General features: G+C 40.9%; 1 protein-coding gene and 1 long non-coding RNA gene across 5 annotated transcripts; one reads left to right on the forward strand and one right to left on the reverse strand.

Annotated features, from left to right (window-relative positions):
* Positions 1–5,302: 5,302 nt before the first annotated feature.
* On the reverse strand, positions 5,303–7,650 carry LOC114486483 (uncharacterized). 2 transcript variants are annotated; one of them, XR_003680307.1, is made up of 3 exons: positions 7,533–7,650; positions 6,863–6,927; positions 5,303–5,568 (listed from the first exon to the last, which is right to left on the reverse strand). It is a non-coding gene; the product is annotated as an uncharacterized lncRNA (long non-coding RNA). The 2 variants fall into 2 exon arrangements; XR_003680308.1 differs by having other exon boundaries at positions 7,498–7,650.
* A 168-nt stretch (positions 7,651–7,818) lies between these two features.
* LRIG3 (leucine rich repeats and immunoglobulin like domains 3) lies at positions 7,819–55,559 on the forward strand. Of its 3 annotated transcripts, XM_007127365.2 has the most exons (19): positions 7,819–8,334; positions 14,120–14,191; positions 14,389–14,463; positions 35,521–35,652; positions 36,196–36,339; positions 37,377–37,520; positions 37,831–37,974; positions 38,402–38,545; positions 39,487–39,567; positions 40,603–40,674; positions 42,823–42,894; positions 43,414–43,577; positions 45,749–46,069; positions 47,875–48,156; positions 49,159–49,611; positions 50,714–50,872; positions 52,506–52,649; positions 52,740–53,015; positions 54,282–55,559. In XM_007127365.2, the coding sequence occupies exons 1-19, from the start codon at positions 8,099–8,101 to the stop codon at positions 54,524–54,526; spliced, it is 3,360 nt and encodes a 1,119-aa protein (XP_007127427.1). In that variant the 5' UTR covers positions 7,819–8,098; the 3' UTR covers positions 54,527–55,559. The 3 variants fall into 3 exon arrangements, with proteins under 3 accessions (XP_007127427.1, XP_007127429.1, XP_007127428.1); XM_007127367.4 differs by lacking the exon at positions 52,506–52,649 and having other exon boundaries at positions 7,867–8,334; positions 54,282–54,807; XM_007127366.4 differs by lacking the exon at positions 42,823–42,894 and having other exon boundaries at positions 7,867–8,334; positions 54,282–54,805.
* Positions 55,560–60,946: the final 5,387 nt, after the last annotated feature.

Here is a 60,946-nt window from a genome sequence, read left to right on the forward strand (position 1 = left end):
AGACACATGCACCCCAGTGTTCATTGCAGCACTATTTACAATAGCAAGGTCATGGAAGCAACCTAAATGCCCATCAACAGACGAATGGATAAAGAAGTTGTGGTACATATATACAATGGAATATTACTCAGCCAAAAAGGAATGAAATTGGGTCATTTGTAGAGATGTGGATGGATCTAGAGACTGTCATACAGAGTGAAGTAAGTCAGAAAGAGAAAAACAAATATCGTATATTAACGCATGTATGTGGAACCTAGAAAAGTGGTACGGATGAGCCAGTTTGCAGGGCAGAAATTGAGACACAGATCTAGAGAAGAAACATGGACACCAAGGGGGGAAAGCGGCAGGGGTGGGGTGGTGGGATGAACTGGGAGATTGGGATTGACATATATACACTAATATGTAAAAATGCATAACTAATAAGATCATGCTGTATAAGTAAATAAATAAAATAAAATTTAAAAATTTTTAAAAACCCTGCAATTAGAAGACCTAAATAGACATTTCTGCAAAGAAGACAGACAGATGGCCAAGAGGCACATGAAAAGATGATCAACATTGCTAATTATTTGAGAAATGCAAATCAAAACTACAAAGAGGTATCACCTCACACCAGTCAGAATGGGCATCATCAGAAAGTCTACAAACAATAAATCCTGTAGAGGGTGTGGAGAAAAGGGAACCCTCATGCACTGTTGGTAGGAATGTAAACTGGTACAACCACTATGGAGAACCGTATGGAGGTTCCTTAAGAAACTAAAAATAGAGCTATCATCTGATCCAGCAATCCCACTCCTGGGCATATATCGAGAAAAAAACACAGTTCTAAAGGATACGTGCATCCCAGTGTTCACTGTAGCGCTGTTTACAGTAGCCACGACATGGAAGCAACCTAAATGTCCATTGACAGATGAATGGATAAAGAAGATGTGGTACACATATACAGTGGAATATTACTCAGCCATTAAAAAGAATGAAATAATGCCATTTGCAGCACCATGGATGGACCTAGAGATGATCATACTAAGTGAAGTAAGTCAGACAAAAACACACTCATATGATATCGCTTATATGGGGAATCTAAAAAAAAATGATGCAAATGAACTTATTTACAAAAGAGAAACAGGCTCAAAGACTTAGAGAACAAACTTATGGATACTGGGGGCGGGTGGGGGGGGTTGGTTAGGGAGGAGGGATAGATTGGGAGTTTGGGATTGACATATACACACTGCTATATTTAAAATAAACTACAAGGACCCTACTGTATAGCACAGGGCACTCTGCTCAATATTCTGTAACAACCTAAATGGGAAAAGAATTTGAAAAAGAATAGATACAAGTATATGTATAACTGAATCACTTTGCTGTACATCTGAAACTAACACAACACTGTTAATCAACTATATTCTAATATAAAATTAAAAAATAAAATTTAAAAAAAGAACTGCAATTATTTAATCTGCCAAGAGGAAAGCTAAGGACTCTTTCTGGTAATAGCTTCTGTTTTGCCCAGAGGAAGCAGAAAAGCTCAAATGGCAGCAAGACAGCAGAAGGAAGTCATTTATGTGGCCTCTAAAGATAAATGCTCAGACTGAAAAAGTTCAAGTCTGAAATCACTGCCACGGGAGTGGAGGAGGCTGCCTGCTGCAGACATGGTTGTGCTGGGGGCAAGCAGATAAGCAAGGTGCCCTTGAAAGCTTCTTCATGCTCTGTGTCAGTATTTCCCTGGAAATCTTTTTGTAGGTATGTTTAAACATAATAGAAGTGTGTAAATCTCTGGGCTAAAAACTTAAGATTTTAGCAGGAAAGTATTTGTTCTGCTTTCAGTGTAATAGGAGCACAATGTCATGTTGAAAGGGACCCCACAAAGCCGAAAATCCTTCTTCATTCTCTATATGAAAATACTTACACAGAACAATATTGGGAATTCTGTAGCTTGATAGTGATCCGTAGATTTAGGGACAGATACAGAGTTTTGAATTCAGGGAACTTGATTTTGAGAATATTCATGACAAAGTCACCTTAATAATTTGATAGTCAGGCCTGGGTGAATATCCAATGTGAACGAGAATGAAACTATAAATAAAAGCAGTAAGTAACTCATTTATAAGCCCTCTTCTGGTTTGGAAATGCAAATTAATTCTTAGTATATAGGCCAATTGTTCATCTAAGAAGTGGGAGAAAAATATTCTTCAGAAAAGTTCCCAGGAGGGATATGGGAATATTTTTAGTAAATATGCCTAATCATTCTTTTTGACCTCATGGCACAAATCATAACAAATTGAGTTATACAGTAACTTTCTGATATGGCATAAGAAAATTCCTATTAAAATATCTCAGGATCTGTACAGTATGCTGTCATAACACACAAATTAAGGGTTTTGTATGAAAGTTAAAAAATGTTTTTGGTTCGTTTTCCATCTTAGCATTAATTCTCTCCCTCCTGTTACTTGTATGAAAGTTAAAAAATGTTTTTGGTTCGTTTTCCATCTTAGCATTAATTCTCTCCCTCCTGTTACTTGTATGAAAGTTAAAAAATGTTTTTGGTTCGTTTTCCATCTTAGCATTAATTCTCTCCCTCCTGTTACTTAGGACAAATAGTTGAGGGTTTATTTAATTCCAGCATTCTTTTGGTCAATAATCCCAGCAGGAGAATGTTTCTGTAGTTAACTCGCTTTATCTCCCCGAATAATGAAAAGAAAACAGCAATTTGAGAGTTAAGTAATAGGAACTAGAATCTATCAGGAACTTTATAGTCTACTGATGTAACATTCTTCACCCTGTTTTACAGGTAAAGAAAATGAAGCATAGAGTTGTTCGGTCAGCCAAAGTTACAGGGCTTCTGACCTCAGTGTCAGACTTGGGACCACCTTGCAGCCCCTGCAACAAATTCTCAAGCATTTGGATTTCTGCATTTCTGACAGGGTGGGATATTATCTATGTGTTGAGATTCCCAGGGGAGTCTTAGTATTGCTGCTGGCTAGAGGAAGACATGGAACAGGGTAGGAAGAAGAGAAAATATCCTGAGGTCCTTGAAGGAGTGGAGAAATTTGAAGACCACACACAGAAACGCTCTGTACCTGGGGAAGGACACTCACCATTGAGAAAAATCTGAGGGTCACAGCCGCTGTGAGCCTTCACCCATTTCCCACCTCCACCACAGGGCTCCCAGCTCCCAGCAGCTCTAGCCTCCACTGAGGTGATTTCCAGGGAACCCAGTTTTGACCACCATATGAGTTTTCCTCAGGGCACATATTATCCTAGAGGGTGACTTGAGAAATGAGTAAAATAAAAGCTAGCATATGTTTAATTTATAGTTAAGTGAACATGCAGGTAACATTGTTTTCAATTCAAGCAATTTCGCACAATTGGCCAACTTGAGAGAAACAGATGCGTGGCTATCTTCATTTTTCTAAATATTTTCTAAAGAGTTCAGACATGTTCATTGCAGGGTTTTTGCAAAGTAAGATTCTATTCTCCTGCTCTTTAAGTGAAGCATGGCAACTTTTTTGTGAGAAAAGGAGGTTCTCTATTTCTTCTAAAATGCCTTAATGAATGGGAAAAGATATGGTTAGGTTACAGAGTACAGCAACATTTGCTTTTGGCATCAGTATCTGGGGATTTTTGTGCTTTTCTTCCTCCTTTGCCTTATCTCTTTTCCCTTTTCACAGTTCACACTTACACAAACTGTGTCATTCATTGTAATGATAAAGCAAGTACTGAGTGTTTAGCTTTCATTCTTGTCCTTGGATGTTAAAACTGACAGCTTAGCACCTCTATTACTTTTTATCGGTGAGTCATTGCCCTTGCCAGCACTCAAGATAAGAAAGTCTCACACTTGCCAGAGGGAGAAAAAAAAAAAACAGGAAAACTGAAAAGAGCACTGGGGCTGAGTTGTACTAACCACAGAATGTAGGGTAGGAGACTGTTTTGAAAATGGATGGACCTTGCCATTCTCCAGGACAAAGTTATAAATGAGAAACTGTCAGTGTGACTTAGGTCATTTCCAATGGAGAGTCAATTTTCAACTACCCGGTTAACCAGTATAAACCTCTAAGGAGCAGAGAAATTCAACACTTGATCACATTTTAATCCAAATGTTAAAAGACCTACATTCAAAATGAATCTGATCACCTCACACTAAATCCTTATTTATAAAAGATTAGCCACAAGAGCTGAGAATTGCCATTTGATACTACTGCACCGTGTGTGTGTGTGTGTGTGCGCGCGCGCGTATGTAGTTATTCTGAATAACTACAGAATAACTACACCATGAGAGGATCAGAGAATTCAGTGACACATTAAGGCTGTTTTGGGGGTCACTGTTAGTCACCGATAAATTTGGGGAGATAAACAAAATTGTATGTTCCTTTTTTCCCTCTAATACAGACCATCTTTCCTGGCACTGTGCCTTCATCCCTATTGTTTAGGTACTAAAAGAAACTGCACAGGGCTGTGAGAGACCTCAAAGACATTCAGTCCTCACCTGCTCAGGGAGACATGCCATGGAGGTTCTACCCTGTAGTTTGTGAAGGGTTTGGAAAATCTGTGAAAATATTACATTGATTTAAAGTTCCCATGTTGGACTAGTTCGTCTTTCTATTGACTGAATGGTTCAGGATATACTGAGATGGAGAATAGCTATATTTAATGTGTGACAATGACTTTCTGTATCATCATAGTTTGCTTTCTCAAAAACTATGTGAAGTTCTGAGTAAGCACAAGCCACACCCATAAAACATCCTCTGCTAACTGATTCCCAATTATGATGACTTTAAAGTAGAACAAGAACTTAAAGATGCTTGCAAAGCAAGGTGTGTGAAGAAATCTAGACTTCTAATCTCTCCCCAGTTTTTACAATTGCCTCACCCAAATCTAATCTGATAGCATTGCATGCTAGTGATTACCTGTAAAGAATCTTTCCCAAGCTTCAAATTCATTATCATAGAAATGAAGTTACTTCTGGTAGATGCAATAGTCAATTGTGTAATTATAGATATAAACAAGTCTGGAACTACAGTGGATATAGGAGCAAACGTGCAAAGAGAGTACTGGGGAGGGGCCGGTAGCCACTAGATTTCAGCTAGTCTTAGGTATGAGTCCATAAGTCTTAGAGAGGGAACAGAGAATAACAGCTAATCCAGTAAACTGATAATTGGAAATCAGATAAGAGAGTGTTTATTGTATTCCCAACTTACAGATGAAGAAACTAAGGTACTGAAAATTTAAGTAACTTAATCAACATCACGTAACTGGTAAAACCCATAAAGGATATATAGGATACATGGTTATATGGAAAGTCATTATCGCACATTAAGCATTATTTAGGAAGTACTAGAGTGAAAATGGCCAATTACATTCCAGTGAACACCGGATATGCCAGGAGTGCATTCGAGGGATAGCTAAAACAGGACTCAGGGAAACCTTCTCCAAAAGAGCGATGCGTAAGTCGAAGGGCCAACCAATCAGACAAAAGAGGGGCCGAGAGTGATCTGGACGCAGGGACCAGCATGTGAAGGAAGGCCAAAGGCAAAGGGCACAGCATGGGAAGAGAACTGCAGATAGGTCCTGGAGTAAAAGAGAGATGAGCAAATAAAATGAGTTAAAGAGGTAAGTAGAGGCCAAGCACACAAAAATGCTGCATAAGTCACTCTAAAGAATTTAAGCTTTACTTTGAGGACAATGGGAGCCCGAGAAAGGAATTAGGCAGTTGAGACACAGAAGCAGATTTGAGCTTCTGGGATATCACTTGACTGCACTGTGGAGAAAGGACTGGAATGCCAGACAGGAAAGAGGCTGTGTCAGTAATCCAAGCCAAGAAGCTGATAGGGGGCTGAGTTTGCATAATGTCTATAGAGATAGGAGATATATTTAGTTGCTAGCTTCATTAGGACTTGCTAATTGATTGATTGTAGAGGTGGTGGTGAGAATGAGGAAATGTGAATTAGGCTTCTGGGGCAGTAGTCATCTGAATGGAGGCAGGTATCATTCCTTGAGATAGTGAACTCAGGAGGAAAAGGAGTAGGTTTCAGGGGTGGTGAAATTTAATTCTAGATATGTTGTTACATTTGAACATTCAATTTGAGACAACCTACAGGTGGTTGAAATACATGGGTCTAGAGTTTAGGAGAAAGATCTGGGCTAGAAATATAGATGTGGTAAATATCAGAATATGGATGTAAATGGAATTCACAAAAGAAGATGAAATAATATAAGGAGCATATAGAATGGGGAAAGAAAATGAGCCAACCCCCCCAAATGGTACCCAATTTCTGATTATCTGTCACATGCGTGACACATCAATGAGCAGGCCACCATACTCGTGGCACCATGCCTACACCTAATGGCACGTGTATAACGGCATCTCTCTTCTTTTTAAAAACTCCAACGCACTAAGCCTGATTTTCCTTATATGAAATAGGTGAGAGAGACTGGGCTGGAGAATCCATACCATGACTGGGGTGTGCCTTGACACTCTCAAGCAGGCAAAATAATAACTCAAAACTGAAGTACCCTCATTATAAATATTTTCTAATTGTACATCATCAAAAAAAAAGGCGGTGGGGTGCATGTTAACAGTAGCTGGAAAGGAGAGGATGGGGTATCATATCAACTCCACAGTTGAGTCTTTTCCTGCCCTCGTGAATGGTGTGTTCATACAGGTAATTTGCCACAGTGGAGATCAATGGGCATGAGTTGGAGTTAAAGTCCCAACTCTCCAACCGATCTCCACTCCTCAATAATGAGCAGTTTAAGCAGCCCAAAGCATGCTTTGGCAGACAACATGCAAGAAACAATGTGTAGAGGTGAAAGTATAAAAATAAGTTTTCAGTTTTTGCCACAAACAAGTGTAGCTCCTCACCCAGAGGAGGAGGGTGTTCCCAGATGATCTCTGAGGTCTCCATCATTTCCTGTGGCCTCAGTCACCTGCAAGAGTAAGTCAAGGCACAGACTTCATTGGCAGGTCCTGTAGGCCTGAATCCTCCCCTGGCGGAGGGATCCAGCAAGTACTACCTCCAGCCTGGTAGCACTCTCAATCAGGATTTGTCATCACTCAAGGCACAGGTGGACCATGGTGCATATATTAACTTTTCCCGCAAGGTCCTTGTTTTCATTTGGCTTTGAAATATTATGGTGACTACTTTTATTATTTTTACCTATTGCGTGCGATCTATATGATTGTCATCGCGGTATATTAGAAGGTCATTTCCCATAATTTCCCCCCAGCTCTATCCAATGCACTAACGCTGGCTATTTGTAACTCAATATACCATTTCCAATACCATGACTTTTTCATTTTATTACTCTTTTTACTTTTGGAGCTGACATACGGAAAAAACGCGACCAGTGTTAATGTTAAAAAAAAAACAACTATTTTTATTTAAACCATTGTTTCCTCTGTGAATAGTAGGATAATTTATACTTATTTTAAAATTTGGAATGCAAGGTTTCCTAATAACAGAACTAACTTTACTCCCCTGAAGTGCCCCCAAATACCTCCAACTCCGAGAGCTGGCCTAATATTTGCTCACTTGGTTGCTCACTCCCTTTTTCTCTTCAACTCCATTTGATATATGTTTCCCAGGACGTAGTGGAGACTTCTGGCCCGAGAGGCTGGAAAATGTAACTCGGAATTTCCTACAATCTCAGCTCCGCTTTCTCAGCGCTCCGACCCGGGGCGGGAGCCTTGTTATTGTCACGTGGCCACGGGGGCGAAGCGCCCGGCAGGCCAATGGGCTCGCGCGGGCCTTGGTAGCCCCGCCCTTCGGCTCCGCAGCGCGGGGACTTGGCGCTCCGCCGCGGGGAGGAGGCGAAAAAGTTTCTTTTGCGGGCGAGGGGAGGCCTTGGCGCGCGGACGCTGCTCCCACTGCAACTCTGCCGCAGCTGGCCGTTCTTTTCGGTTTCCCTATCGCTTCCCCGGGGCATGAAAGAGCTTTACTCCCAGGACTAAAAGAAAGGGGTTTACCTGGGAGCGTTAGAGGAGGGCGCGCGCACACGGCCCCGAGCGCGGGCGTACACTCCCGACTGGAAGTTGGTGCCGGGCTCCGAGCGCGCGCCGGCGCGAGCCCGGGTCAGAGCGAGAGACTGCAGGACCGCGATGGGCGCGCCGAGGCTCCGCGCGCCCGCGGCGGCTCTGGGATTGCTCCTGTGCGCCGTGCTGGGATGCGCGGGCCCGGCCGAGGGCGGCGGCCGCGGGGCCCTGGGGCCGCCTTCTGGGGTCGGCGCAGAACACCGGTGCCCCGTTCCGTGCCGCTGCCTCGGGGACCTCCTGGACTGCAGTCGCCAGCGGCTGTCGCGTCTGCCCGAGCCGCTCCCGCCCTGGGTCGCTCGGCTGTAAGTATTCTTCCCGAGGGCGGAGGGGGAGCCACTCGAGATTCGGGACTGCGGGCGAGGGGCCAGGATGCTCGGCGCGCAGCAGCTTTTTCCAGGGCACCTCCTCTTGGCCCAGGCCTCCAGCGGCCCTCCGCGGAGATGGAAAAGGAGCCGACCGGGCCTCAGTCTCCCTCCATCCCCCAGCGCCTGGCGGGCCGCGCAGGTGGGCCCTGAGAGCGCCCCACCCGGCCGCAGGTGGGCCAGGGGATGCAGCCGCTGGCAACTCCCAGGGGCAGAATCGACGTCCTGCGCCTGGAGCTCGCCAAGGGGGCTCAGATACGCGCCCTGCCAGGCCGGGGCGGGAGAGTTGGCAACCTGCTGCCGCCCTGAGTTCGCAGTTCTCACTTTGAGAGGATGATCCCGCGGCTCAGTAGTTTCTAACAGGTTCACGCCACTTTTCGCGTTCCCAACTAGTAATCGAACGCGCTCCTTTCTTTTGGGAAGCCCCCTCTGCAGAGTTCGGTCACTGTCCAAGCTGTGGTGGACATCCTTTTGTTGTTCTTTACCCTGGGCTTAATTTCGCGTAAATTACCCTCTTCGACCAAACTGTAAGAAGTTGGCAAGAGTGATCAATGGATAAGGAAAGGAAGGAACTAGAGTTGTTTCAGAACCGAGAGCGTGATTTCTGTAGCTTCTTCAGCAGTTCCAGAAGGTTTAGGAGAGAGCGCTGGGTGCTGTTATGCAAGTTTTTGGATGCTAGTTGTGAAGTCCGAAAACCTGAAATCACTGCCAACTGCCAGAACGAGGAAGAAAATGTAGTTTCGTTCCAATCTCTCCCACTCTCGTTTTGTTAAAATTGGAAGATTGGTGCAAAATGTAAACAGTCAAAACTTGTGTTTCTTTTTTTTTTCAAAGTAGCTATCCTGTTAAAGTAACAAAAGTGCAGTCCATCCTTAATCCTTAGATTTGGCCGTAGCAGAATTGCAGTGGAAATGTGAAACTCTGGAAACAACTCTAGTCGACTGTCCTAACATCCGAATAATAGTGGTAGGAAGTTTGGTCAGGTAGTTTAAGAAATTGTGTTTTTTAATCACTGTGCTCCTCAAAGTCTTTTATATGTGAATTGTAGAATTGTGGACCATCAAAAGCATATTCTTTGTGTTAATATGCCTCAGTTTAATTAAAAAAGTGGAAGTAGAGAGTTTTAGATTGATATGTAATCTCTTATCACGGGATGTCTTGTTTAGTAGTTTTTATTACAATTGAAGAAGGAGATAAGGGCTTTAACCTAAAGCAGGAAGACTTTCAATTAGTTGTGGCTAATTCTGTTCAATTGACTCTTGTGGAGGTCATGTTGCCTTATTCATGAGACGTGAATGGCTCTATTGACATCATATGGAACTGAACGTTTGAATGACTGGAGGTGAACACGTATGAATAATAGAGGGATGAGAAAGAGAAAGAATACAGTGCTTCCTGGGGTGTGTTTAGAAATGCTCGAATCATTCACCAGATCTAACTTATATTCAGTAGTTTCTCAATGTTAAGTGGCCTATCGGATCATGCCAGTGTGCAGTATATTTTTGTGTGTGAATGTCTCTTTTAAAAATTGGATGTCTTAAAAAAAAAAACTGTATTGCTCTTGATTAGAAGTTGAGTTAAACCAAAAGGGGTTTGATACCTATTCAAACATTGTCTTAAAAGTAGCTGACCTAATTAGGATTTTGTTTTGCAGATAATTTGGTGGCACACTAAAAACAAATTACAGTTTATTTGGTTAGCACAATCTTTAATTACATTTCCGCCAGCAGTAAATTGTCTTAATACAAGTCCACATTCCTTAAATGTATGCGAAAATAAGTTCCACTTGTACAAATAAGCACTACGCCTGTTGTCAGAAACCCTGCTGTGATCACTCATTGGACAGCTCTGTCATTCTTGTACTTGTGTGACTTTGTAGTTGTCACCAAACCATGTGGTCCAGATTCTTTATTGTAAATGTTTCTTTTGTTTGTGCCTGAAGCTCTAGAGGTCTCCTTTCTCCACCTTTGAAAGGAGCAGGAAAATACGTGGAATTGAGCTTTAACTTCTCTTTAACTTGGTATTTGGAGCAGGAGGCATAAGATAGCTGCTTCTTAAATTTTACATAATTTGAAAAACTTTTAAGTAGACTGTTCCCAGAGTTCAGAGATAAGTAGAAAAATGCATACTGTTCTTCCCCATATCTTAACTTCCTTTTCCTCAGGTAATTAAGAAAGTAAAAGTTCTCCTTAGGAATACTTCATGAGAGCACTCTTCAGAAAAAGTTTGGTGTCTAGCTTTTGTTTCATTTGTTGAATTGGTAAGTTAAAAACTTAATCTATTTAATGTACGTGTGTATGTATTTTTTTTCCAGTTTATTCAGTTGTAATTTACGGCCATAGGAATCCCATGTGTGAAAAGTTGAATTGTTTGAGCTATAAAATAGTCATATTGTAGTTAGTTCTCTTTTCAAAAAGGAACTTTTAATCCTTTAATGAAAGTGGCTCTTAAAACAGTCACTATTTGCAGCGTTCCTTACAACTGCCTTTAAAAGCAGACTTGAGTTTACATCTGGAGTGTGTGCTTACAAAGAGTTGGGGACCCAAAGAGGAGGGCTAGTTAGAATATGTTTACTTAGCCAAAAGAGGGAAAAGTTGCCCAATTATCAAGAAGAGTTTCAAGTATTATTAAAATCTCAATGGAATTTCAGAACTGTTTGTCTTCTCACATAGAAAGCTTTGAGTTAGCTGGGCTCAGGCAAAAAAAAGTCTGAAAGGTCCTTTCCGCTGGTGTGGCTTCTTTAGTGTCTGCCTGTTATAAATCCTCTGGTTCGTACCAAAATTGGGGCTTGGGTTAGAGGTATTAGTCCTTATGGTTTTCACAGCTGTTTTTCTATATTTTCCAGACTAAAACTTGAACATAGCAGGCTGATTTATGAGTCACTTTGGATCAGTGTCTTAAAACAGCTACAGCTTGGCTTTTTGTTTTTCAGCTTTCCAGATTTCTGCTGAATTAGCAGCTCTGCAGGCCCCAGTGGGATTGATTAAGAAGCTGTGCTGGATTTGCATTTTAAAATTTGACTTGGAAGTCAGATTTCCAAATGCTAAAAGGAAGAAAAGGAGATCTGGAACCAAATGTTGTATATTAATTATTTTCCATATATATTCATTCGCTTGCTAAATATGCAGGAAAAGAGACTTCTCTCTATTGTGTACAGTTTGGTTTGCAAGTGTTTGGCCCGCTGAGTTTTGGGTAAATACTTCACACCTCCCTGCCTCGCCACCTTTCCCATTTATTAACCTCATTACAAAAAGTTTTTTAGGAAAGGTTTCTGGGGAAGTTGTTCATCACTGGAATTCTCAAAACAAAGAATCTGCCTTCCTTATTGAATGTAATGGGGTTTAAGAAAACATCGACGTACAAGTTGAATTTGTTTTTAATGGTCTAGCCATAAAAAACAATACAAGGAGATTTAGGAAAATGTGGCATCCTTTATAATCATTTCTGAAACATAAACTGTATTAAATCTAAATTTAAGTGCATTAAAAGTTTCATGGCTTTAAGTATTTAGCAGTAAAAGTCACTTCAGGGATGTTTTTTTTTTTTTTCTCCCCCATATAATGTGGTTTTAATAGTACACACAGCTCTGGAATGGAAGTGTGTCACAATAACTGAAATATTTAAGGTTGCCAGCTCCTGCTTCTGGATCAGAAGTGAGGGGTCCCCAGCATGTGCCCTGTTCTCTGAAAGCACAGTTTCTCATTTTACAGGTCTTTTGTTGGAGATTTCATCCTGTTACAGGTCAGAAAAAAAAAAAAGTTAAAGCACGCAATCTTTTTATTTTATTTTTTTTTCCTCACGGGATTGCCCTGAGAAATAATCCTTAAAATGAAACGAAAAGTGGAATTTTTGTTTTTTTCTAATCAAAAAGAAAATCACCTTTGTGAGCTGGAAATGCCAGATGGGTGCCCCCTTTCCACTGAACACTTGAAACAATAGGGGATGCAGTTGTAGGCTTAGTGCAACGTTCTTTAGTTGAGTGGGTCCAAATGAGCCTTTCTGTTGATTCAGGCTACCTCCCAGGTGAAGCCCTCTTTTCCACGGTTGTTTTTTAAAGCCTGTGGGAAATCTGTGACTGTCTGGGGTGCTAAAAGCACACAGGTTTTGTCTGAATCCTAACGTGAGCCGTGGGGCCTATGGTTTCCTTGATGAACTCCAGATGGATGTGAGCTGGGCCGTGAGGGAAAGTGTCTGGTTCCAGCGTGGGGAGCATGCACAGCAGTGGTTGTAATTGCAGGATTTTTATAGTTTAAAGACTGTGCCAGATTTTTTTTCATGTTATAACTCTACCGGAACAAATCTGCTCATGTCTGTTACTGTCTGGTAGGTCTTTAGGCAAACATGTTTCAAATAAAACCTTTTGCAAAAATTTTTTTTTCCTTTTAGGTGAAATAGAGAAATCCAGGTTTATTGTCAAAACAAAAATTCAAAGACTGAAAGGATCTCTGATTTCTAATTGTTACCCTAATGGATGTGCATAAAGTAACACTGCACTTCTCTGGATGTGATTTCTCTGCCTTTTTTTTGTTGTTGCGGGAGGCATACTTATGTATTGATATATAGCAAATGGTTCCTGCTTTTCTCCAATCAAGTCTGGTTATCTCTAACTTCGGTTATTAAAAAATCTTCACTTTTAAACACTGAAGGAATTAATCTAGGAAGGGTGGGTATGCCTCTTTCAGTGGGAGAGCTTTCAGCCATCCTGTTTGGCAGCCTGGTTTTCAGTAGCTGTTCAGCCATTTCATTTTCCTTAGACCAGTTTGAAGGCACTTAGTCAGTTTATTGACCAATATAACCAAGTTTTTGCCGGATTTTGTTTCACATTTTCATCCTCAATGCTGAGCTGACGTCCTAGCCTAGAATACCGCATACGTAGGAGTTTGGTTGATGTCCTATGGAAATGGTTACTAAGTTATATTGAGTCTCTGAGTTAAAGGCAGGTTTATTTTAATAATTGAAAAGAAATCTGAGCACGGATTTCTGAACAGTCTACTTAACTTTGTTGGGTGGTTGATGTGGTTTAAATTATACATTATATTGAGATATTGAGATTTGGAGAATTCAGGAAAGCAGAGAGTTTGGGTTGTTTCCTGTTTGCTCCACACACACACACACACACACACACACAACAAAACCACAAACCACACTTCCTGTTTGCTCCACACACACACACACACACACACACACACACACACACACACACACACAGCAATACTTCAAATAATTTGGTGCCTTAACCCAGGGAAACAAATATGTAGGAAAAGGAATTTCTACTTCGTTTGACTGTAATAAGGACTCTGATGCTTAGTTTTGTGATAATAAAAAGGTTTCTTTAGGGGTTTTAGTTTCAGCAACCTAATTAGCCACTTTTCATAAGCTATGACTTCATCATATCAAGTTGGAAGTGAGGAGTTGGTAGTGGATGGGGAGGGTGAAGCAAAACAACCAGTTCACAAAAGATCTGTTCACCCTGGACCAAAAACCGTCTCCTAAAACATTTGTGGGCTTGGAGCATCTGAATCTGCCAGCCTCCTGAACTAACTCTGTCCTCAAGAGTTTGTATTTTGGAGTTTGCCCTCTCGTTTATGGACAGGATGGACCAATTATTTCTTATGCTGTCGCTAGTGTTGAGAGGAGTTCATAAATCCACTCTGTCTCGCACATCATTAAGCATTATTAGTGATTTTTGGAAACTGCTTATAATTTTATTTTTGTATTTTCATAGGGACTTAAGTCACAACAGATTGTCTTTCATCAAGGCAAGTTCCATGAGCCACCTTCACAGCCTTCGAGAAGTGTGAGTTCAGCTATTTTCTGCTTGAGGTTTGAATCAAATGTACTACCCATCATAGTATTTAATTGTAAAGAACGTTTGGGTTACAGTGAATTATTTAAAACTTTTAACTTGGGAGGGATCTTTAAATAATTTTATGAAGTTTTCACCGATTACAGATTGCATAATCTGCTTCTCTCTTTTTCTTTTGGCATTTATAGGAAACTGAACAACAATGAATTGGAGACCATTCCAAATCTAGGGCCAGTCTCAGCAAATATTACACTTCTCTCCTTGTAAGTGAACGTTAGGAGGGTTTTGAATGTGTGTTTGCAGGGACCGGGGGGAGCAGTTCCATATGGGCTAGAGTACAGATCTTACAAGCAAAATAAGCTTCCTTTAAACTGGTTGACTTGCTTCCTAGCCCCTCTCTCTTGCTCCTAAATTTTAAGTATCATTGTAACAAGAGCACTTACACTATGCTGTTATTGCTGCTGTGGCCTTCAAGGCTCAGAGAAGCCGCCTTCACCCCATAGGGACATGTATTTGATTATGGTGGCCTAGGACTTAAATTCTGGTATCACTCAATGGTTGGCATGGGATCTGTGGATTCGGTATTACATAGTTCCTAGTGGAGAATGATCGGAGTCATTTGGGGAGGAGAAATGGAGTTGGTAATGAAGCATTGAGGTATCCTCTTTTATCCTCTTTTAAGTGCGGCGCCTGCAGTGGAAATCAAGGTCCAGAAACATCAAATCATAATATCGACTTGATACAGTTAAAATTCAGTAGGTCATTGAAGTTAGAAATATTGCATGTTATTTTGCAGTTCTGAGTTTTCAGATAAGAGTAAAATTGTGTTAAATTTTGTGTATTATTGGGGCAGATCACGTGTTTATATTCATGCAGTGGAGATGTTTTGGAATAATTTTAACTTTTGACCTTTAAAGACAGCATTTAGGATGAGCATGGTTTGATTTCTAAAATTAAATAGTCTACCACCTTAACCTTGAATAATTTAAAAATATATTTAAGTCACCGAAGTTTAAAATGTTTTCCTCCTTTAAACAACTTAAGAAAAAAAGCACCATTATTAGTTGTATCTGGGGAAGGTGTTAGGAGGGTTGAAATTGTACAATAAGTTTCAGGAAAGCTGTTCAATTAATTACAGTGATCACTACCCGATTGCTTACATCTGGTGATTTATAGAGGTTTGTTTTTACTGAGGGCCCAGGTCAGCTAAGTCACGGGTACAGCCGCTGTGTCTGCTTTCCTCTGTTTGAATGAGAACTAAGTGACATTTGATACTGATGTGGTTTTTCCAAAGATCAGAAACAGAAAGGAATAAAAGAAAAAGCAGTTGGTATTTGACAAATAAACACTGAATTTAAAAAAGGTTTTTATGCTAGCATTAATACCTGTTTTGGCTTTCCCAGTTGCTTAAAATTTTGGAGTCTGAATGGAATACTACTTTTGGCCTCTTTAACATCTTTAGCTATTCTCATTTGACCACTGGGGCCTATTTAAATCCCAGGGAATGCCACTTCCTTGCCCTGCTGTCCTTGTCCTGTGTATTGGCAGATACTGTCAGCATGTTCAGGGGGTCTTGAGGGTCACTGCATGATTCATGGCTGAGAGGGTCTGCAGTAGAGTTTGGGAATCTGGGTGGGATGAGGAAAACAATCTTCTCTTTGGCATGGAATAGAGGTGAAAGCGTAAGAACTTGTAAGGAAGTTAGAAAGTTTGATCAGAAGTAAATAACCTAGTGATTTTTACACTTTAAAGCTGTAGTTTGTAATTAGAAAACTAGAAACCTTCAATATCTGAACTCTTCTCCATATTTTTGTTTGTTTCACTTTAGTGAGTGCTGAATAAACTTTACTGAACTCGAATAATCTCACTTTCTTCCCCTTAATTTGTCGTAGTACATCTAACCAGGGATTGCTTTGTTCCTCTTATATAACGATATATCCTCTTTATTGCCTACATCACATAGACTCTCCAAAGAGTAACTTATGTCACGGGCCTGCTAATTCCATGTGCATAGTAAACATTGTTTTTATATCTGTGAAATATCTTGAAAAATTTACTTCTCTGGCTGTTCTTTTCTGTAAATGTTTTGTTTCTTCTGTAGGCTTCTTTGGATTTCATAATACATAGTCATTGTTTCTAAAGCACTGTTAATTTCTGTCTTGTGTAGGGTAGACTGTTTTTGTTTATATAGAAGCACTTGAAAATAACCAGGGCCAAAAGTCAGTACTTAAATACATTTCTGAAATTTCAAAAATAAAAAAATTGTTAAACCACATAACATGGCTCAGATTAGAAATTTGCTATAGCACCACAATTAAATCCCATGTCTTTCCAAGTAGTTCGCAAGACTATTTGACTTCTGTCAAGATTTTTTTTTATACCATTGCTGCTCTTTGCGGCGAGGGCCCCTGCCAGCTGGACGGCCTGGATGCAGGGAAGACTGTACCTGGTAAGACCCTCCTCTTCTCTCAGCTGCAGGAGACAACAACTAATATTGGGTCAGTTGTCACCCATGGCCAGAGATGAATTCACTGAGGGACCAGTTCTGATAACGTCAGGGAAGCCTGGTACAGTGCCAGCATCTTGGAATGAAGGTTGGATGAGCATTCAACTTCCCCATTAACAAAGCTCATCTCTGACCATGGGAACTTTCAGGAGGTAAAAGACCTGAATAGACTTGCTTTCCTTTGAATCCCACACGGCAGTAGCTCAGAAGTCAACTGGCACGCTGTGGGCAAAACATGGTTTGTGTTTTGTGTTTATTTTTCTTAATTTCCTAGCCACACATGGCAGGATGGTATATTTTAAGGGAAGAAGTGGAATAATTTTTGGAATGAACATATCTTATACTAAAACTGTTGACCTGGCATAAGCGAGTTGATTTTACCAGATGTGATAGTTCTGGCTTCTTGCATGTTGCATGAGCTGCCCAACTTTGGACATTTTTGAAACCTGTGACCTGAGTTAGGGCAGGTTTGAATCCATAAGTTGTGTAACGTTACTGTTGAACAAGAGGTCTTATTGGTCATAAAATAGAGCTAGCTCTATTTTATGTCTTGTCTTGACACTGATTGTTTATATGGTATCGTCCAACATGCAGGTGCTTTGCCTCGTATCTTAGACTTGAAAAGGTTTACATGAAGGAATGTCAAAGGGATACCTAGATTACTGGTTAAAATGTAGATTTCCTGACCCCATTCCTAGAGATTCTGAATTAATGTGTTTGGGTGGGGCCCAAGTAAATCCATTTTAAGACATCTACTTGAGATTCTGATCAGATATTACATACATATTTCTGAATTACTGAAGAGGCCAATTTGTCATAACCAGATAAGCCTTTTTTCATTGTTATCTCGAAGGTAGAGCATTTCTCCCAAGTCCATCCTTTTCTTCATAACCTGTCATTTTTTCAGAGATGACAGTGTCATCCTTCTAGAGAGGTTATTACAAATATTGATCACTTTTGCCGGTGGGACCCCAACAGGTATGCTCCAGCGCCATTGAAGTGATTTAAAGCAGAGTGAGGTGATTAGTTTTGCTATTGGAAAATGTCATTCTGGCTTTAGTGTGGAGAATGGCCTGGCAGTGGGAGGAGGGGGCTTAGAGGGGCCAGATAATGAGGAAGCCACCACAGGAGACCTGATGCGATGGTAGCCCTGTTGTCCCACAGTGCAGCTTCCATCGAGTCAGTAGAAGAGCAGTCATTAAAAGCAAAGCTCAAGTTGGATGGCTTGCCATTAATAGCTGGCTCTTTTCTTTGGTAGTTTGTGCCCTTCGGCAAGGTACAGTCTGTCTGTGCTTCCTACTGTATAAAATGAGACTAATAATAGCACACACCTCATCAGGTTGTTGTGAGGATTGGGAGAGAGAATATAGTGAAACCTGCCTGGCATAGGCTGAGTGGTCAGTGGACATGAGCCACAGGCATGGGGATGACGGTCATTCATTCAACGAAAATTTATCAAAGAAACAAACAGTGGCGGGTTCTGTTTAGAGTGCTGGGGACACCACAATGAACAAAGCAGACAAAAAACTCCCTCTTACTGTGAAGCTTCTATCCGTGTGAGGGGTGAGAGAAAAATAAGTAAACAAACTTTAAAAGAAAAGGTAACTTCAGTTCTTGATAATGGCTGTGAAGGAAAAGAAAGGAGGGCGAAGGGATGGAGAGCTCAGTCGGCTGCCCTTTAGGATGGTCAGGAAGGCTGCCTTTTGAAGACTTACCAAATCCTGCTATGTGTTCGGTGCTATTCTAAGGCCAAAGTTCAACAGTGAGCAAAACAGACAGAAATCCGTGCCTTCGTGGGGCTGATCTTCTCATGGAAGGAAAAAGACGGAGAGTAAAAGAAATGAGATGGGACTTCTCCGGTGGTCCAGTGGTTAAGAATCCGCCTTCCAATGCAGGGGACGCAGATTTGATATCTGTTCGGGGAACTAAGATCCCACATGCCGCGGGGCAGCTAAGCCGGTGCGCCTCAACTGTAGAGCCCGCATGCCGCAAACTACAGAGCCCACGCACTCTGGAGCCCGTGCGCCACAACTAGAGAGGAGCCTGTGCGCTGCAATGAAGATCCCGCGTGCTGCAGCTAAAGACCTGACACAGCCCAAAAAAAAAAAAAAAAAGAGAGATGTGATCAGAAGGAACTAAGTGCTAGGGAGAGAGGAACTGTAGAGCACGCATGCCGCAAACTACAGAGCCCACGCACTCTGGAGCCCGTGCGCTGCAATGAAGATCCCGCGTGCTGCAGCTAAAGACCTGACACAGCCCAAAAAAAAAAAAAAAAGAGAGATGTGATCAGAAGGAACTAAGTGCTAGGGAGAGAGGAGGTATAGGAGTATGTGTGGTGGAAGAGGGGGAGCAGTTTACAGTTTCAAATGGGGCCGAGGGGAGGGGCTCACTGGGAATGTGACACTTGAATTAGGGCCTGCAGGTGAGGGAGGGAGTCATGAGGAGCATCCTGGGGCTGGGGGTCATCTCCGTAAGCCTCCCCTGCCCTGTCCAGGCCCATCTTGCCTTGTATATCCAACTGTTACATGGCCATGAGGTGACTTTGTTCATATTCTTCTCCCCTACTATGAGGCCTCTGGGGCTGACTCTCATTTTCCCTAGTACTTAATGCAGGTTATATGGCATACAATCGGTGCTTAATTTAGTATATGAATTGAATTAAGGAATATTTATGGAACAACCACATGCATTTAACATTATCCAGACAGATCTCCTCCTAGAGACTTAGTCTATAGAAGAGGCTACAAATTTACAGTGGAGAAAATGCCTGCCTATGTCTTAACCTGTGTTCAGCTGTGCATGCTTGGTAATAAACAAAATAAAAAACTATGGCAACAGCAATACTAATAATTAAAAGAAAGAAAGGAAGAACACAAGAGAAGTAACTTAAGTAGCAAAAGGATTTAGCTCACCATTCTTCCCAGCGAGCACATGCCCTGTAGTGTGTGTGAAATGAAAGTGTGCAGGAAATAGAAGCCCCCTTTCCCATCTGCCTTTTGAAGTTTGTATATCTCAGACAACTGAGGATGACTTTGGTCTTCGGAGATAGATATATTTCCTAGCCCCTGTGCCCGATGTGCATGGGAACTACTTCATCAGGTCCTGAACTAAAAATTCAAAGTACAAAACAATGACAACACCACCAGAGGAAAAACTGGCCCTACAGGAATCGTTGAAGGAGAGAGAGAGAGAGAGAGAGAGAACACATGTGTGCATAAAAAACCTTTGCTGGTGTTTGAAGGGTTTTTCAAGGGTGTATCAATGATAGATGATCTTCCCCCCTCCACGGGCTTTAGAACCTGAGTCTGCCTGAGATGTGGCGCCATCACATCATGTGTCCTCCTGCATGGGAGATGTTTTGGGGATGCAGGAAGGTATGAGAGTCCTGCCTTCCGTCAGAGGTCTGATCTGATTTATATGCTATGGAGAACAATCCTGGGTAGTAGGGAGTCTTAGCAATTCCTGTAGCATGAACAGTAGTCATTGTAGAATTTGGAGAAGGGTGGTGACCTTGCTTTCTTCAGTTTTGAAACTCCTACAAGTGCAGTACCTGTGGTTCTCCCATGGCATTTGTCATACCTCTCACTCCAGGGTTGGACTCATGTCTTACTGAGCTCTCTGTCGCCTCAGGAGCGCAGACCAGTCTCTGGCACATAAGAGGTTCTCATTAAATATCTGAGCAGATGAGAGATCTCGGGCCCTTGTGCGGAAGTAGAGAGACCTGAGCTGGAAATGGGGCCCCCAGGTTTTTGTCTTGTTTCACGCTAATGACCTGTCTGACCTCAGGCAGAGCTAATGAACTCTGCTTTGTTTATCTGTAGGAACAGTGTAAGATGTCTGCCCGTCTATCTCATATGGTTCCGGTGAAGGATCAAATGGCATATTGTACATGAAAGGGCTCCGGATGGCGTGAGCGACCACAGCTGCTGCTGATACAGTTGCAGTGGGCTGGGGGGAGGCACAGAGACTGGGCGGGGGGTGGGGTGGGGGCGCACAGTGGATTCTCGAACAGGAGGGTCACCGGAGGAGGGCAGGATTTAGAAACATTATCCTGGTAGCAATAGATGAGGGGGGGAGGAAAAACTTGGCATTTGGGGTGAGTTATCAGGAAAACACTTGCTCTCTTCAGATAGTTGCAAAAAAATCGGTGAGCACTCAATTATAATTAATAAATGAACACCGTTTCTAACCTGAGGGTTTATATAACTATAAGGTGGATTTGAAGCTGTTTAAAGTGCCCCCAGGACACCACCTACTATGTGCTGAGTGCTGGAGAACAAAGAAAAATAGCACTCGGCCTCTGCCTCCCAGGGGCTTTGAATAAATATAATGGGCAGACAGACAATAAAGAATAAAGAGATACTCCAAGGAGGAGATGCCCTGGATAATAGAAGCAGAGGAGGGCTGTCCTTTCAATGTGTGTAGAGTGAGAGGGTGAGTGAGGTCTAGACTGGGAAGGAGATTTGGTTACACTGACAGGGATCAGCTTAGGTGTTTTACAGGTTTTGGGGGAGTAATTGACTTTTTTTTAAGCAGAGGAATGAAATAACTACATTTCAATTAAGCACCAAATCTGCTTCTCTCCTTTTTCTCAAGTAGTCATTAAACAGTGCTCATATTCAAAGTCAAGTGCCATAGACCAGTCAGTAATGTGACTTTGATAATTAACAGTTACGACTTGCCAAATACCTGTTATCCATCCACCTTTAGAACTGTTCTGTGCTCTGAGCCTTGCTGTATGTTAGGGCCACACCTCCTTTTCCCACAAAAGGAAGTTGGCCATTGCGTGGGAGTCATGTGAGCATGGGCTTCTGTATGCTGAAAGGAGTAGCGTTGAACTAATGACTAGAAGTCAGGTCTGCAGTGTTCTGTTATCTGTGTGCTGAACCCGGCACCATGTCAAGTGGGAATTCCATCCAGAAGCATTTAGTCCCTAAATCAGACTAATGAAAAATCAGTTTGGGAGACTTAAGAGGCTATTGCCTGGTTGCTTGGCACAGAATTTATTTAAATGATTCACCGAGTTCTGCTTATAACTTTTAAAATACATCGTTATTTTAATAGCTCACAGCTCAGAAATAAAGCTGCATGTGGGAAAGGCAAGCATTTTTATATGTTCTCAAGGGATGATATAGCTAAGTAATTTTATAACCATGAGGTAAAGCTCAAAGGTAAAGACAAAGTTTTTTTTTAAACCAAAGCCTATATAAATCAGTATTTGAAAAGCAGTCACCAGTTTATCATGTAAATTAAGGAAATTAGGGAGACGCTTCACTCAAAATGAGAACTTAAGTTTCTGGGGAATCGGGGTTCTGATGAAGTGGACACAAACTGTATCCCATCTTTACCCACATGTGGGTGTAGACGAGCCCAAGGAATTTGACCACCTTAACTGAAAAATTCATCCCCAACTGTGTGCTCTACAGATGAGGATAAATGGACTAGTGTCTTCATACGTGAAGGACATTGCATCCGAGGCCACGAGGGCCACCACCTTCACCAGTACAAGCAAGCCAGACATTACTGTGTTTAATAGCCGTAAGCTCATGAAGGCCAAGTCTTACAGAACAAACACATAAACACCTGAATATGATAAGTTGTAATCTTTTATTGGATTTTAAAATGTGTATATGTGATTTGCACATAAGAGAGCTTACTGTACACAGAGCCGTATGTGTAATACTCTCTAAGTTTACCTTCACATTTAATCATAAACTGGTCCCTCAAATACACATTTGCTAGGTTTTTGAATTCTCAAGTTACAGTGGCTGTATTTGAAACGTAAATTTGTGATCGTGTCATGGCTCTTTAAACCCTTCAAGAATTTCCCATTGCTCTTAGATCAGGAGCAAAAATCCTTCTCAAGATAGACAATTCTCTGCGTGACCTGAGTCTTCTTTTCCTGTTAGCCTTCTCTAGAATCATTCCTCATTTCTAGGAATGTGCCAGCTTGTTCCTTCCTCAAGTCCCTTTGCCTAGAATACTCACCCTCCCACAGCTTTTGCTAAGTCAGACTTACACATTTTCATATCTCCTTTATTTACAATGTCTATGTTGTTATCATAAATGCAATCCCATTTTCAGTTGTATATTTGTGATTCTTTAATGTCCACTTCCACCACCAGAATGAAACTTTATAAAAGCTGAGATCATGTCTGTTTTTGTCCCCGTTGTAACTCTGTCATGTAACTCAGAGCCTGGCATATGGTGGCCACCCAGTCCATGTTTGCTAAATGAATGACTGAATCAGTTTCCCAGTCCAAATTAATACATAGTCAATTGCAGAAGAGACTAGTCAGTTAACCTTTTTGTTCCTGCCTCTCTGTACACACTTAAAATTATTTTCATTAGTAAAACTTTGTTCCAAGGTGGCAATATTCTTAGATTTGACATGGTGACCCACTGGGCACCTTTCTTCAATGATGGCTCTTGGAGCCCATAAAATTGACCCACAGTCCCTCAAACTTGACCTTCCAGTATAACTTGCCACAAGAACTCCTGTATTACCAGTGCTTATCCTGAACGTATAGCATTTTCTCGTCCTTTCCCTCAACTTCACGTTAGCCTTTTGTTGGCTGCTTTGAAGTATCAAATACAGCTCCTGCGAGAGACTTCTCTCTGCTTGTGAGGCTTGTGCTTCCAAGACAGACAAAACAATAACATTACAGCAGTTGCTTTTCATGACTGGGAGGCAAGACTGAACATGTGTCTCTGTCCTGGCCTAGTTACTTTTCCTCCTTCTCTCCCTTCTTTTACTGTCTGTGCTGTCCTCCATAGCCTAGAGGTGTGGGCTCTAGTTGTTGGTAAGAGAGACCAGAACAATGAAACAGGGCTCTAACCAGCACCTCCCCTTCTCTGTCTGGCTGCAAGTTGCTTAAGTACTAAATTCAAAACATGAAAGAAAAGACAGTTATAAATATTAGCACCTCCTTTCTAGCACTTAAAGTCACCTGCCTGACTGTCTCTCTTCCTCTCCAGAAAGCTTTAGCTGGTAGATAGAGCAGTCTCTAGAGTGAGGCTGAAGGCAGCATGAAATATTAAGGTAATATTCACTGCGAGTACCATTCAGCACAGGATAAACATGGTATACATTCTTGGACTGTCAGTTTTACAATGCACAAACCATTTTAAATGTTTTATAACAAAACGAACATACGGAGTTAGAATCAAAACGAGCATAATTGTTTTTGAAAAAAATAAGATGCTTTTGTACTTCATCACCAGTGGCCATGTCATCCTGCATAAGATATTGGCCTGGGAAGAGAGGGCAGTACTCTTTAAAGATGAATGCATGTTTACAGAGTCAGGACACTCATCAGTTCATCGTATAAATCCCTCTTTTCTCTTATTCTCCTCCTCCTGTCAGTCTTGCTTTCACTTCCTCACCTCTATCCTCATACAAGTATCAAGAAAAGGGTGGGGCTTCCCGGGTGGGGCTTCCCTGGTGGCGCGGTGGTTGCGAGTCCGCCTGCCGATGCAGGGGACACGGGTTCGTGCCCCGGTCCGGGAGGATCCCACATGCCGCGGAGCGGCTGGGCCCGTGAGCCATGGCCGCTGAGCCTGCGCGTCCGGAGCCTGTGCTCCGCAACGGGAGAGGCCACAGCAGTGAGAGGCCCGCGTACCGCAAAAAAAAAAAAAGGGTGAAGGGAATTAGAAATGGTTTACTACATTATATAACTGGTCAGAACCCATGTCGTGTTAGTTTTGAGTGTCTGCATGCAATCCTTGTAACTTTGAATTGGAAGAGACATTTCTCACTGAAGACAGCTCTCTGGAAGAGAGGTTATGCAACCTCCCCTTGAGCCCTTCGGGGACAAAAGCTCACTCCTGGGTGAGGAGCTGTTCCATTTGGAATAGTTCTAATTGCTGGGACTCTTTATTTGTTAAGCTGGGCTCTGCCTTTCCTTAGTTCCTGCCTATTGTCTTAGGTCTGTGCACCGGGGAGAACAACTTCAGCCTATTTTCCGCATCATAACATAATACTGACAAGTCTTAACCTGTAAGGTCTTCTTAAAGCTTTCTCTTCTCCCGGCTCAAGTTCCAGTTCCCATTTTCTATACAATGTGGGGTCTAGACCAGTGCGGTCCAGTAGAGCTTTCTGCGATAATGGAAATGTGCGCAGTCCACTGAGGTAGCCGCTGAACACATGGGGACTGAACACGTGAAATGTGGCTGGTGTGATGGAGGAATTAAATTTTAAATTTCATTTAAATTTAAAGAGCCACATGTGGCCGGTGGCTATTATGCTGGACAGTGCAGGTCTAGACTCTGCAAGTCCTCCTGTCACACTTGTCCTTTAGCGTGACACTAAACTCCAGTGCCCAGAGCAAGATACCGAGATGTGGTCTAGTGCAGAATATGGTGGACTGTGTCTCTTGACCAGAATATGGGATGTTAATGAAGCATAACATTATATTAGCTTTTTAAGGACCATGTTGTATTATTGCCACATACCAAGTTGCGGTCAGCCGAGATCCCCAAGTCTATTGTCATTCTCTCACGAATTGCTTCCAAATAGGCCTTTTTAAATGATTAATTAAAAATTCAAAGCACTGCCTTTCCCCAGCTTAATTTCTCTAGTTGCTTCTAGACCATCATTTTAGTATATTGAGAGGTTTGGGATCATATCCTCTAATGAATGAGTTGCACTTGATTATTCACATCTCTGTTGATATTCATACAAACGTTGACAGCACAAGGCCACAGGCAGCCTCAGGTGCAGACCACTTAGCATCTTCCCTAAAGGTCCGTGCCAGTCTCTGAATAAAGACTAGGGTTGCAAACTCACTTGTCTATGTGATCATCACCACCGCATTGTTCTGTGTCTTATTCACAAGGACAAGTTACGTACTTGGTGAGATCAAGACATTCTGTGTTTGTGATGTTCCTAGTCCATTGGTCTGTGGACCATATCAGAAAAATAAAATGACATTAATTTCGCCTGATGTGTTCATACAGGATTAATCCCCTGTATGAGAACTGTTTATTAATTTGAGGTTCAGAATAATGATGCCATGTTTTCTGGTTCATAGTGTCACCTTAAGGTAAAATTTACATAGGCTAATTTTTTGTTCGACTAAGTTGAATGATGTTTCAATTTTAAAAATTACAATAACTTGTGAGGGAAGGTTTTTAGAGAAAAACTGGTCTTATTCACTGATCAGATTCCCATTAAAGACATCCTATAAGGCATGGTGGACTGAGCACACTTATTTCACTCTGCCCCATCCTAGAACCCCCTTAAAATGAAAATAAAGGACTAAAGTGCACACAGACAGGAACAAAGAGAAAACAGGAGAGGAGACAGTCCAAATGAAAGATTTCATTAAAATCTTTCAAGCAGGCACACAAGTTGCAAATGATTTAGAGAGAGTGGAGTGAATCCCAAAAGAAGCAAATGCTTTTTTGCTGCAGAAGCTCAGGATGCTTCAGGAATTCAAAGTCGGTAAAGATAGGGATGCAGAGTAGGACTGAAAATGGGGGATTGGTGAAAACTTTTATAAGAAGCAGACCTCCAGGTTCCCCCTCCAAAACTTAAGGCCCAGTGACCGACCCTCCCTTGATGGACGCAGAAAACTAGAAGTTTACTCTCTAGAGAGTTGAAACGAAGTCTCTGGAATTTGGGGCACAGGCCCAGCTGGCAAGGGGTGGGGATTGAGGGCAGCATCTTCTGCAGTCAGGGAAGTTAAGTCTGATCTGAATATGAGGGTGACAGTCCTCCCCTCAGCTTATGTTCCTGTTCACCTTCCCAGACACTAGCAGTCAAGCTTATCCCCACCAGCCTGGAGGTTGGAGGATCTGAGCGATCAGACAGATGCATGTGGATCCTTCATGAAACAGACCACCTGTGGTGAGACTCACCAGTCAGCAAGTCCTTACCTCACAGCCCTCAGCAAGCTTTCCGGGGCTGCTTTTTACTAAATATGAGTGGATAGCCAGTGATCACTGTCGCTTGCAAGGGTTTCTAAGAATAAAGTCAGAGTCTGAAATACATAGGAAGAGGGAACCAGAGACAATGGAAGGAGAAGGGAACTTCAAAACAATATCTCTAGAGAGAAGAGAGATGTTTTTTCCACAAAATAAGAAAAGAGTAGTAAATAATAATAATAAAAAGGAATATTTCAGAAAATAAGAAAGGGACTCTTAAAAGTTAAAAATATAATAACAGGGACTTTCCTGGTGGCGCAGTGGTTAAGAATGCGCCTGACGGTGCAGGGGACAGGGGTTCGAGCCCTGGTCCGGGAAGATCCCACATGCCACAGAGCAACTAAGCCCGTGTGCCACAACTACTGAGCCCGCACGCCTAGAGCCCGTGCTTCACAACAAGAGAAGCGACTGCAATGAGAAGCCTGCGCACCACAACGAAGAGTAGCCCAGCCCCCGCTGGCTGCAACTAGAGAAAAGCCTGCGCACAGCAACAAAGACCCAACGCAGCCAAAACAACCACCACCACAAAATATATATATATACATATATATATAAAATAATAAGACACTTTAAAAAGGTAATAGAAGTGTTGGAAGACAGTTAAAAAGCTCTCAGAAAGAAGAACCAAAAGACAAAAAAAAAGATGGAAAACTGGAGAGGAAAAACTAAGAAAATTAGAGGATCAACTTGGAAATCTAACTGGAATTCCATGAAGAGACATCTATGGAAATAGAAAAGAGGAAATTATCAAAGAGGCAAAAAAATTTCCCAGAGCCATGGAACACACATTTCTAGGTTGAAAGACCCTACTGAGTGCCAGCAAATGGGAAAAAAAAAAAAAAAAAAAAAAAACCTACACCGAGGGACATTACTGTGCTCTTTTAGAACATCAGGGTTAAAGAGAAGCTCTGAGAGGAGGAAAAATAAAATACAAAGCAGGTCACCTGTAAGGATAAATAGTGGTTCTCCCCAGTGAGAGCCTCACAGCATCAGCATCACCTGGGAACTTGGTAGAAATGCAGATTCTCAGGTCGCACCCAGGCCTACTGAAACGGAAACCCCGAGTGTGGGGCTCAACAATCTGTGCTCCAAGAAGCCCCCCACCCCCAGTTCTGATGCCTGTTGCAATTTAAGAAACACTGGAGTTGAGAAGCAGAATGGCCTCTGGCTCCTCAAACTTAACATCCTTGAGTGTTGTGATAGGGTAAAACAGTCTTCAAAACCCTAAGGAACACGGTTTCTAATCTCAGCTCGGTACACGCCCAACTGTCAATCCCATAAAGACATTTCCAAGTATGAAAAAAAAAAAAAAAAGTACCTCTACAGATGGTTTCTTAGAAAGCTCATGGAGGATATGCCCCAGGAAAATGAGGTGGTAAACCAAGGAAGACTGGGCAGCCAGGCATTGGGACTCCCCTAGGAAAGAAATCCCCCAAAAGTGAGGCCAGGATCTGTAAGAGACTGCAGTTTTATATGATGATTATGTGAAGCCTCTGTAGCAAATCTGGTCATTTGCTGAATTGTCATCCAAATCCACAACTCCTTAGAGCTGGAAGAGGACATTTCCTTCCATTTCCTCCCATTGACAGTGAGAAAATCAAGGTTTACAAAGTATGGTAGATCAAGACATACAACTGGGAACAGAATCAAAATCGGCTTGCTGGGGAGCTGTGGTATGAACTGCTGCTTCAAAGAGATCCTACTTTTGACAGGTTGATTGATGTATGGAATCCCAGTTTTATGTTTACTTTTTCTGGCTGGCAGCTGTGGTGGTCATACCACTTTCTGATGGATGTATGCATCTTGAACCACAGTTGAGGTACATCCTTATGGGCCAATCTAAATCTAAAGCTTGATCTAGAGTTTCAAGACTAATTAAGACTATTTGGTCACTTCAGCATCTTGAATCCATTCATTTAATCCTGAGTTTTGGGAACCAGATATGAATCAGAGATTTTCTTCAATCACAAGTAAATCACAAACTTGTGGGAAGACTCAAACTCACAGCTTAACCATGGCAGTGATTTGACTTGTGAAAATGGCTGTGGAAGACCCTGCCTCAAAAGAGACGTAGGGAAAATTTTTTTAATTTTACTAAATAAAAGTAGAGTTAATTTTTATTGTATATAATTCAATTATTTCAGGTTAAAATAATTGTTCAGTAAGTGTCTTGTTTAGTATCCTGTTGTCTTCTAGGACCTGCCCTTAAATTTCTGTTTACATAAAAGGACTAAATAGAATTTATATTTGGGGGTCAAAAAAGGTTTTTTCTTGTTTGTTTTTTATTTTATTTATTTATTTATTTATTTATTTTTGGCTATGTTGGGTCTTTGTTTCTGTGCGAGGGCTTTCTCTAGTTGTGGCAAGCGGGGGCCACTCTTCATCGCGGTGCGCGGGCCTCTCACTATCGCGGCCTCTCTTGTTGCGGAGCACGGGCTCCAGATGCGCAGGCTCAGTAGTTGTGGCACACGGGCCTAGTTGCTCCGTGGCATGTGGGATCTTCCCAGACCAGGACTCGAACCTGTGTCCCCTGCATGGGCAGGCAGATTCTCAACCACTGCGCCACCAGGGAAGCCCCAAAAAAGGTTTTTTATGTGGTGTAAATGAGTTTCCAACTTATATTTCTTTTTTCAAGCTTACATGTATTATAATTGGCACATAACTAGGGCCCTGATTATTGAAGGATCTCTGTATTTTAAAACATTGTGGGCAACTTTATCATGTTCACAATCCAAAAGTTAATTATATTTTATGTTGACCTGACTTTTAGCTGAAAGAACGGATTCTTTGCTCCTTACGGTGGCTCCTTTGCTGCTTAATATCACTGCTTCTTCATCAAGAATCTTTCTCCTTGCAGAAGCTGCCTCAGTTGGCTTTATCCTTAGATGCCGCAGGACCAGTGGACCAGTCTAAACATGTGTTCTTTTAATGAAACTTCTTAATTATCTTTTTAGAAAAAAAAAAGATGAGCAGAGACAGTTTATTTTTATCTGCATGGGAGAGGTTCTTTGCTTGCTAAGTCTCTCTGCTAAAAGAAGCCTAATATTATGGGGTGTTAGTTATTCCAGCCAAGGTAGTTTTCAAGGAAGCTTTTTTTTGGTGGGGGGGGGTAGGGAGGGGAGAGGAGTTATTGTTGGAAATATAAGTGATCTTTAATGTGTTTGCAAAATGTCGTGTTTTCTTTAACAACTTGTAATACCTTTATAAATGGTGTTAAACCAGTTGCTTACAAGTTATATATAGCAATCAGTATTTCCTTGGGGCCAGGCCAACTGTCCCAGTAGGTACAGTTAATGTGCTTGCTCTATGGTTGTATGGAGTGACCACGGATTCAGCAATTTTTTGGCTGCAGTGACTGAATTGGATTTCAGGGATGTGGTCAGAGTAATGCATTCTAAGAAAGGGGGGCGTTGCAACATGTTAAAAAAATGGTTTCAGATTAAATTTCACTGCACATACCCTCTCTAAGAGGAAAATGCCACACATGCATACCTTCTCTAAATAGCCAAGTTTGCACGTCTTTACACATCAAGCTGCAAAGCCGTCAGCTGCCTTTATGTTGTGCAGTAGGTAGGAGACACCTGAAACTATTGACAGATACTTCTTATTCACCAAGAAGCTACACTTTAATTGGTTTCAGGAATTCCAGTGTGAAAAAACCTGATATTCTGGTTCCTCACAAAGAATATTCCACTCTGGGACTCTCTTCTCCGACTCCAGAAATAAACTCATACCATTTATATCCACTTAGGTGTGCATGAAGTTCTTTTGAGACTCTCATGCTTTCTGGAGATCACAGTGAGTCAAAAAGAACCAATCATCATCGTACCAAGTGGTCAATAATCTTATAGATTATATTTTACTGTTCTTAATCTAGTCCGGGTTTACATTTATTGCAGGTGTTTCGAGTATCAGAACAAATGCGCACATTTCTTATATATAAGAATAACACATTTGTCCATGTTCCTAGTGATTACAGACATGAAGATGCCAGAACTGGGCTATTCTGGTCAGTAGCATCTCACACCTGAGCAAGAGAGGACCCTACTCTGCTTTCGAAGGGGCCCCCCTGCTTTAGAGGGCCTCTTGTACAAGCAGGGTTACTGCTTGAGGGTTACTTCAGCACAGTAACCCTGTGCTTCAGGGTTACTCTGTGTGGATGGGAACTACAGTAGTGCTGAACTGGGTCCCAGTGTCCAGAGGCTGCAGAGCTGGAAACCTGAGCCTGTATGTCAGGGGAGGGGGAAGGCACGGCCTGTGCCCTGGAAACCAGAGGAAGAACGGTGCTTCACCCCCAAAACGGTGTCCAGGCAGACCGTCGCCATTGTCCCTCCATCCCTCCTCTGTCCTCTGTCCTTCCTCTTGCCTGTCCCCCACCCAGTCTTTCTCCCCACTGCTGCCAGAGCAGTCTTTTCAAAATGCACATCGAATATTGTCACCCCACCGTTCAAATCCTCTGCCCTCCTCCCTCTACTTGATCTTGAGACAAAGGCCAAATGCCTAACATGGTTTACAGGGTCCCACTTGACCTACTCTCTTCTCCTCCCAGCACCTCACTCGCCAACTTCCTCTTTCTCCAGTTTCCACTCATTTCCTCAAGGGAAAGAAGACTTGCCTTGCTCTCACTTCCTTCTGCTTGGAACTCTAGACTCCTCCTTGCCACGGGACGTTTTGCCGAAGCCCACACCCCTCCCGTCACTTTTTAGGAGACTGTCCTTTCTTCTTCCGTCTGGTGTCCACTCCCTTTTTCCTGCCTGTTCTCCCCCGCTAGAATTTCAGTGCTGTGAGGTCAGGGACCATATCCATCTTGTTCGTTGTCAGATCTTCAGGACTCTCAGAGCAAATATCATCATGTAAGTATCATAAGTTGGGTTTGCTTCTGCTTAAAGGTATTTGGCAAAGGCTGAAAGGTGAAATTAGCGACGAAGTGAAACCATTATTCTTGGGCCTGAGAAGCCAAGGCTGACATACCTGGGCCTCCTGTTATTCCCATGGCCTCTGAGAAGCCTGAGGGAACCATCTGCGTTCCAGCTGACCAGGCCCCCAAGTCTGTGTTTGTCTATAAGGGACTGGTTATACTTGACCTCAGCAATGATTTGACCATGGAATGCCTTGTACTATCAACAAACATAGATGACCAAAATATTCGTGGTCCTTAAGATGGATTTGCACAGGGCTGAAATGCCTTCCTATGCTCAAAGAGTACAGATTTTTGAACAAGGGAAAGATGACATTTCCACATTAACTTAAGTAATGGAAAAAGATAGTTTGTTTTGTTTTGTTTTTTGTTGAAGCATTGCACATTTCCTGCCAAAAATATTAATTAACTGCAGTGCTTTAATCTTTTCATCAATTTTGGCATTTATCCATAGTGGGAGAAAAATTGAAGCTGGAGTTGAATTGAATCTTTGTCTCCTAGAAGTGGTTACTTGTGACCCACTCTATTATGAAGTATGTTTATTTTGAGGGTTTTAGGTGATAAAAAGATTTTTTAATCTAGTTTTTTAAGGTAGTTGTCTTTTTTCAAACCCTTCTTGTTTGACATAAAGCAAGTTTTTTTTTTCTTTTTTTTTTTAAACTCGTACATATTAGGTGTTTATTTACCAGTTAGTCTGAGAGCCAATATGAAACTGGTATTTGGATTTAATTCAGTTCCATTAGAACAGGGTTAAAATTTTGTGATACAGGGACCATTATCCTGGCAGTTGTAAGGGATTTTTGTGCTGGGACGCAGTGCTGACAAAGACACACTGTACAGGCTCCGTTTATAACTGAGCACTTTCACACTGCAATTTAGGAGGTGTGCAGCTCAGGAAATTGCTGGCTTTGGCTGGAGCATACTTTAACTGCACGGAAAATTTTATTCGTCACTCAAGTAATTGGCAGTTTTAATACCTTGTTCATAATTACCTTATAAACAAACGAATACACAAACCAAAGATTGTATGGCCCGTTATCTAACTTGTAGCCTTATTTGAGCAACGTGATAGACATCTGTGGGTCTCCCTCTCCCTCCCACCAGAAACCAGTTTGCTCCATTTATTGCGAAAACCTATGGCTATTTCTTCTTGTTGTTCAATGTAAGCGTAGCTGTACTAGCTAGCCCCAGACAACCTGGGGACCAAAACCAGATGCAGAATTTGACGGGCAGCAGTGGCTGTGGACCGGACGGAGAGGGAAGGAGGTGAGGGGGGGTGCTTCAGGGTTACTCTGTGTTTGGTGGCGGGGGGGGGGGGGGGGGCGCTTCCTGGTAATGCAAACATTTGGGTTGTGTTTTTAAGAGAACATTTTTGTCCCCTAAAGTGTGGTTTCCTTTAACCCACACACCCTGACCCTGAGGCCCTGTGGCTTGTCTCTTGGACTGAATCCATCTCCGGGATGTAGAAATTGACTAATTGTCTCACTTGCATTACCCTGTACCTCACAGCTAGATCAAGGGGTTTACACACTGAGGAATCCAGATGTGGGAAATGGTCAGAATCAGAGGTCATGGCTGACTTGACTCTAAACAAAGTCTGTAAGACTTCATGGGAATCTGAGGGGCTTGATAGTTGTGACTTGTACATGGGACTGCTAACTGCCCCCCCTTTTTTTAACCTTACTGTTACCACAGAGTTCAGCTGTTAGGGTATACATCACCCCTGCCTGTTACCTTGTATAGGATTACTTTAAAAATGGGGTTAGATTTTTGGATGACTTGGGTCAAAAAAGACGATTCCCCGACAGTCCTTAGAAGTAACATAGGGAAGATTTTTCACAATATTTTGAGAAGTTTTGTTAGTTCATTGTTATTTAAATAGATTTAAAATGTACAACCTGGTTTCTCCATTTACTGGGGAAAGCAGCACCTGGCATTTGCACACATTCAGGGAGATGGTCTTCTACTCTGTTGGGTGTCAAACACATGCAAACTCTTGGTGACCCTCTTTTCCTCCTGAGGTGCAAGCACAGACTGGGGGGAACCCAGCTTCCAGGGCATCCTTAGTGTTGGCATGAAGATGGCTCAGTGAGCTGGTGTGGATTCCCACAGCAGTTTGGAACCGGTAGCTCAGCATTTTTGCAAGAGTGGGAAGTTGCGAGACTTTCTGGAGGTGAAGATGCACCTCCAGAAAGTAAGAACTTAATTGCCAAAATGAAGTTGTTTGAATGTTTGAAACTGTGTTCTATGAAACAGCCTTCAGGGATTGCTTTGGGACCAATAGGGACTTACTCTGTGAGGTGGCCTGGGGGGAGTGCTTGGACTTGTTAGGTTAAAAGCTCTAGTTTTCTAATTTAAACAGCAGAGAAATGTTATTATAATTAAATGGCATAATGGCATAATATATGAAAATGCGTAGCATAGGGCTTGGCATCCAATGCCCTCAGCATTATTAGATTCCAGATACGTTCCAAGACAGGGATAGATACATTAGCCCTGCTTTAAAGGAGCTCACAGTATGGCAGAAAAGACCAACAGAGTAAAAAAAGTGCTGTGTCACACACAGCAGAGGATTTTGTGAAAACACATAAGAGGTGCTTCTGTGATGATGAGAGAGAAGCCTGAGAGTTACAATAATGCAGAAGAACTTAATGAACTCAAAAGCACTGTACAAATGCAGTTATTGGTAAGAAAGATACACATATGAAATCTCTTTCTAAGTTTTCCCCTTAAGTGAGGGTTTACCTAAAAATGTCGGCTCGTGACTTATATGACATACGGAGTTCTACTTAGAGCCTTCGATTGTTTCATTGTTCCTTGAGCTGTAAAGCGAAGACCCTTCTCTGTAGATGGTCCCTGCCATCATCCCAGCCTTCTCCCTTGACACGTCATTTTTCCCCTGCCTAATAATGGTCTAAAAAGTCCAAGCTACCTGGTCTAGTATGACAATTAAGATGGCTTGCACATCAGTTTGGTTCCTGTTTTCTAGCAAGATTGTTGTTTAATGCTGAATCTCCCCCTTGGAAACTGTTGTACTGATGACCTTCTAAAAGCTTTGACTTGGCGTCTTTTTGTTTTACTTTGTTTATCTTTTTTCATTTGTGGTCTAGTATAGTGCTCACCAGTAGAGCTTTCCACGATAGTGGGGATGTTCTGTATGTGTACTGGCCCATTTGACAGATACCAGGCACCTATTCAGGATCTGACATGTGGCTACTATGACTAAGGAACTGAACTTTAACATTTAATTTTAATTTAAATGTAAAGAGCCACATGTGGCTACAATATTGGACATCATGGTCTGGTGTTTAAGATAGTTAATGTCAAACTTAAAAAATCTAATTGCTCCCAGAGATTATTTAGACTGGTGTGCTCTTATTTTTATAATATTCAAAGCCTTGGAGCATATCCACTGGTTTTGAAGACTATGGCAATGCATTGAAACTTGCTATTTGAAAAGAAAAAGAGATTTCTCTAGGATGGCTTTTAAAAAGCCCAATCTGATGAGTATTTTAAGTTCATTGGCACCTGTAGTGTGTATGCTTTCCAAGAGAAGAATTAGAAATGAATTAGGACTCAAGAAGAAAGAATAAGGAACTAACACACCAGTGCCTGGAATGTCAACTTGGTGCTAGTCATTTCATATCCCATTTCATAAAATGATAAGGAAGAAAGACTGTTAACAAAATAACAGAAAGAAAAATCGGTTTAAGTGCATTGCATTAGATAAGCACAGCTGTTAAACACACCCAGATTTATTTAGGAAAGCTTTTCATAATTCTAAAATTACGATTTACTATTTCATGCAACATTAAAGTGACTAAAGAGTTGCTGTTTAACTTTTTAACATGCTTGTAGAACAATCACTTTTCCAAATTTCTGAAGAACGAGTTAGAAATAGAAAATATTTTTCACCTTTCAGATTGTTGTACCATTAACCCTGTTATCTGTGCTATTCTTTAAATCCAGAGCTGGAAACAAGATTGTGGAAATATTACCTGAACATCTGAGACAGTTTCAATCCCTCGAAACTTTGGACCTGAGTGGCAATAATATTTCAGAGCTTAAAACTGCACTTCCACCCCTACAACTCAAATATCTGTAAGTCAAGTTGTTTTTAACAGTTTTCACCTGTAATGAAAATGTTGTGCCATATTAAAAAAGGAAACAACTTTAAGATAGGACCAGAGCTCTGACCATTTCTTACTGCTGATGGATCAAAAATGTAACTTTCTTATTGACTGGTAATTTTCTGTAAGCCCGAATAACCACAATCTTCATTTTATTCTTACACTATTGGATTACAAAAATTGAGACATCCTTTGACTGTTATAGAAAAACCAAGTGCTTCTGTAAAAAAAATAATCAAGATTAAACCCCTGGTGTATTTCATTAATAAATGAATTTCACAAAAATTGGGTACTGTTTGTTATCTTCAAATATTTTAGTCACTTTTCCCCCCAGAGATATGTGTGCATCATAGTGGATATTGGCCTGCAAGGGCCTAAAGAGTTAATTATTTTAAGTGTCCACTGTTACAAGTGATGGGTAGGTTCTCTGGAGAGTCTTTTATATACAGAGAATACATGCACTTTAACTTCCCAAAGAACCAGAAAGAGAAGCTCATCTTCAGGCTTTCAACAGGTATATCAACAGCAACCGAGTGACGTCCATGGAACCTGGGTATTTTGACAGTTTGGCCAACACACTCCTGGTGCTGAAGCTGAACAGGAACCGAATCTCAGCTCTCCCACCCAAGATGTTTAGACTGCCTCAACTGCAACACCTGTAAGTAAAATGTCCTCTTAGCTTCTGTTTCCTCACCTCCTCTAAACCCTTGGCACCTACCCCCTAAAATCCACCATGTGGTAGAAGGAGTTTAGAAGCAGGGACGTAGCCACCTTTCCTCTGAGAGCTGGAGTTGTAGAATCACTGAATCAGAAAGAGCCTTAAAAGTCACCCGGTTCAGGCTTCTGCCTGACAAGGCAGGTTGGATTGTTCCTGAAAGAGTGAGCAGTATAATCATTGAACAACCTCCATACAGAGGCATCATGATGGCACTGAAGACATCACGGTGACACTCCACAGCTGTGGATCATGAGAACAGTACCAATGACTGCAGGGCCCCTCATAGCTTAAGGAGCTGTAAAGCAGTGTCCCATTAATAACGGTGGAATAACCTGTGAACAGGCTCCCACAGTATAGTGGGTTTCAGCCTTGGCTGCACATTACAGACACTTGGGGAGCTTTTAAAAATCCCCGTACCCAGGCCACACCCTAGACTAATTACATTAGAACCTCTGGGGGTAAGATCCAGGCTTCAGGAATTTTTTAAAACTCCCCAGGTGATTCCAGGGTGCAACCAAGGTTGAGAGTTGACTGCCTTAAAGAGGAAGCATTAAACACAGTACAAATTGTGACAGAGAGGAATCAACTTTTGTAAGCAGTTGAGCAGGATAAACTGGACGGCCCTGCTCCTGAGTAGAGCTCGTGTTTTAAGGTGATAGTCAGTACTCCCATTCTGGATACTTTAAAGACCAGTATTAATGTGTTTACTTCTACACTGAATGGACAACAGTTTAGAAATTGAAGTGCAGTCTGGTGTCAGTGTTTGATTATCCCCAAAATACATCACATGTTTCAGAAGGAAATTTACTCACTGCTAGTAAATCAAAATTCTTCTCAATAAAAATGCTTAGAAATTTAAAACATTCTATGTAATTTAACACAGGCTGGTTTAACTATATTGCAGTAATGTCACATTTTATTACTGCTTCCAGAGTTTGTCATATAAGCTAACTGTTTAACTGTAACATCCAATGTAGTGAACTGAACCGAAACAAGATCAAGAACGTTGATGGGCTCACGTTCCAAGGGCTTGGTGCTCTGAAGGCTCTGAAAATGCAGAGAAATGGAGTGACAAAACTTATGGATGGAGCTTTCTGGGGGCTGAGCAACATGGAAATCTTGTAAGTGCGGGTAATCAATTCCTACTCAGGTGGTATGATCATGGAATGCTCAGTGAGCATTCAGCAGCTTTTATTTGAAATCCTATGTTAAAATCTCATCATTTACAATCTTATAATTTAATATTAAGTTTTGTTTCAGGTCATGTGACTGAGAATTTAATAAGCATAGTATTTTCTGCCAATGTCTTTGTATAACAAGAGCTACGCATCTCATAACAAAAGGAATATGTAATCGGTTGTAATGTGTCCCCTTTGAAGAGTCCAGATAATGAACTTTGGATCCTGCTTTTGATTCTTATTGTAAATGTAGGCAGTTGGACCATAACAACCTAACAGAGATTACCAAAGGCTGGCTTTACGGCTTGCTGATGCTGCAGGAACTTCATCTCAGCCAAAATGCCATCAACAGGATCAGCCCTGATGCCTGGGAGTTCTGCCAGAAACTCAGTGAGCTGTGAGTTGCCTTTTATTCTCCTCAGGTTTGAGAGCAGGAATCATGCCAGAGCATGAGCTTCTTACCACTGATCTGTGAAATTTTCATAACAAAGTTTCCAAGGTGACAGCTTTTTTCACAGGCAACCTAGTCATGGTTTTGTGATAAGTTGAAGCCAGCTCTGCTGTTTCAATTCTGTGGCACATGGGCTAAAGCCATGGTGGTGATTCTCAAATAAAGAGAATTTTTTTTAAATTACTGGGATTAGAAATAATGTTTACCTGAGTATTAAGAGGCAGAGTTTTATTAAGAAGGCAGAGTTTTAAAATAAGGGTAATTGTGGCAATATATATTACCTGTTTCCGTTTTTTTTTTTTTAAACAAATCATTGCATTGAAGTGGAAAATAAAAGCTATCGTTTGTTTTTTTGTTCCTTTTTTCTTTACAGCGACTTAACTTTCAATCACTTATCAAGGTTGGATGATTCAAGCTTCCTGGGCCTAAGCTTGCTAAATACACTGCACATTGGGAATAACAAAGTCAGCTACATTGCTGATTGTGCCTTCCGGGGGCTTTCCAGTTTAAAGACTTTGTAAGTTACACATTTTGCTCTTCGTCCATGAACCTAATTGGTTCCTAAATGTGCCCCACTTTTCTCCAAGCAGATTTCCTTTGTTATGAAGGAAATGTGTACAGCCTCAGAAGTAGTGTCTTAATCTTTCCCAGATCAGTTTGATTAAGATCGGTCCATTTCATCCATGTGTGCTTCTTAAAGGGATTAAAAAGGACAGTGATCAGATTGGTTTGGTGATTACAGTCAGCCTTCTCAGGATCTCCAGGAAGCTGGTAACTGCTCAAGAGGAAAACAATTTTAAATCCACTAATTTTTCTTCCTAAAAATGCAGATTAAAAATTACCCAGAGCAAAAAAGATATACAAAGTGCAGCAAAGGAAGATGCCTGTTTATCAGACCAGTTATATCCAGACTTGATCTCTGTCCCAAGAGAAAGAAGAGAGAGTTGGATTAAATGGCCTTTGAAAAATCTTTCAAATGTTAATTTTAACGCTGTGCAACGGGCTTTTGATTTTTGCACTGTCAGAAAGTTTTGCTGTGTTCACTGTTTGAAGCATTACATGACTGAAAGACATGCTGTGTGCTTTGGCGAGCTGCTCCTTGTGTGGTTGGAGCAGTGGTTTTAAAGTTTAATGTATTTTTCAGACTATTCAAGTCTTTCAGAATTTAGTCATCTTGATAGAGGAGTTAATAGGGCCGGAATCAACTCTCCTCATCTCCTACAAAAGTATAAAATGCTGCTGAGGGAGGAGGGCAGGAGGTAAGATCTATGTTAGGGAGAGAAACAGTTTTCTGTTGATGAGAGATGATATGGGGAGTTATGAGGAATTATTCCAAATTACATACCACCTGGGTGGTGATCTTCGCTTTCCTTTCTAAGCATATCTCTAACAAGAATGCCTGTATCTTTTGTTAAGTACCTGGTACCACTTTCCGTAACTCTCCCTTTTTTGAACCAGGGATCTGAAGAATAATGAAATTTCTTGGACCATTGAGGACATGAATGGTGCCTTCTCTGGGCTTGACAAACTGAGGCGGCTGTGAGTATGATTTGCTTCATAATTGGCGTTGCTTTTTGACCTAAACGTTTTGGGATTTGGGGGGGTTTTTTTGGCTACACCGCGCAGCTTTGGGGATCTTAGTTCCCCAACCAGGGATTGAACCCCGGGGCCACGCCGAGTCCTGACCACTGGACCGCCAGGGAACTCCCTAAACACTTTGTCTTAATTGAGCTCAGTTCCACACACAAGTTGACATCTTTAAAAAGTTTTAAAATAGGTTGCTTAATCTGGTTGCTACCCTTTGTCATCTCCCCAAATGACTACTGTTATACTAGATGTGTATTGATTAGATTTTCTTCCTTGGGTATAGTGGTTTTACTCAACACTTGGGTTAGTGCAGCTGACTTTAGTATCCAGATAAGAAATTTAAGTTGTTTTGAGTGCTTAGACCCTTGGGATTACTACTGTGTAAAGGTTAGCGCACTAAGTTCAGCATTTTGAAACGTGCAGTGTTGCACTTCCCTCACAGGAATGTTTAAGTGAAGTGATCCAGTGACCACTGATAACACTGCAGTGGGTTCCAAGCAATACAGAATAAAAACATGTTTCTATTTAGCCACTAAATGGCCTTGAAGATGGCTAAATTCTGTGTTTTAAGCAAGCGATCTTCAAATTGACTTCCATTTAGTCCTAAACTTCTGTGGGTGATGAAGGTATCCATGAGGTGGGTGGGTGAGGAGAAAGTCTCCAGTGTTTCCTGCTTTATTTATTAGTGTTCTGAGACATTTTACTTGGAATAAAGTTTGTACCTCTTTGAAAAGTCACTGCTTTGATTTAGCCATCAGAGTAACTTCTCGAATCCCTATTTTTGCTGGGTTCTCTATCGAATGCTTTGCAACCATGCTGAACCATATTACTGAAATAGATGGCACGGATACACTTTTTTAAGGATATCTTGTTTAATTGAAGAAAATAGAATATTCACAAATGATTTAAAAAGCAGTTCTTTTCAGGAGAGTTGCACTCCAAAATGGCTTTTACTAACTGTTCCATTATAATTTTTTTTTTTTAAAGAATACTCCAGGGAAACCGGATTCGATCCATTACCAAAAAAGCCTTCACTGGTTTGGATGCATTAGAACATCTGTGAGTAGCAGGAATTTAGTTACCCTAAAGACAGTCTGAAATGGTTATCTACCTATATATCATGAAAGATAACACAAACTAGTACATAATTTTGTTGGTATCCTCTCAGTACAATAAAATATACACATCTATCCATCCTTTGTCTACCTACCTACCTACTTATCTGTCTGTATATCTATATGAAAGTATACGTGTACAGGTGCGTATTTCTTTTGCCTTTAAGGGCATTGCTATACATCACTTTTGGGTTTTCTCTTAGTTATTTCTCTCAAGCAGTGGTATATTTAATTTTTTTAAAAACTACCATTTATCACGCCCCCACTGCACATCAGGCATTATGCTAGGTATTTATTTATATTTTCTCATTTAATCCTCACGAGGAAACTATTTAATAGCTATTATTATCTTAATTTTTAAGTTAAGATGTAGTGGCTCTGAGGGTTCATTGATTCCATCGGACAGTTAAGAAGCCAGCGCACATCTTAACGCTCATAAAAGACGATCCCTCCAGTCCTGGAGAGTGACAGGAGAGTTTTAACACTACTTTGAGAATTTTGTTTATTGTTACTGTTGTTTAATTATAAAGGATACAACCTGTTTTTCCTCCTTTATTCTTTTTCTCGCTCTCTTTTGCAACTAACCTGTAAGTTAGCAGCTGGCAGAAGCAGGGCTCAAACCAGGGCAGCCCCTGCTATCATAGCAGCTCTTGCCTTCACATTTTCTGCCCCCAGTAACTCCTGGCACGCATTTCTGAAATGACACTTAGGCAGTCGAATATTTTCAGGCACCAGGAGCACAGAGCCAACCAGCTTCTGATAACCGTGGGTGCACGTATATGTGTTCAGTGGAAGTCTGAAGCAGCATAAAGTGTGTCCACCCTGACTATTAAGGAATGCTTATAGCCAAAAGTTGTATTATCTGTTAACCTGGACAAAAGAAGTTATCATGTAAAACACACATTTGCTTGGTACCGTCATTGGTGCTGTGTGTTTAGCTGTTAATCTGTGCACCACCATCTTGCCGTCTTCGCAATGACCCGTTGGTTGCAGGGAGCTCTGGATCGCCAGCCACGCCAGCAGTGTAGCAGGGCAGGTTGTAGGGGATAACTCTGCAAAGCGTCATCGGGAAAGGCAGGCCAGTATTGCTGGGCTTACTTAAACAAATTATTTTCAAAGGGAAACTAGCCACAAGGGTTTGTCATCTGACCCATTCCATTTCTGGGAAAGTGGAATTCGTGGATCCGTGGAACATTAGCCTCTGCTTCAGTTTCCTAAACCTTCATGACTCCCTCAGCCTCTTTCTCTGCCCACGTTTGGGACCTCGATTCTGTCTTCTGTTGCCACTTGTCTCATTCAAAATCCCTTTTCTCCACTCTGACCCTTTTAAAGGAAAACAGAGTAGTAATCACTGTGGAGAGGACTTTAATCCAGAGCACTCATAAGCACCAGTTAAAAATAAAGCCAGCCCAGAATATTCTCTCATTTTATAAATGTCCTGCCTGAAGTGTTTGTTGGTTTGTTTGTTTTAGTGAGAACCTCTTGTCTGAACACCTACCTGTCTCCCCATGAGTGAGTTGCGTGTGACAGAATAGGCTAGTGACTGAGAGCATAGGTTTGGAAATTGAAAATAATTGAGTTCAAATCTTATCTGCCCCTTTCATGCCAAGCCAAGGTAGTTATACCATCTGCTTTTGGGTTGATGTGAGGATTAAATGTAATAGTGTGTAAACGTAAATCACTTAACATGGTTGCGTATCACAGAAGGTATTCTATACATGATGGTTTTTTAAAAGCATAATTGTGAGGAATTTTATTTGTGCATTTAAAAGTTACTAATGGTTACTAATTTGAATAATAAGAAGTGTAATAAAATAACATGGCAGAACAGCTTAGGCCCTTAAGAGTCAAAAAACCTGTATGTGGTGATATGAAATCTCTCTCACTGTAACAGAACCTGCCTCTGATGCAGATATCCTTGTTCTTGAATCCAAGCTTCCTAATGAGTTCTTCTAGTCACCCCCATTTGTGCCTCTCAGCACAGAGAGTATTTTTGTGGCGAATGGCATGGGCATCGTGGGCCCACCCTTTGCCTGAAGGCACATAGTGGCCATAATTCCCTCGAATGTATTTGATTTGGTTGCTTTTTCAGAGACCTGAGTGACAATGCAATCATGTCATTACAAGGCAATGCATTCTCACAAATGAAGAAACTTCAGCAACTGTAAGTTTTTCTTTTCCTTCCAAGAGTTTCCCATAAAGCATAGAGGGGGAAACTGATGTGGGGTGGATCATCCTGGATTATGTATCTATAGAAAGTGTCTGGCACATTCATCCCATCACTTAACTTTTGTTACCAGAAGGCAAGAGGAGTTGGTTTTCTGTTCCCTTTGTTGAAAAGAGGAGTTTCTTTTTCTTTCCGTTACAAATGGGCGGTTGAAATTTGTGGGACCCAGTACAGTACAGTGCCTCACCATAGTGACCAATTTTCAGTAGTAAGGTATTTTCGGTATATCAGCACTTCTGTCTCTGCTGGTCTGTAAGAACACCACCACCAACAAAAAAAAAACAGTGCTAGTTCCATGTCTTGCATTTTAAGATGGACTATAGAATACTTAGTCCATGGGATGTGTGTATTTGGTTCCCCCATTCGTTGCTTTGTTAATATTTACTTGAGTTTAGTTTATACTTGTAGAAATCTGCATTTCGTACAAAACAAATGGAATGTAATTACTCTCCTCAGGCACTTAAATACATCAAGCCTTTTGTGCGATTGCCAGCTAAAATGGCTCCCACAGTGGGTGGCAGAAAACAACTTTCAGAGCTTTGTAAACGCCAGTTGCGCCCATCCTCAGTTGCTGAAGGGAAGAAGTATTTTTGCTGTCAGCCCAGAAGGCTTTGTGTGTGGTGAGTAGAACTATGGCCTTTGACTTTTTTATTCCTTCTTCTTTTTTTTTTTTTCCTCCCATTTGTCCAAATGATGGACTTCAATAAATTTATGTTCCCTTAATAAAGCTCTTATTTCTGCTGAGGTAGATGAGAATGGATCTGTAGCTTGCTGATGATCACAGTTTAACTGATGGAAAGAAAATTTTTTTCTATAATTTATAAAATTGGCATCAGAGTGGTTTGGTAGAAAGAGAATGATGTTGGATCTTGGGAGAACTGAAGGATGGTCACAGCCCTTCTGCTTAACTGTGATTCCCGAAATCTCAGTCTTCGCATCTATGAAATGGGAATGCTGCTGTCTGCTCTCCCCAGTTCCGGGGGTTGTTGAGAGGCTTTTGTGAGCTCAGTGAAGAGACTGACTTAAATCCTGTGCAGATGCTGTTTATGGTGAACAGAAAGAGAAAATTATTAGCTAGTGATTTATAGTCTGCTAAAAATTTTACTATTAGCGGGTAAAACATTACAAGTAACAGAAAGTTTGAGTTTATTGTAAATAAATTTAAGGTCCTTTGTTTTAGCATCTAAGCATCTCCACGTTAGAAATTTGCTTACCCAAATTCAGATAGCTAGTTAGCAGATCTGGATCAAAACCCCAAGTTTTCATCTCTCTGGTGCCGTCTCCCATCTGCTGCACTACACTGCTGTTTACTCTTTGCTGCCATGGAGACCTTTGTAAAACTAAATGTGCGTACAGAACATGAAATAAAAATTTGTTTGAATTTTAGTATGTGTGTTAAGATATTGCAGAACCTAATTCTACATTGGCCTTTAACATTTTATTTAAAACTTCTTTGCCTATGATTGTTTAGCTAAGTACAAGAAAACCATATTTTTTTTAGGTTGCAGCATTAAGTGGTGCCAACAGTTTCTGGAAATAAAACATCTGATGTAGCTTTTGGATCTAAATAAGCATTTGGCATTCATCTGTAAGGGCCTGAGCTATTCCTTTTCCATGGTCTTGATTTCTCAGTTCTGTAGTCTTCGAGATATGAAATCTCTATTACTTTGAGACACACACACACACACACACACACACACACACACACACACACACACACACACTCTCTCACTCTCTCTCTCTCTCTCTCTCTCTCTCTCTCTCTCTCTCTCTCTCTCTCTCATATCTATATAGTACCCATAGATTTTTTACCAGATGAGAATTTTAGAATAATCACATAGAAGAAGAAACTATCTTAATTACAGCATGTAGGTGTGGCATTGGAAATTACCTGCATTGCAGTTGTCAGAGGGTCCCCCATACCCCATTCATAAACACAGACACACACACACACACACACACACACACGTTATTTTTTTCAGAGCACCCAAATAATACATTTTGGTTGCTTTAAGATGCTTCCTTCTGGGTTTAGACCATCTCTGAGAAACTGAAGTTCAAAAAGGTAACTTTTCCAAAAAGTAACAGAGAACTAAAAATAACTGTTTGGAATGAAAGAGTTGCTTAGCTGTAATTATAATGTAGCTCTGACAGTGTGGCACGGCGACCTGATGGACTGTCCACTCTAAACCTCAGGCTGGAGCGGGGGGCTCACAGGGAGGTTGAGAAATGCTTTTCCTTTCACTACAGGATTGTTTTTTCCTGCTCTACCTAAAAACGACTGGTCTTTTTAATGAGTTCTATTTTTGGTAAGTGGGGTGTTAATTTGTGCTGTCATTAGTGGTATTGATTATCATTATTGATGTTTGATTTCTTAATTTTTCTGCTTATTTTTGAAGAACATGGGGAAAAAATGCAGTTCCTAATAGTAGCATTTAAAGATGATCCATGAGCCTGGAAGGGTCTTTTAACTGATTTCTTCTTGTATTTATGTTAAAAAAAAAAAAAAGCACAAGAGGTCTGCAATAAACGGTGTTCCAAAATATCAGTCTCCTCCCAGTTAATGATGGATAAATAGGGCTCAGTCTCTAGTTGAAATGAATGAATTACTTTATAAACTCTCTGCCAGTCTGTTATTTTCAACACTGGGACTGCTGCTCCATCTATGAAACATACACAGAGGGTAAAAACCTAAGCCACTGTTTGTTTTGAGTTTCTTGGTGTTCAGATCTGAATAGCGCTTGGACTCAAGCTTAAAACTGTTTTGTTTCCTCTTCTCCATTTTGAACAGATGATTTTCCTAAACCCCAGATCACAGTTCAGCCAGAAACACAGTCGGCAATAAAAGGTTCCAATTTGAGTTTTATCTGCTCAGCTGCCAGCAGCAGTGATTCCCCAATGACTTTTGCTTGGAAAAAAGACAATGAGCTACTGCATGATGCTGAAATGGAAAATTATGCGCACCTCCGGGCCCGAGGTGGGGAGGTGATGGAGTACACCACCATTCTTCGGCTCCGCAGTGTGGAATTTACCAGTGAAGGGAAATATCAGTGTGTCATCTCTAATCACTTTGGTTCATCCTACTCTGTCAAAGCCAAGCTCACAGTAAATAGTATGTGATCTGACTTTTCCTTTTGCGTTTAAAGATATGTTTTAGAAACAGAAAGTACCTGGTTTCCTCTTTTTCTTACTGCTAACCCTATCCTCTGCTCTTATAGTTCTCCACCTAACTCTTCCCACTCCACAAGATTAATAGTCTTGGTTAAGCAAGCAGTTTTTGTGTTGAAGACCCCATACTTAGCATGGTGGGTAACCAAGATGAACCAGACACTTTTTGCTCTGTGAGAGCTCACAATGGACTGGTCTGATGTGGGAGGCCATGAAGTATAGAGTTAAAGGATATCACCTTTTTTTTTTTTTAAATGAAGTATAGTTGACTTACAATGCTGTGTTAGTTTCAGGTGTACAGCAAAGTGATTCAGTTACATGTATTTTTTTCAGATAATTTTCCATTATAGATTATTACAAGATATTGAATATAGTTCCCTGTGTTATACAGCAAATTCTTGTTGCTTATCTATTTTATGTAAAGTAGTTTGTATCTGTTAATCCCCTACTCCTAGTTTATCTCTCCCCCCTCTCCCTTTCCCCTTTGGTAACCGTAAGTTTGTTTTCTGTGTCTGTGAGTCTGCTTGTTTTTTATATATATATTAGTTTATTTTTTAGATTCCAGATATAAGTGATAATATTGTCTTTCTCTGGCTGACTTCACTTAGTATGATATTCTCTAGGTCCACCCATGTTGCTGCAAATGGTAATATTTCATTCTATTCTATGGCAGAGTACATATTCCATTGTATCTATGTACCACATCTTCTTAAACCAGTTGTCTGTTGATGGGCACTTAGGTTGCTTCCATGTCTTGGCTATTGTAAATAGTGCTGCTATGAACTTTGGGGTGCATATATCTTTTTGAATTAGAGTTTTCATCTTTTCCAGATATATGCCCAGGAGTGGAATTGCTGGGTCATATGGTAGCTCTATTTTTAGTTTTTTAGGAAACCTCCGTACTGTTTTCCATAGTGGCTGCACCAATTTACATTCCCACCAACAGAAAGCACACCACCCTTAGCTCAGAGATCTGGGTTTGAGCCCTGCCACTCCTGCTTACAGCTGTGGAACTCTCGGCAAGTTACCTAACCTCTCTGTGCCTCCTTTTCCACATCTTTCAGTTAGGAGTAATAGTACCTACCTTACGGAGGTATGATAATTGTTAAATAAAATAATTAGTGTAAAGAACTTAGCAGAATGCCTGGAATAGAGTAAGTGCTCAGTAAATGCAATAAGTGTTAGCTGCTGTTCATAAAAGTATCCCATCCTGTGCTTTGTGTGGCAGGTAGACAGTTTTACAGTTTATCATTTAATTGTTTGTATCTCTCATGGTAGAAAATATGATTCATTAATGCATTCATTCAGTAAATGGTTGCTGAGGCCTGACACATAGAACAAAAAATTGTGGAACAAAACACATGTCTAAAGTCATAGAATGTTAGAGCCAGGAGGGACTTAAAAAAAAAAAACAAAGATGGAGTAGTCAGGGTAACAAAGAGATAAACTGATTTGCCTAAGGTCTCACAGATAATTATTGAGGAAACTAAAAAGCGACTGGAAAAGAGCAGAAAAACCATCAGTCTGAAGCTCAGGTGACCTGTTTCATCCTGACTCCATCATTTCTGTACCTGTGTAACCTTGAGGGAGTACCTTAATCACTCCATCTCATCTTGCAGTTGGAAATAACCCCTGCCTTACTATGTCTGGGACATTCATAAGTATCAAAAAAAAAAAAAAAAAAGGGAATGAAAATGAACCTCTCAAACTCCAGAATGCTAATTGCCCATGTTGTGTCTCTGATTTCAGTGCTTCCTTCGTTCACCAAGACCCCCATGGACCTCACCATCCGCGCCGGGGCCATGGCACGCTTGGAGTGTGCTGCCCTGGGACACCCGGCCCCACAGATAGCCTGGCAAAAGGATGGGGGCACAGACTTCCCGGCCGCGAGGGAGAGACGCATGCACGTGATGCCCGAGGATGACGTGTTCTTTATCGTGGACGTGAAGATAGAGGACATCGGGGTGTATAGCTGCACAGCTCAAAACAGTGCAGGAAGCATTTCTGCAAATGCAACTCTGACTGTCCTTGGTAAGTGGATATTTTCAGATTTTGTGATATATGTTAGTCTTAAATATACCAGCTCACCCAAAGGCCCTAAGAAGCTGTGAGAAGTTGTGTCCGAAGTTGGGAGGGTGAGAGATGATCCATAGGACACTGCCCTTTCCTGAGGGGACAATGGCTTCTCAGAAGCTGTGAAGTCGCGAGTGTGTTACATCTTCAGGCCTGTGGCCAGTGAGATGAATCTGCTCCCCCCCATGTGAGGAGGGGGAAAAGTAAATGCTTTGATGCTTTCCGTTTTGCAGGAGTCACCCTTCTCTGCTCTTTCCATCATGCAGTCTCTATTAAAAGTCTTAACAATATAAAGAATATAAGAAAATAAGTGTATAAACAAATTGAAAGGGCCCTAACTTTTTTCTCAGCCTCCCATAACCACTGTGGAAATCTGATTTCATCTTTTATCATTTACCTAAACAGATGCTTTTTAAAAATGTGAGCATATAAAAAAAATGTGAGCATGTTAATCATTTGTGTATCTTTGAAAGAGTAAATCAGAGTAACCGGGAACACCCTATAATACAAGTAAATTATTTTCAGAATTTTAATATAGGCTGGGACATCTAGTAGTAGGAAGTTTCCCTTTAAAAATGTAAACATTCTGATTTTTTTCATCCATCAACACACAGTTGTGCTTGAAATTATTTTTATACATTTTCTAATTCTAAAAAATGTCTAAGATGTTTTGCTTTGCCCCACTTCCACCATTCCCCAGCCTTGCCAAGAGTGAGACAGACTTGAGAGAAAGGAATAGTAAATATTATCCTTCACTGATGTTATAAGTAAATGACAGCCAAATGATGAAATGAAATCCCAGATGCTGTATACATGTTTATGGTCTTAAAGAAGCATGGGCGTGAGGTTGTGGGAGAATACAGTTTTCAGCTCCCATTTGAATAAATTTAAGCACGAGGTCTCATGCTGTGCGAACCCTAATTCCATGTCGGAGATTAAAAACATAACTTGTCATTTCAGAGACGCCATCATTTTTGCGGCCCCTGTTAGATCGAACTGTGACCAAGGGGGAGACGGCCGTCCTTCAGTGCATCGCGGGAGGGAGCCCTCCTCCCAGATTGAACTGGACCAAGGATGACAGCCCTTTGGTGGTCACTGAAAGGCACTTTTTTGCAGCAGGCAACCAGCTGCTAATCATCGTGGACTCTGATGTCAGGGACGCTGGGAAGTACACATGTGAAATGTCTAATACCCTGGGCACCGAGAGAGGCCACGTGCGCCTCAGCGTGATTCCCACCCCCACCTGCGAGTCCCCTCAGATGACCGCCTCGTCACTGGACGACGATGGATGGGCCACCGTGGGCATCGTGATCATCGCGGTGGTTTGCTGTGTGGTGGGCACGTCGCTCGTGTGGGTGGTCATCATATACCACACGCGGCGGAGGAACGAAGATTGCAGCATCACCAACACAGGTGTGTCAACAGAAGCCTGGCACAGGGTGCAGGAGTCGTGTGTGTGCTTATGGTCCCGCCGTGATCTCCTTCTGAGTGTGTGTCTCACAGTCTCAGGCCGTGTCACAAGGGGGACTCATTTGTTTCAAGCTGCAGAGCTACGGTTAGCTAAAAATAACACCCTGGCCCAGACTAAAGCTGATGGTTAAAGATGAGTGCTTTCTGTCAGAGCCTCATCAGAATATCCTGTTGGCTATGAGAGACGATCCAAATCACAGCGTAAACCAGTCTGACCCTGTCACAAGCTGGTGATGGAGGACCAGGAACAGCCCCCTTCAGTCATGAGGCTTACGCTCTGCCGTCGTTTTTCGTTTTGTCATGTGTGAGCATGTGTGCATGTGTGTGTACAGGCATCTAGGGAAGATTCTAGTTATTGGTGGGAGAGGGGCTTTGACTTATATGTGCAAAACTCCTACATCAGTGAATAGTTAGCTAAAAATAACACCCTGGCCCAGACTAAAGCTGATGGTTAAAGATGAGTGCTTTCTGTCAGAGCCTCATCAGAATATCCTGTTGGCTATGAGAGACGATCCAAATCACAGCGTAAACCAGTCTGACCCTGTCACAAGCTGGTGATGGAGGACCAGGAACAGCCCCCTTCAGTCATGAGGCTTACGCTCTGCCGTCGTTTTTCGTTTTGTCATGTGTGAGCATGTGTGCATGTGTGTGTACAGGCATCTAGGGAAGATTCTAGTTATTGGTGGGAGATGGGCTTTGACTTATATGTGCAAAACTCCTACATCAGTGAATAATAAGAAATAAATTTAAGAAATCAAGCTTAATTCAAAACCTTAGATACGCTCTCATGAAAATTACCTTTACCTTTGTCAGCATTTGTTGTTTTTGAAATTTGGGAGGAATATCCCACAGGCCATAAAGTAGAAAGTCAGCTCAGGCGCCCCAGAGCAGCAGAGCCCTGGTTTGCCTTACATCAAGATGGTTTTGTAAGAGTCGATTGATTTGATTTGAACCGAAAACCAAACAGAACGTACCGTTCATCAGGGAAGCCCGTGTGGCGTTTACGATCATTCTCGGTTAATGGAATGCTGTTGTTTGATTCCAGATGAGACCAACTTGCCAGCTGACACCCCGAGTTATTTGTCATCTCAGGGAACATTAGCTGACAGACAGGATGGGTACGTCTCCTCAGAAAGTGGAAGCCACCACCAGTTCGTCACTTCTTCAGGAGGCGGATTTTTCTTATCACAACACGGCAGTAATGGTACGTGCTTAAAATGAACGTGGGCTGTAGTTGTTTTGAAATAACCCAATGGAAAGTTCAAATATAATATTAATTTTCACAAGAAATTGATACCCCCATATATGGAGGGCCGTGGCCCAAAATCACTAGCAAAGCTGAAATTAAATAGTTATGCCCTTCTCTTAAATACTAGAAAAATCTTTGTTTCTAGCAATAACAGAAGACAAGTAGGTTAAATAAAATTTAATTCCTCCAGGCGATGTAATACTTCCTTTACGTTGTAAATGTTCTTTGGCCCTGAATGTTCTTCTTACTTAAATGACATTAACTGGTTTCATGTGTGGTCTTAAAAAGTCAAAGGATTTAAAATCATTCTGTTAGAGACATCTAATACTGACTGTCACTTTAAGAACTGTATTGTTTAAAGAATAATAAGGAGGCAGCATAATACAAGGGCATCAGCTTGGTTCAAGACCCACTTCTGACACTCGCTGCGTAACCTTTGGCAGCTATAATCCTTCCCTATTAAGTTGTTGTGAACATTAAATACATTGACAACGGAAAATGACACATATTGAGGGCTCAGTAACTAGCAGCTAGTGACATTATTCTCAAACATCCTACCATCTTTTCCCGCAAGCGCTGATTGAATATCTGCTCTGTGATGGACTCTGTAGTTGGGAGGCAAGAATGTTTTTTTTCAGTTTCACAGTTCAGTCAGTGGTGAGACAAAAAATCCCACAAATAATTGCAGAGTGCTTGGCAAGGCAGTGATAGAGGGTATAGAGATAGAAGATTTGAGCAGAAAAGCTGTAGTCCCTGTTAGACTCATTTGGCTGCAAAGAGCAGAGGCCCAAGCTCATTCATCTGGAGCAGGGTTTACTGAAAAGATGCTTGCAAAAGTCTAAAGGGACAGAACTGGAGCATAGTAAGTGCCATGTCGCCTGGATGCTGGGGCTGGAGATTGGTCCCCCCCTCAGAGCAGCCCTAGAGGCCACTAGCATTACTGAGTCACATTCTGCACACTTGCTTCTCGCTGAGACCACCACCCACCCTCCGACCGCCCAGTTCTTGCTGCCCAGACACATGGTCCATCGTGGCCTCTCTCACCCTCATGATGTCTCTTGTCCTTCAGCTGCTGAGTCCGCTACTAACCAGCATATCATTTCTGGGTCATTTAGCTCAGATACTCATGGATACGTTTTTGTTTGTTTGGCCAGGCTCATCTTTGAGCTGGCCATTAAGAGGTCATTGGTTACATGCCAATGCCTTATCCTGGTCATCAGTGACTTTCTGGAGGAAGCAGGCAGTGCTGGCGGCATCACGTGGTTCAGACCATGGCTGCTTCAGCTGCAGTGTCCATACACAGATCAGTATCTCTTGGAAACTAGGTGGGGCCAGCAGCGAGGTTAGCTCCAGTTCAATGGTTAATCAAGTCCTCCTTTAGTAAGACATCACACATTCACTCAGTTACTAATCCATAGGCATCAATAAATTTTGAAAAACTCTACCATAAATTTCTACAGTGTTTCCTTTGTATAATAGTCTATCTAAACTTTTCATCTGTAAATATGGAAACTGTCAAAAGTGGAGAGAGACTGTTGAATGGTACTTGAACAAAATTGGTTCAGTGACTAAGATGTGGTTTTTAAAGGGACATGCCATATTGACAACAGCAGTGAAGCCGATGTGGAAGCTGCCACAGACCCGTTCCTTTGTCCCTTTTTGGGACCCTCAGGCCCTGTGTATTTGAAGGGGAGTGTGTATGGCTCAGATCCTTTTGAAGCCTATCATACAGGTATGTGGTTTTCTTATCTGAGTTCCGTTTCCTGGAGAGACCTCCAGAAGCATTAACTCTGTCTCCTGATATTGTCCCCAAATTTAAAAGGTTGTGGTCCTGACCCAAGAACAGCTTTAATGGAACACTATGAGCCCAGTTACATAAAGAAGAAGGAGGGCTACCCGTGTCCTCATCCTTCAGAAGAATCCTGTGAGCAGAGTGTCAGTGATACAGGATGGCCTTCCCATGTGAGGAAGTTACCCAGCTCTTCTTACTCTCAACACGAAGGACCTGGAATGAACAACTTATGTCTGAACAAGTCTTCGGCAGATTTTAGTCCAAGTCCAGAGCCAGCATCGGTTACTTTGAGTAAATCTTTCATGGGTAAGTTTATTAAATTATTAGACACCTTGATTCAGGACCCACATTCCAAGTTGCGTGCGGGAGAGCCCTGAGAGCTTTGAATGCCAGACTGGTGAAAAATAGTTTTTGGTGTTGTTTTTTTGTTTGTTTTTCTTTTTAATGATGCTGTCGTGACATTGTATTAGTTAGTATCTTTGTTTCTAAAAGCAAAGGCAGATATGGGGATTTTACTTGATTATGTATTTAATCCAGCGCTAAGCCTTAGGAACTTTCTGGGCAACTCTGTGTGTGGCATCATCTAGAAGACAAGAGTTTTGGAAGTGACTTAAGAGTGCAGTTTGTCAGTCATGTGGAAAAAGTGGTTTTGGGCTACAACAGCCTTTAGGGTGGAGTTGTGTGCACAGCATGACTGTGGTTTGGGATGTCTGGTGGCTTATAACTGAACTCACAGTCAAAGGGCAGACGGCATCCTACCTGGCAGCAGCTGCTCATCAGCCAAGCTGGACTACCTCCTGCGAAGGAGGCTGTCAGAGCCCTAAAGCCCTCGGTAGTGCTGGTGGACACTGGCTGGCGCTGAGGTTCATTTGTGGATTTTTTTAGTCTAGTGCATGGGGACGATGAGATGGAAGAACTGAGATAATCTTTTCACTGCATGGAAATATGGAAAAATGAACCACAACTTTTTTTTTTTTAATAGAATTTAAAAATATTTTACCCAGCTTTTAAGAAATTTCATGTTTTGTCATGGTATAATTATTCATATTCCTTTTTGAAAAAATGAAAATAATATCTTTTACATGACTGAGGCAATAATTTGAGTCAATGGAATAATAATTTGCTGCTAAGGAAGAAAGGGCAAGACATACGGGTGGTTTTGAGAGAAATGTGCTGTACTCAGGAACAGTTGACTTGTACGTTACTATCCAAATGCGCTTTTTGGAGAATTGGGGGCTCTCGATTAATACAGCTAGGACTCGGGAGAACTTCTGTTGGGGAACTTCGTTGCTCAATGATGAATGTTACTGTAAGTCCTGAGACGTGGTAAAGAAGGCCTGCTTGTATTCAGTGGATGTGTGTATAAGAGGGGCACACATGCCCTCAGCTCCATTCTGCAAGGTCTTTCTCCATAGCACAGATATACAACCATACACCTGAGTCCCACGATATGGACTTGTAGAACGTCCGTGGGGTATTCACATTCATGGGGAAAGATGCTCCTTCATTTGAAATGCATTTTATTGATTGCTCCAAAAGGCCCCATGTGCTCAAGGGGGTTCTTTCTTTCAGGAACATTTGGAAAGCCTCTGAGAAGACCTCACCTGGATGCCTTTTCAAGCTCTGGACAGTCACTAGATTGTCAGCCAAGAACCTTTCACTTGAAAGCTCGTTCTTCCCCGAACTTGGACTGTGAGTCAGAGGAAGATGGGAAAGAAAGGACAGATTTTCAGCAAGAAAATCACACATGTACCTATAAACAGACCTTAGAAAACCACAGGACTTCAGATTTTCAGTCTTATGACTTGGACACATAGACTGAATGGGACCAAGGAAGAGTACTAACATACTACCTCAAATGGACTTTTATTTAAAAGAGAGAGAATCCTATGTTTTTAAGTGGAGCTATGAATTTTAAAAGGATAAAATGTCTTATTTATACCGATGGACCAAAATTACAAAAAGTTATAAAAATTTTATACTGGGAGTAACTTTCATATAAGAATACCTTTTAAAGCTATTTTACTATTTTATAACTTTGCCTTATGCAGAAAATATCTTATGTAAAGTAATGGTATAAATCCATGACTATTTTATGTATTTTTATAATGCCAGATTCCTTTTTATTGAAAATGAGTACTAAAGCATTTTAAACAATAACTGTCTTGTACGTTTTTTGAATAGAGGTCACTTCATTTTATTTTGCACATTACATTTAATAAATGTGTCATTTTGATCCCAAGCCCCATCTATACAATAACAATCTTTATTGTTTTCAACACATTTTAGGCTTAATGATTTCATATTATCATGTCTCACGTTGGTGATAATTACATTCAGCACGTTAAAATATGAGCAAATGATCGTTCTTCGTACCTCCCAGGGTGGTTGTAATATAGACTCAAACCAGATTAGTGTATGTGAAAGCACATTGTAAATGAGAGGGAGCTACAGAGATCTGAGGTACATTAATTTATTTCTAACTCTACAAACGAAAAGACGTGTTGTAGTCCAGTGTACTGTAGTACAACCACCATTGCTCAAGTCACTGCTCACGCCACGTTTCCTTAATTATAACAATGCCTTATGTCGTCTAATGCTTTGTGCTTTTCCAAATAGTTTCACATCCACCATCACTTTAATTATAACAAGAGTGCTTTATTGTACATTTCTATAGTTAAAATGTCTAGAGCAGATGTGTTCATCCTCTGTTCCAGGTTATAATGGGATGCTGGTGGAATTCTTTGCTGTGCTTGGTTTTCTGCTGAATGAGCAGTTCTTACAGAAAAGGTACTCTTAAGCTATTCTGCAACATTCTTGAAGAATTAAAATATTTTCCTAATTTGGTCACCACAACTCTACTTGTTAAAAACTGAGTATCAAATCTGTTACTTAAACGTATACAATTATTTAAAATACTTGTTCTAAGCAGTATTTAGGTGAAAATATCATTACATGACTGGCCTATATACACATACAAAAAAGAATATAGTCATTTCCAAAATTAAGTGACATAGTCTGAAGTAATTGAATGAAACAAACATTAAGCTTAATAATTCAGACGGTGAAACTTTTTTTCCCCTTATTAGCACTGAAGAAGTTAATATAGTACATTAAACTTTAAAATCTACTAACCTGTTGAAGGTGTGAATTTATGTCATTGTCAGTTCTTTGAACTAAATTAAAAGCGTGTATTAGAAAAGCAGATTCTTCTCAGAGGGTGTGTTGGGGGTAAAGTTTTCCTATTTAGTGAGTTTAGAGCTTTGTTGTTTGTGAGCCAGAAGCCTGGAACCCAGATTGCAGTAAGATTTTCCTCCTTTAATTTAGACACCAGAGTCCAAGACAGGAAGTTGATCCTTCCTGGGACCACCAGTGACTAAGAGCAGAGAAGTGATTTTGTATGGTTTGGCTTTATCATGTTGCTAGATCTTCCAAATCGTGTTAATTTGTCTGCATTATTGCCAGATGTGATCCAGGCATCGATAAGGGGTCTACGCAAGGATTATGAACTTCTTTTAAAGGATTTAATTTTTCCGGACTTAAGCACAAAGGTTTAAATCATTAACACCTGAAATTCAGAAGTTAGATTCACTCTACATTAACATGATTTTTCTTTTACTCTTCTTGTGTGCTGAAACTTATGGATGACATATAATCTTAGCTGTCTGGAGAAACAGCAGGAGCTTAATTTCCCTTTGACATTTGCAGGAAAAGAATATCTATAATTTTGAGACTCCATATTGAATTAACAAAGTGAATCTAGTAGGTTAAGGTATCCTAAAATAACATAGACTTAATTAAAAATGTAGATAAATATCAAATCACTTGGCTTATTTATGAGAAGGAATGCTTACAATTTTCAGTTTGATCTTTCTGTGCTTTCTGGTACAAGACTATTCTTTTACAGTGTATCTTAATAGATGTTCACACAACTTTTGTATATTTTCTCTCTATTCCACTATTGACACTAAATGATGGGATAGTTACTGTGTATAATCTTATCTGTTTTTTTAAGATATTGGGAAATAAATATTCCTTAATTGTGGTAGGCAACATTTTATAAAAATTAAATTTCTGTGAAACATCGCCATTTATTTTCAGTTAGAAAACAACCAAGAAGGAAAACCAAAAAAAGAAAGAAACCAAAAGTTATTTCTCAGAATAAAGCCAATGGTAGTTACCATTTTAAAAACTTGATAGAAAAAAGAAGGGATGATTTGGTATTTGTACACACTTGAGGAGTTTTAGTCCTCTTGATTTAATGTGATAGGAAGTACTTCATAACCAATATTACAATAGATGTGCTACCCTGATATTTTTCAAAGAGAATGAGAACCAAATGTCATTGCAAAATGCCTGCTCTGTCTCTCCTGCTCTTGGAATCTGCAGTGATTGGAATTGTGTAATGGGATAATTTAGAACTCACTATTTTTTAAGATAGCATTCTTTTAACACATTGAATAACACAATATGCGGCCAAAGAAGCTATTAAAAGAGGGGTACGGTTTCTTCATGAATTGAATAGCTTCAGTATTCCAGAAATATCCCATTACTGGAAATTATCATTTCTGTGGGGCATTTCTTAAACTAACAGAGAGTACTGAACGGTCTCGAGAGGTTGCAGATTTGACCAAAAATGGCTCAGAGGTACTTTAGTAGGTATTTTCTTTTAAAAGAGAAGAGGATTTGCCCACAATATTTATACTGAATTATCCCAATATTTGGGGCCATTTGGTTTTTGGTTTTTGTTTTGTTTTGAGAAATCTGATACTGGTAGGGTGTCTTTTAATAAAGATGTTCGATTTTACCTGAGGCATACAATCAAAATAAAACATACATAAAAGTCTATTATAGATTGAAAGGTATACAGTTTATCGAATACATTCTTACCATTGCAAAAATTCAAGTTCTTTTCCCATTTGTATTATATTTAGTATCAAGGATCTGAATTCTATATCCTGAATTCTGTATCCTCCCATACAATGATTGATACCTATGAACACAGAAATTATATCTACTATTCACCTGTAGCTTTTTATTAGAATTATTTTTTTAATTAAAGAATTTTTAAGAATACATTTTAAAGCATAAGGCAAAGCAATTCACGACTGTTACAATTTCATTCTTGGATTTCTTCTACAATTATTTTTTTCTTCTGTCTTTATTGGGTTTCATGGTTGATTTGGCCTTTAAAGAATAAGTTTATTTTCTTAAATCATGTTTGAATATAACACCTAGTGCCTTCATTGTCTGGCAATACATTGAGAGTACTGTCATTGTTTTGGTGGTTATTGTGATATCTCTGCATATGGCTCTTTTCCCCCACTCATTATAGAGTGGGAGAAAAATAATAGTACAGAGTGAAACTACATATAATAGATACACATCCACACTTTTTAACGTATCATCTAGAGCTATCTCTTTAAAAAAATTTTTTTAATTGAAGTATAGTTGATTTACAATGTTGGGTTAGATTCAGGTGTACAGTAAAGTGATTCGGTTATACATATATGTTATTTATGTACACATATATATATATTCTTTTTCAGATTCTTTTCCCATATAGGTTATTACAACTATATTGAGTATAGTTCCCTGTGCTATACAGTAGGTCCTTGTTGGTTATCTATTTTATATATAATAGTTGTGTATATGTTAATCCTAAATGCCTAATTTCCACCCCCCAGCCCCCCGCATATGGCTTTATTTTGACCTATCTACAGCTCAGGGTTGGAATTTGGTAACAACACACCATCAGTTGTCAAACTTTTTTATGTATTTATTTTGCATAGGTGATGTGAAATGATTAAAATGATCCTTGTCCCAATTACCAGTGGTACAGGAAACAGGTTCATAAATAAATTCTTATCATACAGTGTGTTAAATGCTATGGGTTAGTAGGGAGCCTGTCACTGGCACCGATTTTGTCTAATTCTAACTGAACTACCTCGATGTGTTACATGCACTCACTCAGCATGTCCTAGAAAGCTGATTACCTGGTTTTTCCACCTGCGTCCCAAAACGATTCCAATTCTGGCACTCCCTTTTTTGTTTAATCATCAGTCATCACCATTCCTGTTGTTTTTTGCACCTGAATTTTCTCAAAGCTGTTTATATCTTCCCCCTTATCCCATTGCCATAACCAACTTCAGACCCTTATCTGTCTCTTGCTGTGGTGTCTTCTTGTCCCTTGTCTCTCTCTCTCTCTCTGTTTCACTGTTACCAGAATTATGTTTCTAAAATAGATCTAAATGGGTCATTTTTCTGTTTAAAACCTCCGATGGCTAAACTTTCAATCCTAGTTACAGTGCATAAGACCTTTTACACACTGATCCCAGCCCACCCTTCAAACCATGTCCCCTCCTCACCCCCCCCAACTCCCAACATTTGTACACACAGTACCTGTGACCAGCCCCTATGCCCCTCTGTGGCTTTATTTTGACATATATACAGCTCAGAGTTGGAATTTGGTAACAACACTGTCAGTTGTCCCTGTGCATATTTTATCTTTGGTTCAACATTTTTTGAGTGACTACTACGCTAGGTGCTGTCTTAGATGCTTGAGCTGTAATACCATTACAACAGATATTCTTCCCCCAAAAAGCTCCTAGACAGATGACAGAATTACTACCCTGAAATGTTGTTTCTCTTATCTGGCAGAATCCAGCTCCTTTTTCAAAACCAAGCCTTTCCTTTTACCCCAAGCACAGCAACTTCTTCCCTTAGGACTTTCTATGAACCATCGTGAGAAAAACCACAGGGAAGCTGTTAATTACAGAGCCAGCTGTGATGTCATTGTACAAGAAATACTAAGAACAGTTAACTTGTATGTCAATAGGACATTTTCTAGGAAGAAATTAAAAGATGAGTGGATTTTTTTTTTAAATCACCAGATGTTTTGGTCTATCACTCATCAGGAAAATCAACTCACGTTCAGTCTATTAAAGGTCTACTAAAGGTAAACAGGTGGCTAGGTGTGTCATAATAAAAGATATTAATACGATCAATTAATTAGTGGATGTGATTTGCCTTTCTTATGACACAGCTGATCACTACTCAAAAAAAACAATAAAAATAAAAAGTGCTGTTTCCCACGCAGCACAGTTCTTTTGAGTGGCCTTATAATTCACATGTTACATGGATGCTAATATCTAAGAAACTACGCTAATAATAATAACAGCAGTGTAGGAAAAGAAAAGCCATTACCTCTGTGCAGAAACTCCTTGTGATCAAAAGTTAGAATTTTCTCCATAATATTTTAAATTTATAGTTATACATTTGTAACGTAAAAACTTTATTATTGACATTTATTTTTTTTAATCTGAAAACGACTAGCCCCTAGACCTCCCCTTACTTTCCTCATTGAACCATAATTATAATTGAAGCAATAGTTTTCAGGCATTATGCATTAGGCATCACAGGGCAGTGTGATACCTAAGAAAAGGGAAACAAATGAGGTGAACCCTACGATACCAGGTGAGACCCATGTACTAGGCTGTAGCACAGGAGGAAAATGGAGCCAGCCATCTATCTGAGTCAAGGGGGCAGAGCTGGGAGTCTGGGAAGGCCAAGGCCACTAGGGCACTACAAAAGAGAGAACTGCACAGATAGAGAATCTGAGAGATCTGCAGAGGGTCCCCCTCGAGTCTTTGGCTGAGTACCAATCAGAACCTGCATGTGAGGCAACTACCAAAGACCAGGGAAAGAGGAACCTGTAAAAGGATTAGAACGAACAATTCTCGGTGCTCCCAGAGGGGCCCACCAACCAGAGTGGAAAACCTCATGGTTCAAACGGTTAACAGGGAGAATACTAAGGACATTGCCTCAGCAGTGGGGCAAAATTAAGCCTGGGCTGAAGACTGCTCTTCAACCTAAAAAAGCTTCAAAAGCAAGCCTTGAAAGGATCAACCTGTTTTCAAGTAACTTAGCTGTCTTTCAGAACAAAGCTCAAGAATATTTATAGGAATTCAGAAATATCCAGCACTCAACATGGTCAAATTCACACTATTTGATATACAATAAAACATTACCAGGCATGGAAAGAAGCAGGAAAACATGACTCGTAATAAAGGGGAAAAATCCATGGCTAGAAACATATCTAGAAATGACACAGATAATAAAATTGGTAGATAGGATGTTTAAAAACTCATTGTGGGGCTTCCCTGGTGGCGCAGTGGTTGAGAGTCCGCCTGCCGGTGCGGGGGACGCGGGTTCGTGCCCCGGTCCGGGAGGATCCC

Source organism: Physeter macrocephalus, chromosome 6 (assembly GCF_002837175.3).
Source record: "Physeter macrocephalus isolate SW-GA chromosome 6, ASM283717v5, whole genome shotgun sequence".
NCBI classification, from domain to species: Eukaryota; Metazoa; Chordata; class Mammalia; order Artiodactyla; family Physeteridae; genus Physeter; species Physeter macrocephalus.

Bases quoted from the DNA above. Each gene is read 5' to 3' on its own strand.
- LRIG3 (XM_007127365.2), top strand. From the start codon at position 8,099: ATGGGCGCGCCGAGGCTCCGCGCGCCCGCGGCGGCTCTGGGATTGCTC. The intron at 8,335-14,119 runs GTAAGTATTCTT...GTATTTTCATAG, and splicing joins CCGCCCTGGGTCGCTCGGCT to GGACTTAAGTCACAACAGAT. The intron at 50,873-52,505 runs GTACGTGCTTAA...TGGTTTTTAAAG, and splicing joins ATCACAACACGGCAGTAATG to GGACATGCCATATTGACAAC.